This window comes from Stegodyphus dumicola, chromosome 5 (assembly GCF_044657685.1).
Source record: "Stegodyphus dumicola isolate Sdum_Otavi_A_Nest chromosome 5, ASM4465768v1".
Classification (NCBI taxonomy): domain Eukaryota; kingdom Metazoa; phylum Arthropoda; class Arachnida; order Araneae; family Eresidae; genus Stegodyphus; species Stegodyphus dumicola.
Window position 1 is genome coordinate 113,986,250 of NC_140772.1, and position 72,089 is coordinate 114,058,338.

The window sequence follows — 72,089 nt, forward strand, 5'->3', positions numbered from 1 at the left end:
TAGGATTTTGAGACTGTAAGACAGAGCTTGTTCTGCCTCTTGAGACCAGACTACTAGGTTTCGATATTATATAAGAGTTCTTGTTTTCGGCCATGGATTATACTCGATGATAGTTGAACTCCGCGCCGATGAAATCCTGAGCCAACTTCGCGTTCAACTGATTGCGTAGTCTTCGGCTACAAGTTTACTTAAGTTTAAGCTTTACGTTTGACTTACTGCTCTTACGTTTCTCACCGTAAGTGCTAGCGAAGAACAAGGAGTGCCTTCTGTTCATCTTATATAGTTTTAAATAAAGGATTGTTTACACCCTTCCGAAGTTCCAGCGGTTATTTTAGACTTAGCGATAATTCCCTGTCAGTCTATCTGAAGTTCAATCATATTTTTCAACAGTAAAGGACTTTATAAGTCACGTTATGAAAGGTTTATGACTGGTAGAGGGGACAACAACTACTATTAGCCTCTTTTTTTTCCTAGCTTGCGTCCTATGTTTTAGATCTTCTTGAGCCGTTAATCATGATTGTGAGTGCATGCCATGGTAGTTGTATGCTCTTTTTACTTCCTTGTACGAAGTAAAAAGGAAGTATTGTAATCTCGAAAAGTTTCAGGCAGCATATTTCAACGAAAATATCCATTTTGACCGCTATCGAATGCAATTTAACGATGTTTTTGCGTGATATCTGTACGTAAGGACAGAATAAAAGACTCGTTTCCTCCAAAAAAATTATAAAACTGCTTTAAAATTAATTCTGAAGAGAATTTTTCGTGGCGTCTGTACGAACGTATGTACGTACGTGCGTATCTCGCATAACTCAAAAACGAGTAGCCTCAGAACGTTGAAATTTTGTATATAGGACTGCTATAACATGTAGATGTGCACTTCGTATTTTGGTTGCAAATGTATATAAATACTATATTTATATATATATCCACTCTGTTACTCCACACAGTGATCTCAGTTGCTTTACTCTTATATGTTTGTAAATTGTAATTTTTTTTTTTTTTTTTTTTTTTTTTTTTTTTGCTTTAAAAATGATTGAATTATGTTGTTCTTATCTTCCGGTTAAGGGTTTTATGCCTTAAGCAATATTTGTACAATTATCAACAATTTAAAAGCTGTTTAAGTGCGGTTAAGTTTTAAATAACATGGCGAACATGGTTTACATTTGAAACAGCAGAATTGTAGATTTGTTGCCAATCTAGAGAGACTAAGCTTCGCAACAACAAAAATAACGCCTTCATTTATTATTGCGAATTAAATCATGCTTAATCCTTTCTGGAATTTTTTTGAGGAAATAAGTGTTTAAGAAATAAGTGTTTAAGATAATTAGTAATTTAATTTTTAATAATTAGTAATTTTAATACACATATTTTGAGCTTTTATCTATTTTTGTCTTGTCGCGAAGTGAAAACTGAATTAATTGAATGAGAAATACTCAATCGTCTGTGAAAAACTTTTTCTTTTTTACATCGTTCTAGCTTTATTAGAGTATTTGAAAAGAACACGTGGCAACGATTAAATAATTCTTTAAATGATATACATTTTGTGCATTCTGAGTTATAATATGAATGAAATATAATACTGTTAAGTGATCCTAGTGCCAGAGTGTCGCTATGTTAAACAAATAGAGTGAATTTTAAAAAATGCCTTTATTCTATTGTGGTTTATGCGCTGTCGGCGAAGTAGATTTAATTAAATCCAATAGGTTTAAAAGAAATGCAAGAAATAAATGCGTATAATTTAATATTCCGTACAAGGAAGTCATGTGGTGTACACATCAGATTTTTTTTTATTATACCGATCTATGTCCAAAGAAAATTTCATTTAATGATGTGTACTATATTTCTCCTACTACAAGTCATAGCTCGTTTATCAAATTAAAATTCATTAAAAATATTTGCTCCTCTTGCAAAACACTCCTAAACTAAGTTAATCAAAATCCAACATTTTACTATATGATAGTGTTTTAAATTAAAAAAGCATTTTCATATTTGATCGATTATCTCAGAATTGATCGATAAACTTTAATAAAATTTGATTTGGAGGTACATAGTACAAAAAGATGTACCATGCCTCAGATATTCATGATACAACATGAATGAAATTGCGCAAATTTCAAAGACACAGGAAGGTCTAAAACTCAGGTTGCAAGATCGAACGAACAAGCAGGATAATAGATGTTGTACCTCTCACATACAGCGAGGATAAGTCTGGCAACAGCTGCAGGAAGAAAAACTTAGCAGTGCTGGAATGGCAACAGCGGATGATATTCTATAGATATTTTGATTTTGAGTCGATGTTTTTTTGCGTCTTTTGCGATACTACTTGCGTACAAAATTTGAGTTTTTGGGTGAATGAAATGGAATCCACTGCCCCGCTGCGGATATTAGTAAAATATATTTAGAAAATTAGCTGCGTTGGAAAGGATGAAACCTTGTGTTTGAATTTGCGGTATTTTTCCTCCTAAAGTTGCGTCGAGTTCAAAATATTATGCCAGGCTTATTCACGCTGGTGCAGATAAGTTCAAATTTTGTTATTGTGTTTATAGTGTATAACTTGCAAATATATGAATAGAATTCTATTAAATAAACATTTAAAATTCTGGAATGGTGTTTAAAATTTTAGATGTAGAGTATTCACATTGCTATGTCGGAGCTAGTGGCAGTCAGGTGTAAAGTAAAATTGTTTTTGCTCCACGACATAACAGATGTTTTGACTCCGTCTAATAGTCATACAGCTTTTACAACATTATTCACAATAGAGATATTAGATATGAGCCAGTTAATGAGTTCTTGTGATAGTCATTATTTGTTTTGGTATTATATCAACCTGTGACCATACCAAATTTAATTAAATTAATATCGGTTCCGAAGATAATCGACAAAATGTGAAAATGGTTTTAATTTCGAACGTCAGTATATTTATTGGTATCATGGGTACTTAATACAGAATTCGATAACTATGTGTCTTATTAGGAAAGTTTTTATTATTGAAAGCTGCCGAAAATTCACTTTTTATTCAGATTTATCGCAATGCTTTCGGAATATTTAAGCGCTTCTCTGAAATCATTAATATTACGTAGATATCATTCCCTATACAAATCTCTTTAGTTGCATCTGACAAAGCACTAAAATATGTAACTGTGCTGTATCGCAGTATAATAACATGTATAAAATTTAATATTTAAGAAATAAAATCTCATATGACATTTCAAATCTGAAATATTCATTTAGGGAATTTCATGATATTTAATTTATATTGCGTTTAAGTTTCAAAGCAATTCTTAAAAGGAACGCCTATTATGAAAAGAGTGTGAGCGGATAAAGTTCTTCAGCTCTTTTTTAAATCAAGATTTAACGTATTTGTGAATGGAATTTTCTCAGTTGCGTAACGAGATTAAAATTTGTTTGCCTTTCTAAAGTAATGGTAATATCAGACTTACAAAAATATGTTCTCTTCTTCAGCAAAATAATGGAATTTATGATAACTCGATATGTAATGCATTCTGAGGCTTATGTTGATTAAAATATTATTAAATTTTATATAACTTTTGAAATCTCTAGATCGCATTCATCTGAAGATCTATGATATTTTTTGAGCAGTTTGAGTTTTTGATTTAAGTCCTAAAACTCACTGGTAGTATAACATGCGAAACATTTTAGCATAACTAGTAACTAGACCATAAATGTTTGCTTTTACGATCAGAAGTTCAATATTCTGCTCCTATTATCCCTTAATAACATTTGGAAATCATATGATATTTTACAGTTCAATTATTCTCTAAAATTAATTCCTCTGGATGTCTTGTAATTATGCAAATCAAAATAATTTTACTATTTCTTGAATATGTATTCTAACATTTGATATACCTATGACACCTATCTGACATTTGATATATCTATGCTACCCCCGTCTGACATTTGATATATCTATTATATCCGACTGACACTTGATATACCTATATCATTAAGTCTGTTACATCTTTCACTTAAGATGGCTTGATGTCCTTCAAACAAAGTACGTAATTAATATAACAAAATATTATATTAGCTAAAATAACACGCCGAAAAACAAAGATATCAAAGTAGCAAGAAACGTTGTTAATTGCATAAATTTACAGGACTATTCTTCAAGGATAAATAGAAGCTACTTCTTCATGTGCAGGAGTGAAAATGACGAAGGAGAAAAATTTGCCCACGCGATAACTATAGACAACAAATTTGAGAAATTTCCAGCTAAGGAAAGGAATAAAAGCTACTGTGCTTGTATTGACAAAAAGTGAAAGCATCTATGAAATAATTTCTTTAAACGCTAAAGATAAAGATGTATTATAATTGCGATTTGATTCCAGTTCTTACCTTTGCTCCTTTTTAAGTTGGAACTTTACTAAATTTTTGCCTGTGTAAATCTGCGTAATTTACCTTGAATCTTGTTGCTTTAATATCTTAAACAAAATATTATAATCTTTTCGACATTCCTTTATGCCTGGTCGCCTGCCTATAATATGCCATTTATTCTTATTTCTGACACCCATTATGGCTAAATTTGTCTTTGAATTTATACGATATCAAAATTGATTATATTCTCGATAATTTCAGAATGTAATTCATATTTTTCTATCGTTTGTTTAACTTTAATCGGTAAGGCATTTTCAACTAGTCTCATTTCGTTCCTAGTCGACATTCAAAATGATAGAATTTTCAATATTATCAGAAAAATTTGCTTACTTTTTTGCCAGTTGCAATGTCCGCAATAAGTCGCATGCCAGAATGTAATTTTTAAATAAAGGTACTCTATTAGACAGATAATGACATCTTACTTCCTGCCTAATATCCTATATGAGTCATTGCAAAACTGTAGCTCAACAGCCACATATGGCTTTTGGGCCGTTAAATGCGGCTCGCGGCATGGCAAGCATTTCGGCATGATTTTGAAATATTATTATAATGTGAAACATCGCGCTACGATTAGGCTTTTTAACAGTTAATGATTTAACATTTAGAATTTCAGTATGCCTATAACAATTTCAAAATATTATCAAAATATGCACCTTGCATTCTTAATCTCTGGCCATGTTAATTTTATAACCGAAAACCTGGGATATTAAATTTTTAGCCGAACTCACCGATATGCTAACTGCCGCAGTGGGTCGTCTGTCTGGCTGTCGATAGAAAGAAAGAAAGGTGTTTTGATTTCTATTTCTTCGGAGCTTCATCGACACACATTCTTTTTGTAACTTTCCAGCGAATGCAATGCATATAGGCTACGATAGCATCACTGATTAAATTTTTGCCTTTGTTTTCACTTGATTAAAAAGTTTTATATTATTGTAGAGTCTACTATTCCTTTTTAGATTAAAATTTGCTTTTAAAATTAATTATTTATTCATTATAAACAATCCACATTTCTTAACGTGAAACAATGTACTAAAACGAACTTCAGATAGCATAGAAAACTAGCAAAATACTATACAGTAACAAAATAATTCATAAAAATGGGCTGGTCCCCATTAAGAAAATCAGGTAATTACTTGCTGACAGCTGTAGGATATTTAAATACAATAGCAATTAAAAACTTACGTTCCTTTTATAAGGCAACTGGCTTTTAGTATTGTATAAATAGATCAAAGATTTTACTATCATACATTTATAAAAATTTTCAAATTACACAATTTAAGTAAAAACATAAATATATGAAAATTCAAATTCAAACTGAGACAAATGCTTCGTATATTCCAGTTAGGCCCTAAATATTTAGTAAGTAAAATTTTACATTACCTAATAATAATTACATAATTTGTTTTTGAATAAAAGAAGCCAGATTAGAGAAAATAAAATTTGAAAGTAAATTTTCATAATTAAGGATTAGAATTTTCATAATGATATTTGTTCAGAAATGACTTTTCTAAAGTTTCCATACATTACCTCAAATACAAAATTCCAGAATTTTATAACATAACTATTTTTATTATTCTAACTTACATTTTAACATCATTGTAATATTATTACTAAAATTATGGTTTTATAATTATTAAGATATTTCTATACAAGACTGGAAGACCTCTTAGCTTTCTCCAAATGCAAATATATCCATCTATTGGGCTTTAACTTTTACATTAATTCTATGCCTATTTAGTTATAATTTAACTTAATTAATTATTTTTTTATGTCAATCTCAGCAGTAACTGCGCAGAATTATTGTTTTTTAAGTCCTATTTACAATAACATTTGTTTCAGTTTTATTAAGTACATATATTATGACGTAGAATGCTGAAATGTTGTTTCATAATGAATAAGAAAACTAGTAGTTGAGGCAGATTAAATCGTCATTTCTGTTTCAATAAACGTCTTGCGGCCATAAACAACATGGCACACTAGTTGTACCAGTTTTCAGAGTATTTATATTTTTGATAGCTTTGCAGAAAGAAGAGAATAGCAGGCAACAGTCCAGATAGGCCGGAGTGTAGAACGTAAGCAGTTTTATGTTCAGGATGAAATCTTGATTCAGAATAAGTTTGTTTCGGTTCTCAATGCATTTTATTGGATAATTAATACTGCTGTAAAATTATTATTGACTGTTTGAGCTTTAGTTCCATTTACATTACCAGCGTTATGCTAGAGTCGTAAGACGTGGATCAGTTTCGGTATGCCGCAGTGCAGAAAATTTTACTATTACGCAGTTTACTATTTCTCTAAATCCTTCTAAAATCTAAATGAATTGTGTTCAAGTTATTGCCTATAAATTTAATTAATATTAATAATCCTGAAGTGAATTCATGTTAAAAAATTATCCGACAAAGCAAATAAAATATTGATATGGTCCGTTTTCTTTGAAAATGGTGTAAATCCATTTTGTATTGTATGGAGATATTTAGGGGTTTCTGTTTGAATGGTTTGAAAAATATTGGCATATGTTAATATTCTCATTTTATGTTTTTTAAATATTAAATTGATTTACATTTATAACATGACCGTTTTTAAAGTTAAAATAAATTTATAATTTTGATTAACCTCAAATGGGTTTTACACCACCTTCAAAGTCAACAAAATACGAAAATTATATATTTATGAAATATTAAATATGAGATTTCACTTGACGCAAAGCAATTTTTTTATAAAATTTTTAGCATCTGATTCCAAGATTCTTTTTTTTTTTTTTTTTTTTTTTTTTGTTGTTTGTTTTGTTTTGTTTCCATTCATTGGGATTATTATAATATAATAATAATGAATATTAAAACTAATAAATATGTAGAAGAAAATGTATCAAAATAAAAGTTTATTTTATAAATACCTACCTGAAACACTATCCAAGTGTAAAATTGCATTATTCATTTCGAATATTATATAATGTAAAATACACAGTTGTTATAAAATTAAGATTTAGTAATTTTAGAGATAATCATACTTTTATTTCAAGTTCAGTGAACAAACAGAGCACATTACTAAGTTTTATACTCTATAATAAATGAGCGAAGTACCAAAATTCCAGTAAACGAACAAAAAGTTTTATGTCATTAAAAGTATTGCTACACATATAAAAATGAAGTAGAGAAATTCTGTAGTATAATTTTTGAAATAAATATTATGCCTTTGAGGAAAATGGACTTACATCACTTTCAAAGTAATTATATTTGTAACTTCATTAACTACGTAAATTTATATTGACAAAATGATGAAAATTTGAAGGATTTTTTTTCTGGTAACTGTTTATAGGTAAAATGTTCATAGCAGATTGCATTCATTGTTATCATTAGCTTACTTTTTATCAAAAATGGACCTTAAGCACTTTCAAAGGAAACGGCTCATGTAAGTTTTAACTGAAACAGCAGGTATGAAAATTATTTTTATATTTTTCAACTTAACGAAAAGAGCTTGTGTCATGGTTTCTCCCCCCCCCCCGCCGACCAAAAAAGGATAAACAATCGTGGAAGTTACGTTCCTTTTACGAACTACTGATGTATTTTGTACATCCTCTTCAATCAAGCTATTACCTAAACACAATTTGTTTTCTAGATTTAACGGCTCATTATATATTTAATATTGGAAGATATCTCCACGCCCGAAGACATAACAATTTGCTATGTCTCTAGAAAACCGTTAATAGTAATCTAAAGTAGTAATCACCATTTTAATAAAGATATAAGTAATAATCATTCATTTTTCTCATCAAATGAGCGGCAGGATAATGATAATAATGATGATAATAATGCGTAAAAAAAAGGAACAGGGAAAAAGTAAAAGGAAAATGAACACACGTGGATTTCTTTACTGTACTTGTTGCGTGCTAGTTCAACCAGTTGTCGTAATGCATTTTGGGTTGTCATAGCAACGCGATGGATAGACGGATGGCTGGATGCATCAGTGGGGGTTTTCCGCTAAGCTGGGGTGGAGAACTGGCGATGCTCTACCGGCCTCACCCTCGCGAAATGTTGCAATATAGGATGCTTTATCGCACATTTTGGCGATTAAAATTTCATTGTCATTATCACGCATATTGCAGGACAATATGTTTAAATGTTATACAAGAACAGTTTATACGGCATTCGTAGCTTTGCGCAAAGATCTCTAGTAACCACAAAAAATTAGCAAAAGTCTTGCTTGGTAATATTTCTTTGACAATTAATTTGATCATCTTTGCTTCAGGAGTTTCGTAATGGTTTCATTTATTTGTATACCTAATGCTAAATTGCAACTTTCAGTACAATTTTTTTTTTTTTTTTTTTTCTGTGTATAGATTTTTACATTTAGCATAAAAAGAATTACTTCAAAGGAGTTACATCTAAATGTCTGGAAAACAATTATTCCTTCACTATATTACTGGTAATTTTTTTTACGTAACTCAAGAAAATATTTTATTTTTGAATATATTACGCATCACGTTTCATGCAAACTCTTAAATTATCAAATAAGAAATTATTATTTCACATAGTGATAACCTCTTTTCTACAGTATTTAATCATTATTTTTTATGTACGATTCCATGTAGTACATGGCATCAAGGGAAAGATGACGTCTACTTGCTTACATATTCAATGGCAAATTTTAAAAGGTAATCGGTAAATAAATATATTTGGTTATAAGATAAACCATACACCATATGCATCATATGCATCCAACTGCAAATCTCAACTTCTTTTTTACGGAATTTCATTATGTAATATAAAAAGTAATAAAAAATATTCGGTCTTAAAATCTCATATTACAGTTTAACACATCGAAGAATTTAGCCTTAGCCGGCTAATTTTGAGCCAGAACCTTTCTAATAAATCGAGATTCAGTTTTGTTCACCAATTCCATAGGCGTTCATTCAACAGTGGGCACTGGTGTATTATTCAATAGGAAAACTGTTAAGATAGTAAATTAAAAGAAAGCATAGTTTAAGTGATTAATAAATTTAAAACACGTAGGTTTAAGGAATTTAAAATTTTTAACTCTTCTCTTTTTTAAATAACATAAAGCGATAAAATAAATTGATCGTTAGATGTGATCTTATTTGTGAGATAGAAAACTGATAAGAAACAGACATGAGTCACATTTTACTTTATAAAGATCTCTTTCTGTTTGCCGTTTACTCAAACATGAAACTTTGTGATAAGTACTACAAACAAGAAATACTGCCAGATGTTGTTATTTTACCTTCACTTCTAAGCAATCACTGTACCATCACAACAGATGGTCTTCAAATCAGCAGACGATATTTGGGAAAAAACTGCTTATTATCTAGAAGTAAATATGCTTATTGAAATATAGAGCGTCTCCGTAATATAAATTAAAGTTCGTATCAAAAATAGAATGGAAGCCATAAATAACTTGCAAAGTTAAATTTTACTGACGTCATTCTGAGCGCGAGATATAATTTTAGATGCTTAATATTTAATTTCAAACGAAAAAGTTTTAATTTCAAACACTATTTTAATTTCAAACAATCAACAGTTCTTAGCCTTTCTATATTTCTTTATGCATAAAAAAACAATAATAATTAAACTATGTTAATAATCCTATAGAAGAAAATAAAGGAACTTAATGATAATACAATCAAAAAAAAAAAAAAAATCTGAAAGGTTTCAGATTTTAAATTACTTCCAAAGGGGCATTTTTTTTAACGTTTTGTGTGTTACCTTTATTTTTTAAATATCATGTTCTTTGCACTTAAATCATAAAATTCAATTCAGTAGCAATGTCGCAAAATAATTTTAAAATTAGCATACCTTTAGAATTTCCGACACACAGTTCCGCGCCCGCTGGAGGTAAAAAGGCATTCCCCCTCCCCCCACCGTAGAGTGTTGCCATTGCTCGCTTTTAAATCATTGAATTTGTTACTCAAAAATTCGTTAAAGTTTTACAAAATATGAAATTGATAATAAAACAATTTCCAAATTCACATTTAGTCTTCCACACGCCCATATTCGTAGGAGGATTACGTCATTCAAAATTCGATGGCTCTATGTACCGTTGTTTTATCACAGTGCGAGAAATAGACATACATTTATGCAGATTTTTCATTATTTAATTTCTTCATATATAATGCAAGATTCTAACATTTGGTGGCAACAGTTTGTTCAACGCAAAATTCCAAAACGAAAACAATAGTCCTTCAGGGACAAAGCCCCTTTGGACTAACAATTATAATAAACACGAAATAACACTAAAAAGAAAACAAGAAAGCTTTCAGATTTTACATTACGCCCAAAGGAAATATTTTTAACGTTTTATGTGTAACCTTTATTAGTACAAAGGGGCAATTTGCTCAGGACTATTAAAATTTCGTTTTGGCATTTTGCGTCCATTCGTTACAAATTTAGGTTCATGTTTCAAATTGTTGCCACCAAATATTAGAGCCCTGTATTATATTTAAAGAAATTATACAATGAAGAATCTGCATAAATGTATGTAAGTTCCTCGCATAAATGTATGTAAGTTCCTCGCACAACGGTACCTAGAGCCATCAAATTTTGAATAAAGTATGTTTCCACCCGAATTTAGGCTTCTGGAAGCAGAATTTGGTATATATATATATATATTTTCATATATTTTATATTTTGTGAAACTTTAGTGATTTTTTTATTAAGAAACTCAACGATTTCACAGCGAGCAATGGCAACACTGTACGCAGAAAAAAATATATATATATATTATTAACTCCAGTACGCGAGACTTTGTATCGCAAATTCTAAAGATATGCTCATTTTAAAATTACTTTGCGATATTGCTGTTGAACTGAATTTTATGTTTTAAGTGCGAAGAACGTGATATTTGATAAAGAAAGATAACACACAAAACATTAAAAAAAAATCTGAAAGCCTTCAGATTTTTTTTTTTTTTTTTTTACTATGTTTTTTGGTTTGTTTATTAAATATCATGTTCTTCGCACTTAAACGATAAAATTGAGCTCAACAGCAATATCACAAAATAATTTTAAAATGAGCATATCTTTAGAATTTCCGATACACAATCTTGCGCGCTGCAGTTAAAATTCCCCCCCCCCTCCCGTATAGTGTTGACATTGCTCGCCATGAAATCGTTGAGTTTGTTAATCAAAAATTCGTTAAAGTGTTACAAAATATTAAATAGATAATAAAAGAAATTCCAAATTCCAAATTTGGGCTTCCAGATGCCCATATTCGGGTGAAAACGTATGTTATTCAAAATTTGATTAGGTACCATTGTTTTATGGGCTTAAAAAAAAAAAAAGGGAAAAGAAAAGGAAAAAGACATAATTAGGTATTAAAAAATCTAACTTAAAACACCGAGGTAATCCATTCAAAAGGTTATCTGCCTCGCATATTTTCTTCAGGACTTTTAATTTATCGACCGATTAAGCTCATTGCACATTTCAACATTATGACATTATGCGATTAACACAGTTTCCGTAAGATTGATTTTAAGTTAGGATCTTTCAAGATTTTAAGTTATTTTATTTATCATATTACTACGAGAAATATGTAGTCGCCTGTTGACTTTGCTTGCGAAAACGTTATGCGTTTAACACGGTTTCCGTAAGATTGATTTTAAGTTAGGATCTTTCAAGATTTCAAGTTATTTTATTTATCATATTACTACAAAAAATATATAGTCTCCTGTTGACTTTGCATGCGAAAACCTCAGATATAATTTGCTTTTTAAATTTGCAAGTTTGAGGAAAAAGTGATTACTTTGGTTAACGGGGGGGGGAGAATTCTGAATGGTTTGAGATTTTGACAGTCGCCTAAAAGAGTTTGTTAAGGTTTTTAAACGCTTTCGCTCGCCTCTCAGTCTACCAGTCTCCTGTTACATTGACTCCCAATAAAACCTCCCTTTTTTGCTTTTTGTCTTCTTTTCATGGGAAGATTGGTGTAACACCAAAGAACCTGGTTCAAAGATCCTGTTTTCACAATTTTCACAGAAACATCCATACTTTCGTGCAGATTGTTCATTATTTAATTTCTTTAGAGCGAAAATATTTGATGACAACAGTTTAAAACGACATCAACTCTATTTTTATTCTGTGATCATTGGCTGTTTTTCCGATTTGTGAAAATTTACTTTAAGCGCAATATTTCCTGGAATAGTTTAAAATTATTCTTATCTCAAAAAATAAATAAATAAATAAAATAAAATAAAATAAAGACTCTCGGGTAACACTTATACTGCCTAGCACAAAGATGGGCTATCTAGTCTTTACAATTACCTTCCACATGAATGTGCAATAACTTTAATTTTTAAAGCACACCTTTGAAGAAAATTCAAACTAAATATTTAAACATAAAATGAAGCATTTGATGATTTTATGAGACATGAAAAGACCTTTTTGCCTTGTTTAAAAACAGAACGATTTTTATTGCTTGCAATTTTATGGTACAAAATCATATCACTAAGCTTCTTGGTGAAAACATGAGCATGAAAATATATTAGAAAATTCTTCAAGAACACAAAGTTCAACGTTGAATCATAATCTAGAGCAATTTCAAAAACCATGCTTTAGCAAATTTAATATTTCAATTTTTTCATTCAGCGTGTTTTCATTTATGAATGAAAATGAGATTTAGCCCGTCTGTTGCCATTCAACGATATATTTGTGTTTGCATATCGTGTTATCTAAATAATAACACAGTACGTATTACAAAGCTTTGATATAATCTAGATTCAGACGTGATAAGCAGGTTACACTTTAGGCTTTGGAACTTAAATAGTTTCAATGACGGGAAATATAAAACTTGTTTAGTATATCGTAAAATTACATAATTTTTAGGGATTTTTTAGCTTCTCTCCAATTTAGTTTGTGTTCCTTAGGCTAATTAATATTATGACACCTACAAAATGTGTTTCTTTCTTATTAGAAATAAATTCAAAAAATTTACCACTGAAAGGACTCTAAGTATTTAAGGAAGCTGAAAGTTTATTTAAAGCAACTAAAGCTGAAGGATGTACATTTTATTGAGAAGCAAGCCTAGTAATAAGAACTATGATTGCAGTTTTGACAAAGGAATACTTTTATACTACTTAGTACAAGCTGAAATTTCGGCTAGATCTCAACAAGTGCACTAGATGTTGAGTGGTTTTAACCGCTAAATACTCTCAGCTCGATTACGTTCACAATTTATGTTGAGTGGTTAAAATCGCTAAACACTCTCAGCTCGATTACGTTCAGATCTCTGCGAATCTCATGGGCATTTTTTGTGGTTTTCGCTATAGTTATGTACGTCAATGTGAGCCAGTTTGACTTAGAAATACCTCCATGAAGGCATATTTACTGTTGGGTAGGTAATCCTGGTTGGCTTTGATATAATCAAAACAATTATTTCTATCATTTTATTATTCTTTGTGTTATTTTTTTCATTTCCTGAACCTGAGCTTTATTATGTTTGTAAATTGAATTAATTCTTTTTCTTCAGCTCACGTCCGTCTTTGGCAAGTCAACCATTTGATGCCGTGCCATCCAGTATAACCGTGCTTATTCTTCAACTGTGTTTTCTCGGATTTTTACCTCCAGAGGTTGCAGGTGCGGAGATAATCAACGTTATCGTCTCCTGAGTTACATAAGGAGAATATGGGGGAGCTGACAATGTCGATTTTATGGAGATGGCTCTGGAGGTAGTTATGGCCTGTGCTTAGTCTGAATATGGTCACAGCATCGTCTTGGAACAAATTGTTGGGGATGGATCTTGTTATTACCGTTTCCCATCTTTTACCAATAGCATTTGTCGTCCGCGCGTTGTCCACAGTCTTCTTGACTGTCGATGTAATTTTGCTGCATATGGCTCTATATGTTAGGGTGGGGGTTGCGTTGGCTGAGGTACAGAACATCCTTCTTTTTGCGAATCTGCCCGCCTGTTCACTTCATGTGATGTCACAATGCCCTGGGAACCATTGTACAAGAATATCTGTTGTCTCCTGTAGCGTGAGAAGTCTTTCCTGGCACTGGGCTACAAGTTGTTTTTCAATTGAATTAATGAACAGTGGCCGTATTGACTGCTAGTAATCCTGAGTGATTTGCTGAAAATTGATGTCATGTTAACATTAGTTTAATACGATTACAACGTTATCATATAGAATTAAATGGCAATCATCATTCTTGTTGCTTTGATAAAACTTTCATGAGAATTGCACAGCTAAGCCTTCTGAACATGTAAATTATCAATTCTTTATGCAATACCCTGTTCATTTCCTAAGGATAAGACTAACAGTGTTATAGTATGTGAAACACTGAAAATAGACAGGAGGTGAAGTGCGAAACAATTTCTTAAGATGCTTTGGCTTCTGATTGAGAAGCAGGGTGCCACATACACACCGCATCAATGAATCATGAAGGATAAGTAAATATATGAGCAAAATTATTTTATTGATTTGAAAAGATAAATAAAACAGTGACCTCTGTTACAAAATTGTAAAATTTCAGATAAATGTTGCTATTAGGCGAATGAAACTATAATTGGATCTGGAACATTTGTTTCCAAGATTTAAGGAAGTTTAAAGGTGAAAAAACTAAGAATTCTCGTAAAAATAGAGCAAACAAAAAAGTTTGGTTTTTGTTGCTTTTCTTGGGAAGTATAAAAATCAACAACTTTTAAATAGTAGTTTGAAGACCAAAAGGGGAAGAGAAAGAATAATTTTCAAAGAAAGAACAAACAGTTCATCCAGATAAATAATGTTACATTCAAAAGACATCTTGAATGATCAGGCATCTAGCATTAATTACAATTTATACTGATTCTTATGTATTACTTTAAACCAGGGTTTCTTAAACTGTAGGTCGCGGGACTTGCAACAGGGGGCCGCCAAATATTTTAGCAGTTTTGATATTTCTGTAACTTATTGCAATAATTTTACAATTAGCAAATATTTTTACACAATGTATCTCAAAATAGATAAAGATAAGGCAATACAGACAAAGAAAATATACGAAAACGTTCCGACGTATTCTTATAAACGGTCATTATAACGGTCATTTTCCTTCCTTTGCACGTGACGCTGTCATTTCCTCTGTTACTTATTTCAAATTTTCACATTGTTCTATGTCTTAAAATTAGAAATTAAAGTTAATGACCTAAAACTGCAATAGCGTATTACAGTACAAGTGAAAAAATTGACAGTTCACTCACGCGTGTATCGAATTTGCTAATAATATTTGCTAATAATACTAATGGGGTCCCACAAATTTTTTGTAAATATTATGGGATCTTGAGGGTCGCGAAAAGTTCTCAGTGATAAAAGGAAGTCGCGACTGAAAAAAGTTTATGAGACTTTGTTGTGAGCTAATTTAGGTCAGAACTATAAGAGAAGTCTAAAGGTGATTTTGTTAAATTCACAATTTATGTTGATTATTATGTTCTTTTATGTGTTAATTACAGAAATGAAATCAGATTTTTCTGCCCTGCACAGTTTTTTGTAATATGAAATTACTTTGATTCATATTTATCTTTATAATTTCATTCTTTTTTGCGTTTATAGAAATATTCTGGGTGATGTATAAATTTTGCTGACCTGTGCAGGTATTTTAACAAATAACCAATTTAACTTAAAATAACATTTAAAAAATACGGGTAATATGAACAGTCTGATATACTTTTTGTTATTAACATGCAGAAAGAAATACATAAAAATCAACATAAATTAGGCTTTAAACAAAATATTTTTTCCAAGTGTTTCACAAAAATTCAAATAAAGGCTTAGAACAACCTTAATTTGCATAGTATACACATAAACTGAAAACAAAACACATTAGATTGAGAAGAAAAGTATATTCTATATGGAGGTTATTCATTTTGAAGGCTTGAATTTAAGGATTTATCAAACTTTGTTAAAAATACGGCTTAAAATATACACCAATTTTAATAGTAACTACCATTTTCATCTCTGTTATACAACATGATTCTGAACAATTTTTCTGCTTTCAAAGTTTTTTTTTTTTTTTTTTTTTTTTTTTGTTTCCAATAAAATCTGTTTACTCTTCTTCTGCAGAAAACGATATTTTTAAGGCTACTCGACTATGCAGTTTTCTAACTTGCGCGAAAAGATTCGGTAAGATCTAACTGCGTGCCCTGAGATTTAATTACTTTACTTCCTTTTATTCCAGATGAAGGAATAAATGGCATCCAATATTCCCTAATACATGCTAAGTAATATAGCTCAGTATAATTCCAACTTTCCGGATCCGATTATTTAGATCATTCAATAAGGCCGATCATTTCTGTGTCTAGCTGATCCTTCATCTAGAAGGAGGCTTAGATTTTCTCTAATTTAGCGATGAAGGTTTATTTATGTTCGCAGTAAATTACATGTCAAGTAATGGATTAGTCGATGATGATCCGTGAAAGGCATCAAAGGATATTGGTCAAAGATTTCATGGCTTTCATGTCAGTCTATTGCCTCTAATTATCTGCTCTCCCGATTACGTGCATTTGTGTTTGTCCTGATTAATTCACAAAATTGGGATTCTGCAATATTTAAATAACCTCAAATATGTAAATTTTTAAAACATGTAAGATCTGATATCAACAAGAAAATATTTATAAAAATTAAATTACAAAATCGTATGTGGACACCACATGATTTCCTTGTACGGCCTATTAAATTATACACATTTTTGTTGCACTTCATTTAAACTTACTTCCTCGAATTATTCTAATTTAATTAACCGATTCTTCAAGGCAGAGTGAAAATGACATAAAAATTTGCATATTTTGAAATTAAATACACTCATTTTTAGTCGCACGGGAGTCAAACTTCTTATAATTTTATTTTTTCATGATGAGTATAAAATTTCCGAAATATAAGTACTGGAAACGGGAGACTGCATTAAAATTTACATTTCATTATTCGTCGAAAATATTTTTTTAAAATTGTTTCATTGACAAAACATGTTTTCGTCATGAGTATTTTCGTCATTTCAAACACTTCTGTGACTGGAAGGATTTGATTATGACCAACGATTGCGAAAATAAAGTTCGGGTAAGAAAGGACCGTTTAGTTACTGAGAATTACTTACAACGCTTTTGTGTATAAAAGAAATTAGAGATGAATTGATCTTAAAGTTTCCACAATCTGAAACCTAAAAACTCTGAAAGCTATCGAAACGTTCGAATATCTGGAACTTTTCACACAATTGTTTTTTTTTTTTTTTTTTTTTTTTTTTTTTTTAAGCGAAATATTTTATCTTAATATCTAAAGTTTTTAATTAAAATAAAATTTAAAATCTACGTTTAATGAAAAATAAATATAGGAATATAATTTTTAAAAACGTATCTGTATTCATTATGAGGACTCGCATGAAGTTCATGATTAAAGTAATTAATTAAAAATCTTGAATCTTAAAATTCATTTTCTCAATATAATTTGACTCAAATAATTATACTAACAGGCAAGATTTTCTCCCATTTTTAGAGAATTTATTTCGTTAAATCGAATTACAGAAGAAAAGAAGTTCTTCAAGAATTAGTACTTGCAAATGTCAAATATAGAATGTTAAATTGTCTCAAGAAGATTAATATTGTCGTACTCTGGAACACCTTAGGGTAATGCGCACTTAGGGCTATCATATTGGTGACCTAGGTCCACTGAAATTAAATAACCCAGTCATTTGTTTTTGTTCAGTATTTTTAATGAACATTTCTATTGGACATAAACAAATCTTGTTTTTCTAAAATGTTACATTAACTAACTAATAAAACGTTTGTTATGTTTCAATTAATTAAAACAAAACAGTTTCACTTCATTTACAATTTCAAAGACCATTCAGTGGTATTCTTTTGTGATTTACTATTGTTTTTCTTTATAATTCTATTATATTTAGCATGCCGCAAGAATTTTCACACAAGTAATTTATAAGTTTTCAAAATCTAAAAGTACATTATTAAAATGTTCGTTAATTTTATTCCAGTTTGGTGTCACCATTCAGTTTTATTTTTTAGAATTATAATCTGATAATCGTAAAAAATCATTGAAAAACAACTTTTTTTATGTTTTTAATTAATGCAAATAATATTATGATAGGGTTCTATGCCTATGCTGAAACTTGTTATACGCCTATTCTGAAATATATTATGTCTAATAGAACACAATGGTTTCGCAATAATCTGCATATAAATGCTTCTCAAATAATCTCTTAACATTAGAAAAATGTTTTCTAAGTAATATTTTGCTTTTAGTTGCATACAAATGCAAACATTCCTCTCTTCATGTTGTGAATATGATCCCCGATATTAATATCATGTATGTCAGTCAATTTTTTTCGCATCGGAGCCAAACGCTTTGTATTTCATTTTTACAAAGGGAATAAAGTATTACTAATTGTAAGTATAGGGACTGGAAGAGCATGTAAAAAAACTAGATTTCATATTTTACATAAAATCGTTAATTTTTGGTAATTAAAAAATACGAAAGCATGAATCCTTGCGTCATTTAAAACATTTCTGCATGTAGAAATTTATATCTACTACTAACGGTTGCGAAACCGAAAACCAGGTAAGGACTTTTATGGACATGGCGTATATAAATTATTAGATTTTTATTTTTACGGAATCTTAATGTGAGAAATTCTTCTCAAAACTTTTTACCCTTTTTTTAAATATGTAATCGGTAATATATGTAATCGTATGTATATAGGTAAATATGTAAACGGAAGTGTATGTATGTAAATATGTAATCGGAAGTATATGTAAATATATAATCGGAAGTGTATGTAAATATATAATTGGAAGCATAAGTTCAATATTCAGGGTTATTGAAGTCTGTAGATATCTTTTCTTAACAGCGGCTCAAACAGGAAAGTGGTTAGTGACTCTGACTGCTGCACCGAAAAGCTATTATTAGAATTCCGGACAATGTATGAATGAAATTTATAGGCAACGGTAGCTCACCTGACAGACGCCTTCGCAATACAGTGACCACCACTTCTGGCCGTAGGAGGTCTATAATGGTTAGTGCCCACCATTGGAGGAAAGAAAAAATCTTTCTTTTAACATTCTGTGCACTGTCTGGTAATCTCATCTGGTAGCATATTTTATCCAGTCGTTACCGTTTTTTATTTAAACAAATTTATAATGTATATAAAATAAATTATATATTGTTACTTTTTAAACAAGTAACTGGACATTTCTTTTTTAATAGCTTTCTGCACAAGATGATTTTGAATTACACATCATATAATAAATATATAACTAGCAGGTTATAGAAGAACTGGAAGATATCTTCTTTAACATGACAATATTTGTTTTTCAAGAAAAAACTCAATACGCTAGAACTAGTTTAAATTTAGAGAGAATTTATGTTAATTACATTTAAAAGTGTAACAGAAACGGGCATGAATTCGATAAAAATCTTTCATATGTGTATGTATTATTTGAAAATTTCTCCTTGAATTTTTTACCATGGTCTAATTTAACGCGGCTTGGCGGGTTTATAATATTGGCGCTGTTCCCTTGAATTGAAGCACAGTAACCCTGAGGTTCAAAAAACGTGGCGTGACCTTACATCGCAGGTTTCTATCACGATCTTCTTGTCTTCATCTCCTCATGCAAGTCATTCACTTCACCTTTTTTGTTTTCTACCCTTTTCAAATCTCCTTTTGTTCTCAAATCTCCTTTTCTTTTATTTAAGCTTTCATCAACTCCTCTCAAGATTTTTGAGGCGCATGTCTTCGCGCTTAGGCGCAGACTTGAAATGCTCCCATTCTTTTTAAGATGGCAAGAAGTCTTGCGTGAGACTTTTATTTAGAGTTCTGAAACATTTTTAGTTTTCGGTCGCAAAGAAATGCCATTTATAAATTTTTATATGTGTAGGAAACGTTTAAACTCCGTCTATTTTTTATTTAATTTTATTAGTATAAAGGACCGGATGTAGCTAGATTGTAGAAGTTTCTCGACACGTTTTCTATAAGAAAGGAAATTAATTTTCCTCCTGTTGGCAATAATAGTTCGGCTTATGAAAAAGAAAACAGGTTAAACATTTACTCTCTTTTGGGCTATTATGTAGTTGAAACATTACTTTTTTCCTAGAAATTTGTGGAGGGCAGTTGTTTAAACTGTAGCACGAAATTACATAAGCAGAGTTTTTATATTCAAAATTCGATGCAAAACTGAATAAAATTTCTGTAAACTTCTCTCCTAATATCTGGGCCACGTTACACATGAGAAAAACCAATCATATCCATGTTACATATGAGAAAAACTAATCATATAGGCTGTTCGCTTGTCTGGGTTCAAACCCACGTCGAACTATCAGTTTAGCGGTCTTACCGCTTGGCTACGTGTAAGGCTGATGCTGTGGAGAATCTTAACCTCTTTTTTTGTAATCAAGTAGTTTTTTTTCCGGTCCGAAACATGTACCAGTTCAAATGAGTGAAAGCACCAGTATTCCCCTGCTATATGTTTGATATGTAGCTATACCATTAATAATGACACAGAACCTCGTTTTTCTAGTACTGTTCAAGCAGTGCATCCTCCAAATTTTGTTTTGATTTTGTTTGGTTCTGTGAGTATTGAGAGTGGTTGCATAGTGAATACTTTGTTGTCTATAACGAATCCTATGGCATGTAAGTGAAAATAAAGGTTTTAATGGGCGCTTTCCTTGAACTTAATACAAATAGATGAACAAAGTCTTTCAATCTATGACATGTGAGATTGATAACTTGACTGGCATAAACTTGACAATGAGAATTACTATTGTTATACCAGATGAGTCTGCTTGTCATTTCATTTATTTCTTCAGGCACTTGACTACGACTCGATGCGTTGCTTCATAGTAAATGTTCTTCAAAACACTCTGCTAGATTCCTACCATCGTTCCTGTTTTATACAGCTACATTCCATGTTAGAATTCTATGCATTACTTTATCGCAGTGCGCTGGAGAAGACTACGGCTATTGGCCCTACGCTGGAGTACTGCTACTGGTCGATCAGGACGACATACACCCTGGAAAGTCATATAACGATGACATGACTTCTGCCGCCTCTATATAAACTACTTCTTATTCTCTTCAGTACTACCTAGACGCAAGGTGGAAATGAAAATTTCCCAAATTTTGTGAGGAGTTCGCTTTTTTTTTTTTTTTTTTTTGTGTGAAGATTCAAAATAAAGAAACAAAGGCCATATAAATAAATTTCTAGTATTATAAAAACATGTGCTTTTTTAAATGTATATTGACGATTTAGGTAGGCATCGCATGCTGTTAAAACTACACTGTTTTAATGCTACTGGTTTTCGATTACTTTAAATTTTCTGATCAATGAAGCATATAACTACTTGAATTTTCTCGTTACTGTGTGATTGATTAATTCATATAAAATTCCGTACTGAATAAAATTGTGTTAATCGAATATAGAAAAATCATAAAAGAACATAGACGATTTGTTCTATTGAGGATACGATTTGCACCAACCATTATTTCTCATACATTTGGCAACACTATACTTTTTTAGTATCAGAGGGACTATTAGTCTCAACTCATTTTTTCGTTAGTGTCCAAATCACTTTTCAAACTATTGACACTAAATGTAAAAACCGTATATCATTAAAAAAAAATTAAATAATGAAGACACTGTTTGCATGTATGTAGTATGTCCTCGCATTATGGGAAACGACGGCACGTAGAACAACAAACCTGAACATAGGCACCTGGAAGCTCGAATTTTAAATTTTAAATCTGTTTTTGTGAATTTATGTTTTTGTAAAACTTTAACAGATTTCTGTTTAACGACCTTAACAATTTGAAAGCGAACAGTTGCAGCACTATTCGAAATAAAACATTTTTATTTTCAGCGTGCCAGATTGTTGCCATTCAGCAAAATGTAAAATATGTATCTTTCAGCTTTTAATCCACAAATTTGGCTATCTAAAAGCTATATTTTTTCATTACCTCAAATAGAAAACTTTTATTTTCACGCACCAGCGTGTTGACTTTACTAAAGCGTATATAACTTTCAAATTTAATTTTTCTCTAACTTAATTCTTCATTTTTAGTAATAGCAGAATACCGTCTAATCAGCACCACTAGTAGAATCCGAAGTGCGCAGTAATCCAGTACGGGAGCTCACTAAGAGAAGGTTTTGGTTTAGGTTAGAAAGATTCTCAAAATGTTTGAGTTCAAGTTCTGAATTAGCTACGTCATAAGCGTTACACAAGCCATACACTGTGTGATATAAATTAATCTAGAAATGGCGCAGTCCAGAAAAGTCATTACTACTATCAAAATACAGAGAGGAAATACCCAAATTAAAACTGTGGGATTAAGAGACTATTACTAAATTAAATTATAAAACTGATTTACATCTTTTTTCTCTTATATATATATACTCGTATATATTTAAAATTGAACAGTTTTTGTTGAAATGAAAGTTTACACGGTTGTACAATACATTTAACTACCAAAACAACTAGAATCTTAAAGACAGAGTAATAGCGTATAAGTCTAAGCAATCGCGAAGCAACCATGGCTTGTCGAAAATAAGGCTGATAAATTAAATCCAAGAGACTGCAAGCATAACAGATTAATTACTCAGCAAAAGCCGCCAAAAATTATCGCCCTGTGTTGTACTTAAAGAAATTAAATACTGAAAAATCTACATTGAATGTATGTGTGTTTCTCGCACTATGAAAAACAACGGAACTTAGATTCACTCAATTTTGAATAACACAGTCGTCAACAAGAACATCAGAGCCTGAAAGCCCGAATTTTGAATTTCGAATTTGTTAGTCCAAAGGGGCAATTTGCCCAGAAAGACTATTAATTTCATTTTGATTCGTTTGCATTTTACGTTTATTCACTATAAACGGCGAATCACTTTTTAAATTGTTGCCACCAAGTATTAGAGTAATGCGAGAAACATAAATGTATGTATGTTTCTCGCATTGTGATAAAACAACGGTATCTAGAACCATCAAATTTTTAATAACGTATGTCTCCACCCGAATATGGGCATCAGGAAGCCCAAATTTGGAATAAAGAATTTGTTTTACTATCTATTTCATATTTTGTAAAGCATTTGTAAATTTTTGATTAAGGAACTCAATGATTTCAAAGCGAGCAATGGCAACACTCTACGGGGGGGGGGGGAAAGAAAAAAAGAAAACACACATTTTTATCTCCAGCTCGCGAGACTGTATCGAAAATTCTGAAGATCTGCTCTATTAAATATTTTCTGTTTCATATTTTGTAAAGCATTTATGAGTTTTGATTAACAAACTCGACGATTTCAAAGCGAGAAATGGCAACAGTGTACGGGAAAAAAAAAAAAAAATTATCTCCAGCGCGCGAAGACTGTGTAACAAAAATCTAAATCAGTAATAAAAAACAAAACCAAACATAAAATGTTTTGCAAAGCCATGTTAGTAAGAAAACTTAACATTGATAAGATAAACTGAAAAAGGATTGAATTAAAAAAAAAAAAATGCATATCAACATCGGTAATTCTAAAATGCATCGGTAATTCTAAACGTATGCTACTGTATTGCTTTTTTTAAAAAAAATTGCTGTTGAATTGTATATGGCATAAGTGCGTAGAAAACGATGCTTAATAAGAAAGCTAAAAAGGAAAAGGAAAAAAAAAAAAAAAATGGGTTAGTAGGAGTGAATGTGACAGAAGACTTATAGGATTGGATTGGATTATTTAATTATGGCAAAGCACACGAGGGCTATCTGTCTAAAGGGGGGATGCCTTCGTGGAGGACTTTCTAAGGAGAACTGGCTCGTATACACGTTACCACATGGAGAAAACCACGAAAATGCCCATGCAGCCAGCCCGTTCGCGGAATTCGAACCTCGGACTGAGCTACCCGTGTTCAGCGACTTTACCGCTCGGCCGCTGGTGAGCACCAGACTTATAGACTGCGACGTTAGCGAGAGCGTAAAAAACCATAACAAAGCATTTTGGGCGACCGTTAAAATCTGAAAAACTTTCATATTTTTTTTAAATTTTATTTTTATGTTTTAAATAATTTGTATTCTGTTAGAGTTGAGAAAAAGCGAAATGAAAATAGAGATTAATTTTCACGTTAAGGTAACTGCGTTAATTAGTACAATATACAAAAACCTAAAAATTTCGTCACATGCATTGAAAAAAATAGTTATTAATTTATATTATTACAGTTAACCTCATTTTTCGAATGTTCGATTAGGATTTAATCACAGTTAATTCAGATATTTATAGTTCTACAATATTTGAAAAATAACTGAAATTTAATTCTAACTGTAAACGAATAACCACAAATTTATGAAATATTAAGGATAGATGATAACTATTAATTAAATCAAAGAAAATCTGAATGTGACTAAAAATTATTTAAAATGAGCTTTCTTAAAACTCTCTTTATAATCTTGAGGGATTTGCTCTCTAAATAATGAAAACATTTTCATTCATTGACATTGCTTCCTTACGCTTGCATAATTATCGGATACTCGGTCATGAAAAGTAAAGGTTAAATTTTCATAAAATTATTGCTAAAGAGCTCAGTTGATGGAAAATGAGCCTTTAATGAAATTCTGCGTAAATAAACGTCTCGAAATATTACGTCGATTCTCCTGCTTTGCTAATATGATTTCGGGAATATATTACGCACATATTTTGAGCTTTAATCAGGTTAAAATTTCTTGCTGCCATAAACCGGAAATTATCTGGCGTTAAGTTAAATTAATTCAGGCATCTGAGTGCATGTTTATCGCTTAAGATTTGCTTAAACTGCCAACAATTTTAACTCAGTTTTTTTATCTTTAAAGAAATTAAACCGATTCTTCAAACAATGTACGCCCTAAAATATCTTATATCAAAAATTAAAAATTCGCTAATAAACTAACGTGTGCTGATAGGAAAATGTATAAGGAATTTTCTGCTCCGATTTGGTATTTGCAGCCCATTAGACTGTAAAGAAAAAGCGCATGGTTCGAAATCCGGTGAGGGTTTCTAACTATTCTTTGTTTCCCGCACCAAAATTTTAAAAAGTTGTAAACCTAAGGATCTTTTGTGGGGTCCCTTTTTCTTGATGTCCTAAGCAAGTGCTTATTTTGCTTAATTGTATCTGTCGTTCGCCAAAAATATAACTGAGCTGCAAAGTTACCATGGTGGCAATGGTGTTCTCCATTGAAATTAACCAAAAAAAAAAAAAAAAAAAAAAAAAACCGAAACAAAACAAAAAAAAAAAAAAATGCTGTAAGATTATGGAAATTCAGAGAATCGTAAATACGGCAGAGGGATGTAATGACCAATTTTAAAAGAATAGTTCTAATCAGAAACAGCTGAGAGAGATATGAATAATATAAAAGAAGGTTGAAATATACGTTTTTCCCTGCTACATGAGATTTCAGTAATTAGATTAAGACTTGTTTATTAATGGCATGATGCCTTTAGTTCATGAAAGTTCCTTTTATCATAACCTATCACAAACGGAGAGGAAGATAAAACTCTCATATTCAAAGATGTTGGTTTATTTTTGCGGCAGATCGCTAAGCGTCTAGGTGGAAATTTCTCTGGCCCATGTTGTGAAATCCAGTGGTTGTGAGACCTACGACGAACCTTTCACGGCAACAAGTAGTGGCAAAGAATGACAAGCAGTGTTCCTAACTTTTCTGCGAATGAACCTGTACGTCACAATTTAGATTCAAGAGAAATATTGGTGGCTATTCAATTCATCAGGGAGGTGTTGCACAATACTAAGAAGCGAGTCAGATGAATACATATATCTATTCCACTGATATCAAAGGCTATCATGAGGCATATCGAGGCGGCAATGGAAGTAGAATAAATCTAGAATGGTGGACTCTCCAGTTGAGCAATGAAGTTTGCATTCCTTGACCAACCTCATTAACATGTCTTCCAGATATTACATCATACCAGCCCTTTTATGGAATACTAATGTAGATGGCTTAGGCAGTGATCTCGAACCAAAATGCATATTTTTTTAATTGGCATCATAAATCATAAGCGATTTCGTTGATATGCTTCGCTAGTGGTGGCTGACAAACTAATATTTTTTAATAAGTGTTGTTTGTCCGGACAAAGAAGTTTTACAGATTTAATCAAACAATCTTTAACAAATTCACCATCATTAAATGTATTTTTTAAGTGATGTGCGCGAGAGCAAAATCTGCATCAACTGTTGCTTCACTGGATTTATTTGCTTCCGTAAAACCATTTTGCCAGAGTTTAAAACGTGAAACTTTTCTTCCCTCAGTTTACCTTCCTAAATTCCAAATTTTACTTTGTGATTCGTTTCGCAATAGCAACAAAAACTGCGTTCTTTTGGAACTGATATCTCCTTATTATAAATAAAACATGCAATTTTGTGCACAACTCTACCAAAGTACGTGATTTCCCATTTATCTTGAAAGACAAGTCTTTTTCCCTGTTACTTTTCTATCACCAGTTGTTAAAAGACTTGGCTTGCAATTTAATCTCTTAATTAAAATGATTAATATATTAAATATAGTCTTTTTTATATAAAAGACTATATTTAATAATAATTTTATATAAGAAATTAAATATAGTTTTTTTTTATAACTTTCCTTCAATAAGATGAATTTTCATATGACAGCAACATACAAGCATTTTGCAGAATCTCAACTGATTGGTATTGATGCAACGTAGTTCTAATGATAAGAAAAATAACTGGTTTCACAAGCCATGCGTTAGTTTGTCTCCATCTGCTTAACAATAACGTTAGTTTGTCTCCATCTGTTAACAATATAAATTGCTTATTTGTACGTCCAGCTTATCAACTAGTGACTGACTCAGAGAAAGTAAAAATACCAACTGATTGGGGTGAAAGAAAAACAGGACACACCGCGTTTTAAAAATTTTGCAAAAAATCGCCTGGCAGGCAAGGATAAAAAGTCAACAATTTTTTTCATTTTTTATTTTTCATTCCGCACATATAAACGTTCCCACATGTTTCTAATACTGTTTATATTTACATTTTAAATTGTCATTTCTTGAGAGGTAATAATTAATAAGCGAGTTTTTCAGTTTAGCATCTTTGCTGGTTTGTCGAAGGTCTTTCGTCTGTTATATATGCGTTACATAGGTACTCCGGCTGCCAGCGCTAGCTTTAAACTCAGTTGAGATGTATTGACTACTGAAATGTTTGTTAGTGATTTTCTATTTTCTTAATTAACAGTATACTGCATCCATTGCCCAATGTGCTATATTTACGCGTATGAGTGTATGTATTTACGTGTATGCGTGTATGTATTTACTTGTATTTATGCTATATTTACGTGTGTTCATGCGATGCGTGCGTTGTTATACAACAATTTTAAATTAACTAGAAGTGGACTGTACTAAATATTTTATTCGACAACTTTAATCAAATGCGTGCCATCTTTCAAGCGATGACTTACTACTAACAACAACAGCAATAAAAAATAAAACTGAGTAAGCGTTTACAGGGTTGCTGTAATGAACATCTGCGCCATGCAAGGCGCCAAGAAGAGAAAAAATGACGTAATCTTACAGTTAAATAGTCTTAATGACTTAACATACCCCCCGGCATTGAAGGGTTACTTCAATAATTTCGTACGATAATACTCATAATAACCTACAAAATTGTACAATTACTACCTTATACAATAATGCAATACGAATAACATCTCTTAATTCAATATAATAATATTCAATTTTCAATACAAAATTTTATACACAATACAATGTACAATACAAGTTTTATAATAATAAGCTAACACTTAACTAACTTAGGAAGCTTCTTCTTGGGGTAAAATTGCAATTTTTGTAATTCCACGCTTAATAATGCCCTTTGCTGTCTGTATTTCTACTACTCTAACCTTACCGTCAACTCCAGGAAAAATTCTTGTAATGCGCCCTAACACCCAGCTACAAACAGGAAGCTCATCCTCCTTAACTAGTACTAGCATACCTATTTTAATATTCGTTTGTTCTACCTTCCATTTTGAACGCTGCTGTAGTGTGTTTAAATAGTCCCTATGCCAACGATTCCATATCAACTGGACAAATCTGGTAGTTCGTTTCCATCTTGAGAGTCTGTTTTCAGGTATATCAATTAATTCGGGTTCTACTATAGCATTCAAGGGTCTTCCAATGAGAAAATGACCTGGTGTTAATGCCTCTAAATCATTTACATCGGAAGATAAGGGAGTAATAGGGCGAGAATTTAAAACAGACTCTATCTGAGTTACTACAGGTAATAACTCCTCGAAAGTCAACCTTGCATTACCTACAATCCGCTTTAAGTGATATTTCACGGATTTTATTCCAGATTCCCATAGTCCACCAAAATTAGGTGTCCGTGGGGGAATAAACTTCCATACTATTCCTTCTTCACCTAAATAATCTGCTAATTTTTTGTCAGGATTTCTAATTAAATTGTTAATTCTTTGCAATTCGGCATTTGCGCCAACGAAGTTTTTTGCGTTGTCTGAGAAAATGATTGAGCATTTTCCGCGCCTAGCAATAAATCTCTTTAAGGTGGCAATAAATGCGTCAGTGGTGAGTTCACTCACTAGTTCGAGATGCACTGCCTTTGTTATAAGGCAAATGAAAAGAGCTAAATATACCTTATGAAGAGTTCCTTCCTCTGTCCCTTGTACCTAATAAGAAATGGACCGCAAAAATCGGTGCCGACATGATTAAAGGCTGAGCTTGGATTTACGCGCTCTGCAGGTAATGACCCCATAATTTGTTCGATAGTGACTGGTTTATTTTTACTACAAATTATACATTCATGGGTAATCTTTCTAGTTAAATTCCTACCTTGTAATGGCCAAAATTTCTGTCTCATAAAACACAATAATGCTTGCGAACCTACGTGTAAATATTTCCGATGATAATGCTCAGCAATCAGCTTAGTTTGCATTTAACAGGCAAAATTATTCGATGTTTTTGTGAAAACATTACATTGGCCCCTTGTAATCGGCCTCCTACTCTCATTACATTATTTGCATCTAAAAAAGGGTTCAAAGAAAGTAAATTACTTTTATTATTAATGGGTTTACCTTGTGCGAGGGAGTTGTATTCTGAATAAAATCTACATTTTTGAACCTCTCTTACTAAAAAGGATTCTGCCTCATTTAACTCCTTTGAACTTACTCCTCCTGTTCTTCTCTGTGCTCCTTTCTGTTTTGCACACCTAGAGTTCCAAATGAACCTGAAAATATAACTAACAATACGTAATAATTTTAAATAATTGTTAGTGATATCTAGGATATTATCAATAAATTTTGAAGGCAAAGTGCATAGACAAGCAATGTCAGTTCTTTTTCTCAGTTCATTAGAAAATGTCTCTGTCTTTTCTAATTGTTCAAAGTCAATGTTCTTGTTAGGTATGAAACCCTCACTCAAGAATGGAGGACCTTTCCACCACAGATCAGCATCATGCAGCTTGTCAAAATTCAGTCCTCGGGAAATAAGGTCTGCCGGGTTCTCCTCTGAACGCACATAATTCCATTGGCATGTATATGTTAGGTCTTGGATCTGCAACACTCGATTAGCAACAAAAGTTTTTAGTACATGCGGAGGATTCTGAAGCCACGCTAACACTATGGTTAAGTCACACCACAGACATATTTTGCTGATGTCCAATTTCAATAAAGGCACCACCTTTGCAACAAGTTGTGCTAGCAGTACAGCTGCGCAGAGTTCCAGTCGAGGTACTGTCAGCGGTTTTAGTGGAGCTACTCTGGACTTGCTGCAAAGCAAATGTGAAGATAAATTATTGTCACTTCTACAGCGTAAATAGATGGCTACTCCGTATGCGTGTTCTGATGCATCTGAAAATCCATGAATTTGTATATTAGAAAAACTATCCTGTAAAACATATCTACTGACTTTCAAATTGTTGATAGATTGCATTGAATCAATAAAAAGTTGCCAATCCTTAATTATCCTTTCGGGTAGCGGATCGTTCCAATCAAGCTTCAATAACCAAAGTCTTTGGATGAAGATTTTTGCTTTTGTTATCCCTGGACCAAGCAGTCCTAATGGATCATAAATGCGAGCAATATCAGACAACACTGTTCTCTTTGTGTAAGTAGTTGGTTTCTTGATGGTTGATTTGTACGAAAAACAATCTATCTTTGGATTCCATAATAATCCTAAAGTTTTGATGCTCTGATCGTCATCGAAATTACTGAAAGAATATTCCTCTTGTCCATCCGGAAACTGCAAAAGATCAGGATGATTAGCACACCATCTGTGCAGACGCATTCCTCCACGTGATAATAGGTTAATCAATTGCAACTGTAATTCTTTAGCCTCTATTAAGAGTATGGACTCCTGTGAGTACGTCATCGACATAAAAATCCCTTTGTACTATTGGCGCTGCTAACGAAAAATTGTTTTTCTCGTCTTCTGCTAATTGATTAAGTGTGCGTGTTGCTAGATATGGTGCGTTGGAAGTACCGTAAGTTATAGTCTTCAGTCTATAGACCTTAACTGGTTCTTCTTCACTACTCTTCCATAAGATGCGTAATAAATCTCTTTGATGTTCTTTAATCAAAATCTGACGATACATTTTTACAATGTCTGCTGTGAAGGCAATTTTATGCGTTCGAAATCTGCAAATAATATCAAATAGTTCGTCTTGAACTAACCCTCCATTCAGCAGAATATCGTTTAACGAAATTCCAGTAGTCGTAGGAGCAGTGGCATCGAACACTACCCTAAGTTTAGTGCTAGGTTTCTCGGGCCTGAAAACCCCATGGTGAGGAAGATAATATGAGAAACTAGAGCTATCCCCTTCATCAATTTCTTCGGAATGGCCTAATTCATTATATTCCTTAATGAAATCTTCGTATAAGTGTTTCATTGCGGGATTGCGAGTGAAGCGTTTAAGTAGATAATTCAGTCTTTTGTTAGCGTTTTCTCTCGATTCCGCTAAAAGGCTAAGTCCTTCTTCCTTAATTGGCATTTCCACTACATATCTGCCATCATCTTGCCTCGTGTGTGTACGAAGAAAGTGCTGTTCACAAAATTCCTCTTCCTGACTTTTCACTTTTTTTGCTTCATTAATACCTTCAATCTCCCAAAACCTTCTCATGTTGTCAGATAAATTATCCCCATTTTCCACAAACCCACAAAAATTATCAACACTGCCTTGCTGCGGCATGCGTACTGACCCGCTAACAATGTATCCAAAAACTGACTGATGGAGAATCAGGTCTTGCATATTTATTCTATTTGTTCCCAGTAAATCAAAAAATATTTCGTTAGATAATAAAACATGTATTTGACCAGGTTTATAAAACTCTGGATCAGCTAAACCAATGAGTTGCAACTGCTTAACATCAGAAATGTTTATATATCTAGCAGGCGTTACCCGAGTTATTTTTGGAACAACAAAAAATTGTAAGGTACGAATAAAATCTCTAGTAGCGTTAGCGATGGTTGCTATAGCTTTTTCCTTAACACCCATAACTGTACCATTGATACCTGAAATAGAAGCGTTTATTTTTCTTTTCTTCAAATTCAATAACTCAGCACCTTCTTTAGTAATGAAATTATTTTGAGAACCGGAATCCAGCAAGGCTCTCAGCGAGATAAATTTTCCATCATTACCCTTAACGAAAATAATTGCAGTTGAAAGTAGAACTTGTTTATTAAAAGAACTGGAAATATTCAGCGTAGTACCGTTAATGGACTTTGCTTGGTTGGTTTCATTAGTGTCACTAACCTTTTGGCTGCTTGCCATTGGAGTAAATGTATCAGCATTTGGAGAAAGATTACTGCTTAATTTATTAGTATTGTTTGTGATTTGATTCGATGTGCCGTTTGCTCTATCGAAATTTTCTTCATTTCGATCAAAATGTAAGAGCGAATTGTGAAATTTCTGACATTTTCTGCATGTATTAGAACTTTTACAGTCCTTGATTGTGTGGACCGAAGATAAACAATTGAAACATAGTTTTTTTGTCTTTACAAATTCCAATCGTTTCTTGACTGTTAGATTTAAGAATTGCGCACATTTCAACAATAAATGATCAGCTTTACAATAAGGACAACTTTTTGAATTTTCCGAAAGTGATGTAAGAGCTTTGGTATTAAATGAGCGTTTCGATTCCCCATGCGGAGGTTTGTAATGTGATAGGGTGCGAGCGTGTTCCTTCAAAAAACATGTCAGTTGTTTAACCGTTCCTATCTCGTCTTTTTTAAGTGATCTTTCCCACCAACACCGAGTATTTCTATCCAACTTTTCAACTAATAAATAAACAATTAACGTGTCTGAAAATTCTTCCACCTTTTGCTCCAATGCTTCCAAGGATCGTAAACATTCGTGCACCTTATCGATAAATTTTAAAAGCGACGAAGTAGAATCACTCGTTTGAGGTATAGAAATTAATTTCTTTATGATAGAATTGATCAAATCTTTTTTGCTGCAATAGCGCTCAACCAACAGATTCCATGCTATGTCATAATTCGAATCTGAAATTGGAATGGACTGAATAATATTTAAAGCGTCTGCCTTACACGAACTCTTTAAATATTGCAATTTTTGCGCATTAGTTAATTTGCTATTTTTATGCACAGCTGCGGAAAATAAATCCTCAAATTCAATCCATTCTTCGATTTTCCCACTATATATTGGAAGAGACAATTTAGGCAATTTTATATCCGAAACAATTGTGTCTTTACTCGAACCGTTTCCATTTGAACAGCTATTCCTTTGAGAACTGATCTCAGAAATTTTTCTTTTAATTTTCAAATGAATTTCATCGAGATTATCTACTACATTTTCCTTTTCCGTAATGAATTCGTCAGTGTCCTTTTCTTCACAATGTGCAAATAAAGAATCGAAAATGTTACTTAATTCCTTTTTAAATTCTAATATTTTTGATTCGTATAACTCCAATAAGGAAATATCTGCTTCATCCACTGTAGAATTTACCTTATTTTCAAACTTTCTGATACTGCATTTTAAACTCTTTTTGTTAGCTTTAATTGCTTTCAATTCACTCATCAGGAACAAATAAATAATTTATCACTTACCGTGATTGCAGATTTCTCGACAGCAACACCGGAAATGAACGATGACACAGTATCCAATCTTAATTGCGTAATCCACACGAAAACGAAAGCATTCCAAACACTCTATATGAAGTTATGCGTAATACAACCAAACGAAAGTATTCTAAATGTTCTAAAAAGTTAATTTTAGCAACGGTATCTTTTACCTGTGGCTCGGCGGGCCATAAAGTGTTCATGCGATGCGTGCGTTGTTATACAACAATTTCAAATTAACTAGAAGTGGACTGTACTAAATATTTTATTCGACAACTTTAATCAAATGCGTGCCATCTTTCAAGCGATGACTTACTACTAACAACAACAGCAATAAAAAATAAAACTGAGTAAGCGTTTACAGGGTTGCTGTAATGAACATCTGCGCCATGCAAGGCGCCAAGAAGAGAAAAAATGACGTAATCTTACAGTTAAATAGTCTTAATGACTTAACGACGTGTATGCGTGTATGTATTTACGTGTATGCGTGTATGTATTTACTTGTATTTATGCTATATTTACGTGTATATAATCTGCATAGGAACGAAGTATCACTTTACACGTAGGCTATAGCTTGAAGAATTACTTTTCAATTATATATACCTAATTATTCCATATATAAACATTGCACTGAAACAAAATGTAATAGAAATGTATTTGTAGACTGCACAAAATTGCTTCGGAGATCACATACGGCCGTCGATCATTTGAGACCACTGGCAGGCGTGGTAAAAGGCCAAATAGTATGGCAGGCGGATCTCTTTCTGATGTGTTATTCTGGCCTGCCGAATTTTGTCCTTGTCTGCTGCTATTCAGACATCAGAAACATCAATCGCCCTTTATTACAAAAGGAGGAGCACGTCTTAATGTTTTACGTGTTCAGAAACCTGCAGCGTGGCAGTATGTTCCTTAGACAATAAATAATGTCCTCACTGATAGTATGCCAGAGTGCCTAAATTCGTGTACTTTATAAAAAAATCATATTCCAAACTGAAGAATGGAGATTTTTGAATATTTTCTTGACAATGCTGCATCATTTGCATGTGTTGAGCAAGTTTCTAGTGATTTCAGTTTTCTGCGATCTTTCGTTAGTGGTTCTGCAATTTATTTTTGAAAATTGACGGTTGCGATGTACTTGTGAGGATCGTTTTTTTATTTGAGTGTTTAATTTAAGAAACGAATACAGATATATGTTTTAAGGAAACCCATATTTGGTTTATATATTACTTGTGCTTAATTTGAGTATGCAAGTCTCTGCTTATTCCAAATCAAATTTTTATCATTTATTTATTTTATAAGCTATCGGAAAGACGATGGAAAAGATTGCATATTTTTCTTATTTGAACTTTTGTGTTGCCTTAAATGGTTCAAATTATATACAGCTCTTCTTTGTTTAGGTGATAAGAGAAAGAGAATGAAATTTAGAAGGAAAAAATTTAACAGGTCTAAATATTAGTTATGTAAATGAAATAAATTTTTTTCACTTTTAAGCTATAAAATCTGTAAAACGTTTTAAGGTAAAAAAATATCAAACTCTTTTTCTCTTAGGAATAAAAGCAAGCAGCTCTTTGAAAAGTGATTCATATTACATAGTTACACTATGGTCTTTAAATCAACTCTTTATATTCAAATCGATGAAAAATACAAAAAAGAAGAATGAAATAAACTTTACTTCTCCTGTGCTAAGTGGAATAAGTTTTCCTGAAATATCAATAATTAATTTTATGTTTTTCAATGAATAAAACTAAAATAGTTTAAAATTCATTCTGCGTTCATAAATAAAGAATAACTAAAACTTGTACGTTTATTATTTATAAAGCGGATTAGTGGATATGAGTCTCTAAACATATCAATTGAAACAAAATCTAAATCCGTAGAACAGAAGAAGCATAGAATCTCGTGCAGAAGGATTTTCCAACAATTGTGTCATTAGTAATGTTTTAAAATAAAATAACGGAAGATTTATTCCTTTTTACTTCCTTGCACGAAGCAATCGAGAAAAATGTCGGGTATCGTACTTCAACGAAAATATCCATTTCGATCGCTCTCGAATCTATTTCAAGAATGTTTTTGCCTGACATATGTACGTACCGACAAAATAAAAGACTCTTTTTTCCAAAACGGATTTTTTTCCAAAAGAGATTTTTTCGTGACGTCTGTACGTATGCATGTATCTCTCATAACTCAAAAACGAATAGCCTCAGAACGTATTTTGTGTATGGGAGTGCTTTAACATGTTTGGTTGCAATCGGCCGCACCAAATACATATACCGTCTCTGTTACCCGGCTTGATGAACTCAGGTTTTATCTTTATATGTTGGTAAATTGTGCATTTTTTGCTTTAAAAATGAATGAATTATGTTGTTCTTATGCTAAGGTTTTTATGTCTTTAGTTAATCTGCATGTAATAATTCCAGAATTATAAGCAATTTAACAATTGTTTAAGTAGTACTAAGCCTAACAAAATACCATTTGCTTACATTTGTAACTTTGAGTTACATTTGTAACTATTAAAACTTTCAGTAGAATAGTGAATTAAGTCAGTTTCTGCACCAACTTCGGTGCCTTTTTGCCGAGTGAAACCAAAGTTAACTTTCAGTTTTGCGCACCGAAAAATCTGTCTTTCTGCCCATTGACCGAATTGCTTGTTTTTGAGAAGAAACTCTAATTTTCTGCAGTTTACAGTTTCTACAGAAGATGTGTTGATTTTTTATGTATTTGTGCTTAGCAGCGAAGTGACACCCGAATTGTTTGATTGAGAAGTATATCTCTAATGAAATTCGAGGAAATAAAGTTTAAACGAAATGAGAAAAAAATGTGTATAATTTAATAAGCCGTACAATTAATGTGTTGCCCACATCATATTTTTTTTAACTAAAGTAAATGATCGTCACGAAATTTAATAAAACTTATAAAAATTTATTTATAAAATTTTTAAAAAATTAAATGTTAAGTACGCAAAGCCAAAATATAATCATAGAAAATACGACTGGTGATAAAAAAAATATTGTAATGAAAACTAATGTTATTAGTTGACATAAGAAACGCAGCTGCGTTCTTACATACAGCTGCGTTCTTATGTATTGTGTGCTTAAGTTAAACATTTCCTACATACATTTCCGATAGCTCCATTTCTTTTTTTCTTCAAGGTTTCTTAGTAGAATATCATATTTGGGCACGCACATTATAACACGATCTTAGGGTAATAATAATTTCTATTTCGTTCATAATGTAGGAAAGAAATAGAACAAATATGAATGCGATGGCTAATCACGTTGTATATATCTTTTTTTTTTAACAATATGGATATAACATCTTAAGTCGAACGTGAAGAGTTAAATGCTGATGATTTCAGCATACTGCGATCCATGCTTTAATAAAGATATATCAATTGGCTTAATATTCCCATGACGACAGGATAGTAAGCAGTGTTTATTTCAATAAGCATATAAAAATGGCGAACATTTTTAAGATGGACTATGATTAAGGTACATGTAAGAAAAGCAATTTGCTTTGTAATGCTAATGAACAAAGTCTACAACATACATTGCATACATCTGATGCATTTTATCACGGGTAAGATAAGCACTCAATTGGCCTTTTTTTGCTGTTTAGTTTACGTAATATTATGAAACATATAGGATTTAAGCTTACTTTAGCTTGAGAAAAAAGTTGTACAAATTTCACTTATCATTCATTCTGAAACTACTTATAACTTTAGATTTAGTAATCGAATTCTTATTAGTATGTTTTAATAAAAAGTTAAAAACAAAAAATTTATTTTTGAAGAAACGATCTGTAGCGTTTGAGATTATAAAAGGTTTTGACACTTTACATTTGTAGAGATTTGAGTTACAATCGCTTTAAATCGCAAGTTCAACAAACAGCCCTCATTTAGGCTTTTCTTAACACTGTTTCATGTGGATTGCCGCCTATTCCAGAACAATATGCGCATTTTATATAAATTGAATTAATTTTATTCTTTCTTATTATTTCAGTGCATTATTTATTTCAAGCTAAGATAATAACATTTTCAACGTTCTGGTTTTCTCTTTCAACTTAGCTTTGTGACTAACTACGTCTTCACTTTCCACGAACAGTTTTGAGTACATCCCAGAATTCGAAAACTTCTTGACTATATTTGTTAGCGCATTCCTGTCCAGTGCCACTTTTCAAGATGTATGGTGCTCCAAACACTGTGAACTCGTCTTATACTAGATAGTAAGTAGCTTCAGGGCTGCTTTTTTAAGGTTCTTTAATTGAATTTTTTTTTCAGTTTGTCATGATAGATCAATATAAATTTATAATTTCCGTCAATTTGTGACTGCATGTCATTGAGTTCGATATATCTCCAAATGAATTCATTGCGTTAAGTGATTTAATAATAAGACATTTTTGGAAGGCTTTGCTACTTAGACAAGTTTCCCAAAGTTTAAATAGATTGCAATAATGTCATGCAATGTTTCTATACTTTGCCTTGAGTTTTTCCATCTAGCCCTGTGTGTCTGACTGCTGTATGGATCTTATGAATTATTTGAAAATTCTCTTTCGTATAAAAGTGTAATATGTATTTTTTAACTTATCTTTCTAACATCATGAGCTTTCTAACATTTTCAATTCTTACGATATCCTATCTTGATGCCAGAAATCGTTCCTTTGTTTCTCCGATCGCTATTTCCTCTGAAAAGCGAATAATACTCTTATTAAAAGCTGATGATTTTTAATTCCTTTATTCGATTTCAGAATGTTATCATGATCGTTAAATCGCGACTTTTGAATCTTTCGCGTTGAATTTGAACTATCTATTGTGCTTCCGAATAACATAAAATTAGCGTAAATGTAAGAAAAAAGGAGCTACAACGAAAACAACGCAAAATCGACATCACACAGCAGCTAAAATAATCTAAATTATCGAACGCTGTGCATTTTATACCTATGACAGTAGTACTTACTGTCATGCGGACGCGCAATGGTAAGTCTCTACATAAACGCATTGAAAATTATTACATTTAGAGTTTTTAATAACACAAGAAGTCTGAAAGACTTTATATTACGCCCAAAAAGGCCCTCACTTCTCACTTACACACACAGAGCATTTGGGGTAAAAATATTTAAGAACAGCATATCTTTAGAATTTTCGCTAGACAGTCTCGCACGTTGGAGATAAAAATGTTTTATTCCGTGCAGTTATTATTAACACTTAAATGTTTTTTCGTACAGTTAGTTTTTAAGTTTAACAGGTTCCGTACAGTTAAATGCTCATTCCATTGCTCTCTTTGAAACTGTTACGTTTTTCCATCAAAAATTCGTTAAAGTTTTACAATTCGAAAACAGATTCCAAATTCTTTACTCGCATCTTGCAAGGAAAGTAAATTTCATACAGAGCTTGAAGATGCGAGTAAAGACTAAGGTACACCATGGATTTATATGTACTATACCCCTCCTATATGAACCGGATTTGCAATGTAGATGAGCCAGCCTTACACTATTAAATTCATTTTATGAAATCTCCAAGCGTGTAGGTGGAAAAACAAACTGAGATGGTTATTTTGTTGTTCCAGTTTTTATACAGTTCGCAATTTTGGCATAATCAGAATTTTATTTGAGAATTCCCAGTGGAGCAGAGTTCCCACTTCTAACAACGCGACAGGGGTTTTTCATTACCAGAGTTTATGCTCCCTTTCTCCCATGGATACAATCATCGCAAACATTCCAAGTCTTAACTAAGTTATGTACCCAGACCAAACAGCGTACTTCCTACATGCGCTAAACACCACCTCAATAACGTGGTGATTCTGAATCTACATCATATGCCAATTTGATCTTTGAATATGCGTTTATACTTCAGAATGCACTATTGAGAGATCAAGGTATTTTTGCTACTTGAATTAAGATCACAGAATAGTTGATCTCCAATGCTTATCTTTCCACATGATGTAAGATTTTATGCGTGGACACAACACTATAGATTATTCTATTTCTTTTTTGAGAATCCATCTCTTATCCAGCATGCCATCATAAGAAAAAGAAAGGAGGAACACATAGTTTCTATATATGGTGAGATTATCAAGGGTTCTTTAGATAAGTGCCCTACTGTTTATGCGGTGTTTATTGGATTTTAGAAATGCTTATGACACTGTTTGAAGAAATAAATTATGATTATCAGAAAGGATTATCCAAAAAATGATTATCAAAATGATTATAAAAAACGAGCTAACTGAATATATCTGATAATACGTTACGATAAATAAGGGAGTTCACAGGACACTGCTATAACATACGTTATAGGAAGCAACTTCTAGCTATAAGAAACCGGTTTACATTAGAGGGCAGTAACGAGTTGCACTCTGTTTAATACTTTCGTTAATGATTTTATTGACAATCTATTGACGAGGATGTAAATGTCCTTATGCATGCCGACGATTTAGCTATGTGGACCTCAAGTAGTAAGAAACGCGCTCAGAAAAAGTCTTCTAATATCATAAATGAAACCTTAAAGAGACTGCATGAACGGTGTCTAAGAAAAAATGTTTGTAGACATATTTAGGACAATTTATCAGATTTTTTTGCTATGCCATAGTCCTTTACATCTTGAATTTTATTATAAAAGTTTACCCACTGAATACAGTGAAAATAAAATACTTTTTTTTCCATTGCCTCTGGCAAGTAACCTTTTCCCATTGTCTCTCGTGGAAATTACACATAGAGAACTTAGAAGAAAAGTCCCGAAGACGTTTAACTATTATAGATGGGGATGTGAGAGGTCTACTTTGCTTATCACGTATGGAACTGTGTTAAACTTGTTTTAAAATATTGTTGTACCCCCTTATTACTGCCTCTAGAGGACTTATTGAGAGGTTCAGAAGCAAACTCTGCTTTTTTATCACTGGAAGAGCTAAGTCGTCTCCTATTGTGGCAATGTTCTTTTGTACCGACGAACTCAGAATGGAAAAGGATGTTATGAATGTTGCCTTAAAATTGTATGAAAAGTTAATTAGGTTACCTCATGGTGAGAAAGGGGCTTCTTTTGTCTCAGTTAGATGAAGGCTAATTTAACAGGATGGTTTCTTTCAATGAGTACTTAAGAGAAAAAGACTCGATTGATCTTAATACTATACCGAAATCCTTGCTACCACCGGCTAATCTTTTCTAATTTCAAGATATTCCTTATCACCTGAGCCTTACTCAGCCTGTTCTGAAATCGAAGAGTAGGCCTGATGTTCCTTTTCAGTGGTTATGGACAATTAATACACAATATCCAACTGAACCTGGCTGTGGATTTTTGCTGATTGCTCAGAAAATTTAAAAAAAAAAAAAGAACTGGCTTAGGTATTTATTTTGAATGTTTTTCGCATTATACTCCACTAGGAATATTTGACTTTTCTTTTAACGGAGAGGTAAGGACAAATAGAGATTCCTTACAGCTTTCAAGATCACACCTTTTCCTATTATGGACTGCCAACTCATTTTGTAGGAATTGTTAAGGGCCAAAAAAATTGTTCTCTAGTGGATTCTACCCCACTGTGGAGGTTTATCGTAAGAAGGTGGCGGATGAGTTGGCAATGAAAGCCACTAATGTCATCCAAGACTTGTATAGTATAGTTTAATATAGATAGTTGCACAGTTTAAAAATAGGAAAATTAAACATCTCCAGAGGCTTGAACTGGAAAAATTGGTCATACGAAATCCTTGACATCTTCCTATTCTCCGGTTGCCCGAGATCATGCTGTTGCAGCTTTAAGACTAGCCACGGGACATGAGTGCCTCGCCGCTCATCTTGACAGAATTAATATCCTGAGTAGTCCCTTGTGCCCCCTCTGCGGTTGCGCCGAACTGAAGGTTGCTGACCACCTTCTTAAGTGACCGAAGCTATACGGTTCCTCTGTTTTCTCCCGCTACTGGAAAGCTAGAGGACTTTTTATCTGCTTGTATTTAATTTTGTGTTTTGTATTAGTCTCTGTTCCTGCTTTATTGGAAATAAAAAAATATGCCTAAATGTTTGTAGAGACATTAGGTATTTTTTGGAAGCAGTAGACGTCAAAAATGAGCAACGCCTTCGCCGGGAATCGAACAACGGCGGACGCTAAGAAGGCGGACGACGGTCGCTAGCGCTAAGTCGGACGCTAAGCGCTAAGACGACGGCAGGCTAAGAAGGCGGGAGAAACACTTTATGTACTTCCCCCTTTTAAAGGGCGACTGGGGTTTTAGGGTCCCCAATCGCCAAATCCTGGGGTGTAAAGAATCATCATATACCACCCTTTTAGTTCGGGCGCCACTGTAGAGATATTAGGTTATTTTTGGAAGCATGAAAGACGAAAAATGTGTGCTTTTAAATGTAAAATAATGTAAAAAAATACTCTAATTTTGTTAGTTGTTCTCAATAATTTCCTTCCTGATCAATTATGTACAGACACTACAATCTTAAATAAAGCAAGTCTTTAAGCAAATATTTTAGCAATATGATCATATGATAACCCTTTGTATGTATCAATCTGAAGTAAGTCCTTAAGCATTAATTCTCAAATTGTGTCCTTAAGCATTAATTCTTAAATTAAATTTATTAAAAAATAAATGATATTCCTGCATTTTATATCAAAGGGAAAATCAAGTTAACTTTTAAGAATGAACAAATGAAAATTTACAGAGAACTAAAACTACTGCAGATTTGAGGTTTACCTTTCTAAAGCAAAACAAAATGAAAACGATTCGGTTATTTTGATATAAGTAGACATGGCAGTTGATATCATTTATGAATCATGGTAGAAATAAATAATTTTCAGATCACAGTTGAACCATCTGCTCGTCTCTGAAGGAAGGTTATTACTTGGTGCCCTCTAGCGGCTCACTAATATCACGACTGCAGTACATAATATATGAGTACTTGCTATCGAGGTACTCATTTATGGTTTCCGTTGCCTTGAAGCATTTTCGGAAGTTACCTTCTTTTCCTCAGAAATGTAACAAAGGCTTGGAAGTATATAATTATGAAATCCGGATTTCGCTAGAGTTCAACATTCCTATTCTGAATAGTTAGGGTGGAAGTATGAGATTCCCATTAAGAACCTTTCCTAAATAAGATACTCATAAACGAGAAACACAATGGTTTTGAGAAGTTAGATAATTTTATTTTCTTTGAATAAAATTAATACTTTTTCTCTTTTCCGGCTTTCGACCTAGTTCTAGCTATTATGAATTAGGGCAATTATTTGTTCCAAATTAACTACTTTTATTTGGTTTCATATTTGCAGATACGATGTTCATAACGAGAGTTTTCAGTTAATTAATGAACGAAAGTTTAAACAATCCTTATCAATCTATAGCTCACATTACATTTAGACATGTTCGTACAAGTTCGAAGACATATTTCTTCCTTATTAAAGCCAAAAATTTGCATTTATTTTCGATTATTCTCAACTTTCGTTGCAACATATTTTTAAGTTTTTTGCTTAGTAGTTGCTCTTTGTATATATTTGTATTCATATTCGATTCACAGTTACATTTATATTTTAGGATACTAAGTATCTCTCCAAATAAATTCAATCAGTTTTAATAAACAGTCTTCGAAAATTCATTGTTTTTGTGAATGTGAAAATAATTTAGCCATCAAAGAGGTTTTTTTTTTTTTTAAGATTGATTAAAATTAATATTTTAAGTGTGTAAAAATAAGGATTAAAGTGTCCGGCATTATTTTCGAAGATTAATTCTTAAAGAGGATTATATTTGGAGATTAAACATGTTTAAAAAAAAAAGAGTACATTTGCAATTCATTTATGTAGGTTCTTAAACAAGTTAACAATCTCCTGCTTAAAAAAAGAGCTCTGGGATATATGGCAATGACTGTTTTAAAGGAAGGTTTTGTAAAAAAATAAAAGTAATGTTTATAGGTAAAATAAAACTTTTTCTCTTCTTATACATAAGAAACAAATTGTTCAAGGCAGTATAATTTATTATTAATATTAGAAGGTATTTCTCCCGCCTTCTTAGCATGCCTTCTTAATGTAGCGGTCAGCACGCTCGACGCGTATTCGAAAGGTCCGTGGTTCGATTTCCGGCGAAGGCATTGTTCATTTTCATCTCTTCTGCTTCAAAATAACCTAATGTCTTTGCAATGGCGCCCGAACTAAAATGTGGTGAATGATGATTCTTCACCACCACAATTTAGCGATTGGGTCCCTAAAACCTCAGTCGCCCTTTAAAAGCGGGAGTATATGAGGTATTTCTCCCGCCTTCTTAGCATGCCTTCGTAGTGTAGTGGTCAGCATGCTCGACGCGTATTCGAGAGGTCCGTGGTTCGAATCCCGGCGAGGATATTGCTCATTTTTCCTCTCTTCTGCTTTGAAATAACCTAATGTCTCTAGAGTATGAAAATTCTTTTCGTAAAATGCTTTGTCAACTTACAAATGGAATAATGATACAAATATCATCGCATATAAAGGATTAAAATGACAAATGACTTTTTGGACGAATTAAAAGCTATTATCCATCTAGATTAAAAGCGATATCGATTCAAATATCATGCTAAAATGTTTTCATTAATACAATTATCCAAAGAAGTAATTAATTATTAATAGAATGCAACTCGCTGTGTATTTAAAGATATTATTAATATAAAACAAAAAAATAAAATGTTTTGTAAGATTCGTGTTTTTTTTTTTTTTTTTTTTTTTTTAAATTATAGACTGCTTCTATACATGTAAGTGTAATCTGTAATAATAATAATAATAATAATAATAATAACAATAACATGAACCTCTGCTTAAAATAGGAAATTCGTGTATGAATTTATTTGACTAATTATGCACAGTAAGATGTCAGGAGCATTAGGAAAAGTAATAAAAAATGTTCTATAAACAATAGTACACATTATGCACTACATTTCTAAATAAAGTAATGTAAAGAATATACAATTTGTATTAAAGTACGAAATCAGGTATTGTAAAGTATATTATTCATTAGACCTTTTCTCGTATCTACGAAAGTCTTGCATCTTAATATCTGGCTGTAGCATACACTATAGTTACAAAGGATTATAGAGATAAAAACCATTCGTTCCTCTAGCGTCAATACAATAATAACTCACTAGTAGTTTTAGAGCACTTATCACTACGCTTACGCTTCAGAGGCCCTTTAGTGGGATAAGAACTTTAAGAGAGAACAGCTTTGATTACACGCTTTACTAATAAGAAAGTGCGAAGGTTTGGACGCAAGAAGAGGAAGTAAATCTATAAAGAAGAGCTGTAGGTGTAGAAGCAAAGATAAGTGAAATAGTCTTAGACTATTGATCACTGAAAACTTTTTGAAAGCATTTGCGCTGTACTTAGTTCAAGTTTCGACAAGTGTAATACGTGTTGCAGTACATCTATTAAGATTGGTGAAATCATGACATGGAATTAGCTGAGTCTTTAGATAACTTAACATAAAAATTCTTTAGCACATGAAGAAAGATGGAAAGCTCCTTTTGTTGATCATAAACATGAGTGCAAACGACAGCTCTTGAAATCCGGGACAACTCCTTCTGTACTTTAGGAATCAGAAGTCAACGTTGACCTTGTCGATCCTGCTGTGTCTTGGCAAAATGATTCAGAGAACAAACTTTGGATCTAAATTACGTTGATACGTCCTACATCCTAGACATGGTGAAGGGACGTCCCCTGTTAAACGCTTTGGGCTCGATCTGACTTCAACGGAAGCCGAGCTTGCTTTTGACCTTTAAATAAGGCTTAATGACGTAATATTTCAGCTCCATATAACTTTGTATGAAATGATAATTTCTGACTACGAGTGTTTTGTAACTTAAAAATATGTCTCAAGTTCCTGAAGAATCATTTCCATGCATCATAATGAATTAAAATTAACACAAAATAAGAGTACAGGAGAGTAGGAAGACAATATTAGACGTGCTAAAATTGCCACTTAATTTGCGTTTCGAAATTTACTGCCAGGCACGAGTGCATACTGTACACTCATTCGTGACATACTTAATTTTTTTTTTTAATTTTTTCAATACTTAACAATCTACGAGGTTCATATGCGACCTTTTTAAATCACTAAACATCCCTAACGGTTTTTCCAGTGTATACGTATTGAAAAATTATAGAGTATTTCTCGCAAGCATGCTTTCGTAGTGTAGTGGTCAGCACACTCGGTGCGTATTCGGGAGAACCGAGGTTTGAGTCTCGACGAGGGCACTGCTCATTTTTCACGTCTCTTAGCATCAAAAATCCTAATGTCACTAAAAATTTTCTAGTATAAGCGCAGCTTAGATTAGATTAGATTAATTTTGCAGTTTCCAACCCAAGTTGTTAATAATCAACTGATGTGCATTATAACTTTTATTTTAGTTTCCAGAATCAGTTTTCGATGTTCATTCGTTAACTGGCGGTATCTACACTAAGAAAGAAATCCACAGTATTTAACTAAATTAAATTCTTAAAATGCATTTTAAAAGTGTACATTTAATAAACCTATTCTATATCAAACGCGCAATTACAATTAGGGATCAAACGCTTCACTAGTTCCAATACTTCTCAATCCTTACTTTGACATCAAGCTTTAGCTTGAGGGTAATTTGCAAATGTTCAAGAGACTGGACGTGACGTGTTAAGCATCAGCGAATAAGATGAGATCGAACTGAAAGTGTTACTCATACATGCCTTCGTGCATCTTACAATTCAGAATAAACTTAGGAATTGTGAAAGTACCCCAACCTTTCAAAAGCCGATGCATTTTCACTTAGCTGATTACACAAAAGAGTTCTATAGAATCATTAAAATAATTATCACTTCATTAAGGGAAGTTACTAGAAAATTAGTCTTTAAATATATATCAATTGTGCACATTTTCTTTGATCTATTGTGCGCATAATAATACAGGATTGTATAAATTTAATGCCCAGAAACACTTTACAGAAAGTGCTAAATGAAGATTAAATTAATTTTGCAAATTTCAGGGAATTTGATTTGTAAATTTCAATAAAACTTTATTTGGAGCAAGTAATACACAATATTTCTTGGAAAATTTAAATAAATTAAAAATTCAAACTTTTGAAAATTTTGCATTTGCATGTTCCACCTTTTTCACTGAAACGTCTAATAATATTATTTCATCATTTGCAAAATTAATTCCTGCATGCAGACTTTATTTTATGCTAAAAGACACCTTTGGTGTAGTAAACATATATTTATGAAATTAATATATGTTTATGCCTGTAAAAATAACTTTCATTGGCATAAAATTCTTAAAAAAACTGACTTATTAGTTTTTTTTATGGCAGTAAAAGTAAAAATAATAGACTTTTGATTATTTCAGTATATAAGATTAGAAAGCTTCAGTAGAAAAGCGAAATAATTGCGTTTTGTTAATTATAACACCAGAAAGCCTAGAGAGTTTGCACTTCTGCTTAATATGAAGTTAAAAACTAGTTTTTATCTAATCTGTGTCTCAACTATAGATTATTCATTTCTTCCAATAACGCAAAATGTCATTACAAATAAGTTAAGCTGGTAATTATACAAAATAACTCATTAAAAGAACAATTGAAGTAAAAAAAAGTGAATTTGCTGGGACAAAACTTTGAATAGTTTGTAAATGTATTATAAATTAATTCATAAGTGCCTTAATCATTGAGTTTAAATATAGTACTATTAAGAATTTAGAAATAAGGAACGATAACAATTGTCTATTAATTAAGAAAAATAAAATACGTAAACCAGAAGAAGCTGTGTAAGTGAAATTATTGACTTAAAGCTAAAATATCTTATCAAATTTTACAGTGGAATAACTGCAGAAGTTTCATTTTGTTTTCTGAACTTAACAGCCAGGCTTAACTTTCAAATACAGAATTAGCATAAAATAGGCATCTGTTTTTTTAACTGGCTATTTTACAAAAGAAAACTACTTTTGTACAATTTCTCTAGAAGGAAATAGGAAAATTCGTAAAATTTAGCGAAGCAATTAATACACAGTGAGGGCTCATACTGAGGCAACCAATTTGCAGAACACTTTTTTCTCAGATAAGCTTTGATAACTGCTGTTTTAATTTTAAAAAAATTGGAAAGAGGACTTTTCTGTTAAGCGAAATTCAGTTAGACGAGACTTTAACATAAATCTAATATTACACACATTATTTTGATTGAAAACGTTTCAATAAAATATTCACAGACATCACCCCAAACCTTCAGGGAATTAAGGCATGCTATAACATGAATAAGGCAGAAAATGAACTATTTCTGTGTCCAAAGTAACGGATACACTTTGCTTAAATGAAAAACGCACAGCTTAATTTTAGGGTATATTATTTTTTATTTGTTTATTTGTTGGTTTTGAAATTTACCTAAGAAATTTAGTTGTTTTCAAACGTAAACTAGTCTTCCAGATAAAAACTACTTATTATAAAATAGTTAATGAAGCCAATTTACCCCAACTAAATTTCACACATTTGCAAGATTACTTATTTACAGACAACTGTTTTTTTACAAGTTTATACAGAAGGCAGTATTTTATAATTCTGTACAAATTTCTTATTTTAACAAGAGTTCACCATTGAAAATTTAAAACTTAATCCAATTGCATCCAACTTCTGCAAGTACGAGGGACAGTTTATGATGCGTGCTGTCTCTTCCAGCTTCACAGTTCGTTTTATTTGGCAATGTTATTAAATCTATCTTAAAATAATATAATTAATTAATTCCTGCACTTGAGCTGCAAATGACTGAATGTTTAGGAAATTATAAGAAATCATTAAAATCTTTTTCTTATTAAATTCACTATTTCATTGCAGAGAAGCTTTTTAGGGTATTAATATTACCTATGTTAATTGAGAGAAAATTATATATGTATATATATGTGTGTGTGTGTTGATTTTCTCTCTATAAAGTACTTTAAATTGCTGTTATAAGTTTTTCGATGGAGACAGAAAATGAAAATGGTGACGCCATGAATTCTTAACTCATTGCCAAGTATGTAATATCTTTAAATTTTTCAAATTAATATAGTGTTTAGAAACAGTGTAAGTCAGTATGCTGAACAAAATTAAATTTCTATTTTTCACTGGTAGCAATATTGTTAAAAAATTATCTATTACTCAAAAATGATTTCATTGTTATTTATAAATATCACTTTCGTGCTTATTTTGATTATTAGTTTTTATTTAGTTTACTCGTGGTGTTTCACTATACGAGAATTTTCTCTTCTGTTTTTAGCCTACTTCATGATAAGCTATTGAGTTAAAACTTCATATGCATACTGTTTACCGATGAAAATGCAATGTGGTGAAGCGAGGTTTTCGTTTGGTTTGGTTTGGTTTATTTAATTATGGCAAAGCACACTAGGGCTATCTGCCTAAGGGGAGGGATGCCTTCGTGAAGGACTTTCTAAGGGAAACTGACTCGTATACACGTTACACATGGGGAAAACCACGAAAACGCCCATGCAGCCAGCCCGTTCGCGGGATTTGAACCTCGGACCGAACTACCAGTGTTCAGCGACTTTACCGATCGGCCGCTGGTGGGCCGAAGCGAGGTTTTCAAAATTTGATTTAGATTTCTTTTTTTTTTATTTAATGTTTAAAGGATTTTTCGTCAATAATTTCATGTAACGATCAAATTAAGAACATCAGAAGCTTACTATTTACGCAAAAAATAGAGCAGAGGAAAACCTTTTAAATGAAATTTATATGAAAACTGTAGCATTTCTGAAGTTTGGGAATTTTTGAAAACTGCTCAAATGTATGACGCTTGTGACTTTAAAATTTTAAAATCTAAAATGTGTCGGAAATGAAATTTTTAAACTTTCATTGATTATAAAATAAACATCTAGAGTCCTCTTAAAACTAGAATTATACAGGAAAACTTTCTCGGACTGTTTTCTGCATTTATTTAAAAAATACGTTGCTGTCTCAAGCAGAATGAGGTTAAAAAATGCTTTCATGAAATTAGCTTTTATTTAAAAACTCGTAAAATAATTAATGAACTATAAGAAGAAAAATATTTATTATACAGTTTCATTGAAAAAGGTATTAAATAATTCTCTTTACAAAATTCATCTACAATTTTGTATCACGTGTAACAACAACGTGAGAGCCCAAATAGCGAAATATATTCAAATTGCATTTTAAGGGAGAACCACGCTTTTTTATTATTCGCGGTATAGAATAGTAGATAGATTTTGTGATGAGAATTACTTATTGTCTTATTCCCATGAAATCGTATGATAAATTACTTTTCTATTTTAGTTCATTAATTATTTTAGGAGTTTTACTAAATAAAAGCTTGATGTATAAAAGTACGCTGACAGGAAAAAATCCCAACACCAAGAAGTTGTGCTAGATAAACGGAATTTGGTATGCGTGTTTATACATATGAAAGACGATGTCTATCCAAATCTCACGCTAGGCGCAAAACTATGGCGCTAGTAGGGCCGCTATGAACATGCAAATCAGTTTTGCTTTAAATACGCGCCGTAAAGTTCGGGAGCATTATTTATGGTTGAGATTTGACGTAATGAGTTGATGTTAGTCAAGAATGCCCTTGAATGCCAAATGACACAACGAACTGTTACAAATCGGTTACTTAAAGGACAGTTCCGAGCCAGACGCCCTGTAGCGTGAATTCCACTGATTCCAAATCACTACCGTCTACGACGTCAGTGGTCAAGCTAAAGCTTACTGGAGGACTCCGGAGTGGAGATCAGTTGTGTTTACTGATGAAAGCTAGACACACTGGCCCTACGCCTGGAGTAGTTATGTTCTGAGGAGGAATTTCGTATGACACCAGGATCACTCTCGCGGTTATCCCAAGCACTCTGACCGCAAATTTGTACGCCAGTCTGGGTTTTTAACCTGTTCTGCTGCCATTCATGAACAGCATTCAAGGGGTATTTTCCAACAGGATTACGCTCGCCCTCATAGCGCTCCTGTATTCCAGCATGCTATATAGAGTATCGATATGTTGCCTTGGCCTGATTGCCAGATTTTCTCCAGTCGAGCCTGTATGGGGCATCATACAGGACAAATCCAGCATCCTCCACAACGAGCATTAACCATCCCTCTATTTCCTTAACAAGTGCAGTAGACATGGAACTCAATCGGGCAAACTGACATCCGACACCTGTACGCCACAATGCATGGGCGTTTGCATGCTTACATTCAAAATTCTGACGGTTACACCGGTTATTAATGTACCAGCATTTCTCATTTAAAATTGATGTTCTCACTCTTGCATTAACCTGTGATCTTGAAAATTTAATCAATTAAATATGTTACCTAGACTGCTGAAATTTCTATACATTAATTTTTTCCTGGTGCCTTAGATTTTTTCCCGTCAGTGTATTTTTTAACATTATTTCATTTTCTAAATGGACTTCATATAAAAATAATGCTTAAATTTTTTATGTTTTTTACAGTACAAAAATGTGTCATGCATAACTTAATATGGAGAAGATGGGACTTTGCTTTTGCTTATCAGGCAATTTATTTGCATATCTCCTCTAAATCAACGTACTTAAAAGAGGTAATCAGTGCCATACTACATATGTTATAAAATGCGCTAGAGGTTATTAAATATATGTTACAACAATTTACTGCTATTTTTAATAATGCTTGGGTAAAACGACAGCATAGAAACTATACAATCAATTTTATCTCTCACTCTCGGCACGGACTGTAGAAATTGACATCAATTGCCATATGTTGCCAGAGAATAAAGAGTTAGCTACCACTCTGATAAGTCATCCATTTGAGGTACAAAAATGTGCAACCTGGATTTGGGGAACAGGCCAGCTAGAAACGAAGTTAATCCGCAAATGGTTTTGAACAGCATTAAAGAAACGTACGTAATATAAAATCTTTTATGTACAAAACTCTATGTAATATATTCTGATTTATAGGTAATGTTAACTTTCGTTATCGTATATAAATATTAACATCCTGAAATTTGAGAATCGAAGCATAAGTTCAAGATAATGTTCTCAGAATCAGATAAGTTAAAACAAGATAGAAATACGGCCGACACATCCTTCTCGTTGATTTGTATCTGTGCCTCCATCACGTCGTCACAGAGCATCGTATCTCTAGACGAAGGGTATGTTGCGGTCTGAACTGTAATTGTCAGAAAGCCCAGGTGAGTCAGTGTCCTACTCTAGAGATTATTCCTTACATGTGTATTCTTAGACGCACATTCATTTTCTATTAAATGAAAGCATATCAGATTTCCGAAGGATTCGACGAAGCCGGAAGCCTGCCCCGAGATGGTTGTTGATATAATTAGGAATAAGAAGTTGGCAATAGCGAGGACTATTTGGGCTAGGATCATATTTTAATTCATTTAATGGATATCAAAGATTTGTTTGCATGAAAATATAAGTTTAATTTCCGGAGATCAGTAAATATATCATCAGATCGTGATATTGTGACTGTTTTTTAATTATTGTTTTATATATTTAGCCCGAGAACGAGATATAATTCTACATGTCCAATATTTTGTTATTGGTATATCACAAGATAGATAATTTTATCCAATCAAATAAATCATTTTACTCGGATAGAAAATATAAAATTAAATTTATGGATATTAAAATGTGCTACTTGACAATGAGGTTAATTCTTTTAAAACTATAATAATTTTTATATTACAATACGTCAATTGCTTGAAACATAAGGAGATTAATGCTTCCACTTGATCAATATAAGGCTAAGAGACAAAATTTGAATCTTGGAATAAATTATATCATTTGTTACATTGTAATAAATCTACAACCTACCTTCCCACCCCATGGAGCTTTTAACAGATGATTCTAAGTACTATTTTACTGTATTAAAGCTGCAGATAGCTCTAAATAATTTTTGAAAGTATTGATTTTTAAGGAGGCTGTTATGTTATGTTATGTTATGATAGGGCGCAGCCCGGTCCACCTTGCAAAACAAAGTTTTCCCTATGACCCCATACGGGCTACACCAGTACAAAAATCACCACACAACTATACAAACACACGAATAACACAATGCAAATGGTTCCTTTATTGTTGTTAATAATCTTCATAATCTTATGCGCTATTTCTCTTGCCTTAAGTAAACCATTTTTCATAAAAATCTATTTTCGCTCCATCAATGCATCTGGTTAACTTACATTCTGTAATAAAGTGGACATTGTCTGCTACTTTTGTACATTCTTTACAAAATCATTATCTTGAACATGGAATCTTTTCAGATAAAAGGGAAATCTCCCTTGACCTGTAATTAACTGATTCAAGTCAATGTCATTGTTAATATTCATATTTTCCATAGGAAAAAAATCTTCATGAACATATTATTTTTAGCAGAGTTTTTCCCATTGAGTTCGCCATTTATCTACAATGTCACACTTCATAATGTTAATGCATTTTCTCCTGGAGGCTTGTACATCGACAGTTTCAATATCATTACTCATTGTTGCCTCCTTTGCCCTCTCATTGCCCTCTCCGCCCTCTCATTGCCCAAACATCCGCCCTCTCATTGCCCAAACAACCAATATGGGCTTTAACCCAATTAAAATTCAATTGATGCCTTACCTCCAATTTTATCACCAATTTTTTAATAATTTGAATATTTAAATTTTGCTGCTCAGTGTCAGAGAGTGCTTGAAGAACTGACATACAATCAGAATGTATTGTAATTATATGTGATTCATTTAGATTTCTTACAAACCACTCCAAGGCTTTTTGTATAGCAATCAGTTCGACTTGATACACCGAATTATATTTTTCTAATTTAAAGTTCGCATGTTCAATCTCCAGTCCATGATAGAACACTACAAATGCTAAGCCAATTTTTCTCTCCAACCTCGAGCCATCCGTATAGACATCAGTATCATTAAATACAGGAATGCATCTATTAAAAGTAATTGTTCCTCTTTCTCCCTTGGATGTAAAAGATGACAATTAAAAATATAAAAAGCAGTGTTAAAAGCAATATCATCTGTATATGTATAAAAGTCAATCTTATTTGATCTCAATAAAAACTTTTTATAATAAAAGTCATAGGACAACGAGATGGGCGGAATGCCCGCAAGTATATTAGCAATTTCCGTAGGAGCAGTTCTAAAAGGTCTTGTGATTACCAGCTGTATTTAAACTACTGTCGCGCTGTCCTATTAGAGAAGCTCGAAGATCCTTTTATACTGTCATACGTTTATCTTGTATTGACCTACTTACTTAATGTAAAATATGATACCATTACTCTATTTTTGCATTATCTACTAAACTCAAGTGCAGTAGTAGAGTTTTACTTAATATTGTATGCTTAACGTAAAGGCAAAGTTTCTTAAGAAAGAGCGCATGATTTTATATTTCTAATGATTTTATATTTCTAATGATTTTATATTTCTAATGATTTTATATTTCTAATGATTTTATATTTCTAATGATTTTATATTTCTAATGATTTTATATTTCTAATGATTTTATATTTCTAATGATTTTATATTTCTAATGATTTTATATTTCTAATGATTTTATATTTCTAATGATTTTATATTTCTAATGATTTTATATTTCTAATGATTTTATATTTCTAATGATTTTATATTTCTAATGATTTTATATTTCTAATGATTTTATATTTCTAATGATTTTATATTTCTAATGATTTTATATTTCTAATGATTTTATATTTCTAATGATTTTATATTTCTAATGATTTTATATTTCTAATGATTTTATATTTCTAATGATTTTATATTTCTAATGATTTTATATTTCTAATGATTTTATATTTCTAATGATTTTATATTTCTAATGATTTTATATTTCTAATGATTTTATATTTCTAATGATTTTATATTTCTAATGATTTTATATTTCTAATGATTTTATATTTCTAATGATTTTATATTTCTAATGATTTTATATTTCTAATGATTTTATATTTCTAATGATTTTATATTTCTAATGATTTTATATTTCTAATGAGAAAGCGCTAGCACTTGTATTCAATGAATTACCGTACACATTTCATTAAAATGGCTATAACTCTGGGATAAAAGTACTGCGGGCCGATGAGAATATATTGAAACAAATCATACAAATGATCGATTGCATTCAGCTTTTAAATAGTGTATGGTATTTAGATTAGATCTTAAAACAGAAGAAGTTTGAAACGAGATGCATTTTACATTCGTCAAATAAATATGGTATTATGAAAATTACATTATTTTGTTTGATTCACCACAAATTAATTTTCATGCGCCGTAATTATTTGTGAATCCTTAAAACATTTGAGCATAAAAGCACTTGAGCTCCTTTATATTACCGATTTACTTATTACCGATTTACAAAGAGTACCGAATTATAAGCAAAAACCCTGCGGGCCAAACGGGAAAGTGGCTAGTGACACTGACTTTTTTGCCATAGCTAAGGGTTTACGGGTCGAATCCCAGAGAAAGCACGGAAATGAATTGTATGTCCCTTCACAGAAGGCAGCGGGGGGTCCATTAGGCGTCTTCATAATAAAGTGACCACCGCTTCCAGCCTTAGTAGTAGTCAAAGCCTACAACGGCTAATGCCCGCTACTGCAAAATGAATAAGAACATAAAAGGCGTTGAAAAAGAAATTTCTAATTACATTATTTGCTTTAGGAAGTAAAACTGATCGTTTAAATGTATTTAAAAATAATTTTAAACTTTTTCTGAAGTAACCTGTAACTCCGAGATTCAAGCATGGTAAAAATATGCGTGCATGTGGCTGGAAGCTTATGCGTCCGACTATGAGACAAATGATTGATTTTTGTACAAAAAATCTGAAATTTTAAGTGTCATATTACTTAAAATTTAATCAAAGTGCTTGTTAATCTAAATAACAGAAATACTACAGGTGATACATGTTTCTTTTACTGCGTGATTTCTAATTTTTTTGTGTAAGGTGTGTAATAGCTAGTTTCCCATAGAAAGTCTTTCACAGATATTCCTTTTCGAATATAGCTTCTACGTGCTTTTCTACAACTGATTAAACAAGCAAATTTCATTTTAGTAAACTTCCATAAACGTATTCACTTATGTAGATGATTGCGTGCATCAAATACTAAAAATGCTACTCTAAATGCGTTACGTTGTTATGTAGGTGATGAAACATATACGCATTTGTAGTACATATTCAAGGTAAAATAGTGAAATTTGAGAAATCGATGAGAAAAATGAACCCAACAGACTTATTTGGTGAATAACTAAATACGTTTTCTCAATTCGCATTGCAAAATGAATAAAATGACCTGCTTTCAAATATTTTATGATTAAAACTTTGAAATTTTATAATAATTAAGCTGTTACTTTTTTCTAAAAATTAAATAAATATATTTTTGCTACAAAATTGCAGTAGAAGTAATTCGGTAATATTCCCTTTTAAAGTAAGAATTATGGATATTTTTTAGCTTTAAAGAGTAAATGTTCTCTTTTTAAATATTAACATATTACAAAATATATTAAGATCAGCCAAACAGCATGTCAAAAGCAATTTATATCCGAAATTCGCATACGGGAAAAACAATAATACTGTTATCCGAAATATCTCGATGCGTTGACAGGAAGCATTAGGAACTGATGTCATACATAAAGTAACAAATATTTTGGAGAAGCAAATTTCTTTCTTAGTTTAAGATTTCTATTATCCGTTTTTAGAATTTTTTTACAACTTCCCATTAGTATATTATACTTAAATTTGCGAGCAGAAAATGTCAATTGTTCAGTAGGAATGATTATTTTTGTGAAGACTGGTTAGTGAAACATAGATTAAATTCGTTATCTTATTATTTTAGGTTTTTCATTTAAAGAAGAATGATAAACTAAGAAAATTATGAAAATCATTAGTGTTTATTATACTTACATATTAAAATACAGTGAGGTATTTATTTCTCTTTCAGACTGGGAAGAAAGTTGATGTAAAGGATTTTATGAGATAGTTGAGATAGTTTAGATGAGTACATGTGGTAGTTTAGATGCCTTTGCAATCAAATTTCACGCTCATTCCAATTTACATTCGACCTTTGAATGTGCATCAGAAAAACTATTTTTGACAGACACTGATGTTAACTTACAGATTTGAATTTTATTCACGATAATATTCTTGCAAGTATTCTGTTACATATAAGTAAATACATGTATAATATATTGGGTTACTAATTCTGAATTAGAAGGACATAACTTCTACAAGAACCAGAAAGCTGGCTACCAATAAACAAGTATCGTTAATCAAGGCCGATATGGCTAGGAGTCGCCTCTGTGACTACTAGAAGTTTCACGACATTCGAAAGTAATATTTTGTTTTTTCAGTTTTATCTTGCTAAATGATTTTTAATCAGCAGTAAATATAAATAAATATATATTAAAATTGACAAAATTAGCACGAATAGGCAAAAATTTATCTCTGCCTGCAGTTTTGTTGGAGTGTTGTCATGTTGTCCAAGCGTGGCAAGATAACACGAACTAAAGTTTTGGCTCTCGGAAATTAATTTTTCTTCCAATAGTGGGAAGTTACTGAAGACTTTTTTCCCTTCCTTTTTGTTTAATATAGCGCATGTGCTAAGAATGCATGCTAAGTTTTAAAATGTGCGAAATTCCATACATATGATGAATGTACACGACAATACAATGAAGGTCCGCCGTTCGGTAAATGCCGCTGAGAATTTGTCAGGTTTTAAAATACCGCATGTGATTATGTATGCGAAGTTTTAAAATTCTGCCGGTTTATACTATAACACAAAAACAGGTTTACAAGGTATTTTATACGTATCTTATGAATGAATGTCCTGTATTTGGCCTTTTACAGTTGAGATCTTGATTTGTTTGAACATACGCCTCTTAAAATTATGTGTATTTGTGATGATTTGGTTTTGAATGGGAGAAAGCACCTATTAACTTTTTAGTCATGTGTGGAATAATGATAAACATAGCAGATTACATATTAGATGACTGGAAATTAAGCACAACTAGCTTCATAGTCACAATATCGTTTTTTTCTTTGACATATCTTAAGACATCTCTTCTTGATATACACAGCATTATGAATGCTATAAGAGTCCCACAATTTTATATACATTTATCGCATATTTATAGATGCAAAGTGATGCTCGGCTCCTTTTTTTCAGTTTGAATGGTAATTGGACAAGAGATGTACAGCATTGCGGATCATTGCAGATGAAATAGTGACATTCTTTGAAGGGGATGTAACCAAATTAAAGTTAGTAATTAAAAGGACTACTGCTAAAGTTCGTAATTTTGAGCTTCGTATTGTTTTATCTTATAAATATATATATATAAAGAGAGGGAAAATTTTTTTCAACAAAAAGATAAATAAAATACATATACACATATTTATTTTAAATAAGAGTCTGGAAAACAGAAGATTTAATTTGCTAATTTTAACATAGTTCTTCAAAAATATTAATCATTGAAAACCTTTTTACCATTGGATATATTTTTATTAATATGAATAATTTTTCTTCTTCTGTTGTTTAGAAAATATCAAAACCTGATAAAGAATTGAGTTCGGTGCTCACTTCTCAAACATTTCACGAATGAAAACTGATTGGAAAACTACAAAGCTGAATCACCAAAACATCAGTATGCAATTAAAATATTCTTAATCACAAAAGCGTTTGGCATATACAACTGTTTCATTTTCCAAAAAATAAATAAATCTGCCATAACTTTATTCTTAGATTGATGCGCTCTAGCAAAATCATGTTTTCAAACTTGACTGCCTCGGTAATAAATAAAACGTCGTTAAAAGTTGCGTTACTGATTAAAACTCATCATTGGAAGAATCTGGAAATACCGCTTCATCCATCTACCTCTTGATCACTGCCCATTAAATTATCAATACATAAAAAAGTAGAGAAAAAGAATCTTGCTGTCGGAAAAGTGTAAAAATTAGAGCCGATTAACAAAGCGCCAGCTTCTTAATTAGTTTAACCAAAAATTTTATCTCTCCTCCTGATTGCATTTCCTTTAAGTGCGAAATAATAATTAAGTAATTATATACGCGAACGAGGATTCTAGCACACATTTTTTTAAATCTTCAAGGGAATGTGGGAGCTTCCAGACTTGGAAGCTATCCAATTAAGTAAGTTCTCTTCCGATTTCGTAATAAATAAATTAGAACTGGGAATAAAAAAGTGGTTGTTGAGCATGGCTTCCCCTTCAATTACAGTGCTCAACAAAGTTAGAATTTTCTCTATTCAGCCCGAATTCGAAGTTTAAACTTTTGAACAACTAAGTATCTGTCTATATTTCAGTTACCTAGTTGGCATCAGTGAGAAGAGAAAAAATAATTATTTGTTGAAGTCTACGTTGTTCGCTTTTAGAACTATCATTGAGAGGATTAATTAAGGATTGTGGGCTACTTAATCAATAATACTTCCCTATTTTTTTGCGGTCTTCCTATTTGATTTTGTGCAAGAACTGTCTTGATTTAGCCTCATATTTCAAATAAATAAATGTGTAAATAAACAAACTGATAATCTCTTGAAACATTTAAAACAAAATTTATGTTGGAAAAGTTTCAAAAACTTGCCAAAGCGGATTTTTTTCCCTGGAAATTCATTTCTAAAAGTTTGAAATTAATCGACGCTTGTAGTGTGCTTTATTTCCTTTCTGGATAAGAAAGATAGAAATGGAAAATTCTCATTTCTCCGTTTGTCGAAATGCCAGTTGAGCATCATAACAAACTTGTTACAAATGCAGTTGCTACTGGTGTTAGGTAAGATATACCATCACTTGTACTTTTCATTTTAAATTTGAAGTTGCGTTTGAAATTGCTTTCAACATATTAGTATATCATTAAACTCCTAAAATTTGCGCATATAAGCAATGAATTTGTTTTAAAGTTTCAAGATAATACCAGGCTGAAAGCATTTAAATCTCTTTTCTCTAATATGCAAAATTAAAAACATAGTTTATATAACGTTCTTAAAGCAGATCACGTATATTAAGCCTCCGCTTAACGTTATTCGGATTAGTACTGTTTTAATTCTGAGCTTCCAAGCACTAATAATTTGGAGTGAAATTTATAATGATTGGTTATAATCCCTGTATCTGCTAACCCCGAAAGGCGCAATGTTTATGCCGAATATTTGCTATGGGTAATGCAGAATGATTTCAGACATCGGTAAATGACAACATCGGTTTGAACATCGGTTTGACAATCGGTTTGAACAATTGCATGATTCTTTTCGACTGAAGGACTGAGCATTCTCAGATTATCAGAGTGCAATACAGACAAATTTTAATCGACAGTTCACAATAGTATACTCGAGGTTAAACTAATTTTAATATAGAAGTAACCGCCCAAATTTTGTATATTTATCAAGGACTGCATTCAGTAAAGCTAAAGGCGCCTTAACAGAAAAGTTACAGTTACGAAGTTACGGTGGTGGTGTAGTGGTGTATTTAATTATGGCAAAGCACACTAGGGCTATCTGCCTAAGGGGAGGGATGCCTTCGTGGAGGACTTTCTAAGGGAAACTGGCTCGTATACACGTTACACATGGGGAAAACCACGAAAACACCCATGCAGCCAGCCCGTTCGCGGGATTGACCGAACTACCAGTGTTTAGCGACTTTACCGCTCGGCTGCTGGTGGACGCACGAAGTTACGGTTTAAAGAACTATCAACAACAGATGTATCACAATAAACTAATCCTTGAAATTTATATTGATTTAACGTATATTTTGGAGTGAAATATTTTATTTTGTATTTAAGTGGCATGCCGGCTAATTCTTTATAGAAAATTACAAAAGCGGATGGAATTGTTGTTTGAGAAGAATGTGAATCCCATTCTAGAAACAGATAACAGACATTGTACTTTCTTTTCTAACATTATACTTAAGTTATTGCTTCATTACCATTTTTTACTTTTACGAATAAATTTTACCCTGATGAAGCACTCATTTTAAACTTTCCAGTTTAAGCGATCGTTCATTTGCTGTGAGTTTTGAATATTGTGACGCCTGCTTAGTTTGGTAATGATGATATATGTTGTATTATTTTCGTATACCTATTATGTCATTGCATAAAAAACACAATTTATCATCTAATTCTATGACAACCTGGATGCATATCGTTCAAAATTCAAATGTTATGCATTTAAAGTCCGTTATACTTTAAATGCATAACATCTGAAGTCCACTTTTTCTTCTAATCTATTCTTGAGAATATCATGACAACGGTGGATGATAAAAATAAAGTGACAAGAACAAAATATGGCAGAATGCCGATAGACAGCAAGCGTGGACAGAGTGACAGACAATATCGTGTACTCCACTTTAAGCAAAATTGAAAGAACCTGTAACGCTTGTTCTTCTGTAACAAAATGCGAATATGCGATGCCAGCAGCACAATCATTTACAATTTCTCAACTCGACTATCGGCAGTTGCGTTAAATCGAATAGCTTGATTTACTTAATATTTTTTCATGTAAAATATCCGGAACAAAATAGGCATCAGGCCGTCGTTTGTCAATCCCTAGTCTTAAAGAAAGTTATAAAATTTTTGGTTTGCTTCATAAAAAACTGTAATGATAATAATAAAACGCATCGCTTTAAGGGCATAGCATTTTATATAAAATAACGGCCGATAATATTATTTTAAATAGCGTTAATCTATTCGCTAAATATTGGAAACATGTTTAATTTTGTGACAGTTCGAACTGAGAAACGGAATGAAAAATTTGTTTTATACACATTTTAAATTGTTTCCGATAGAAATATATATAAAACTGCAAGATGCCAACAATTACTGCAATAAAGAATAGTACTTTTAAATCACCTAAACTTAAATTACAAGTAATTTAATCTCGACTACATTCCCATAATAGTTCAATTTGCTTTAAAAAATTCGTTCACAAAACATAATGAGATTTCCACAAAAAGCTTTTAACAATATTGAGCGACACATTTATCTATCGACTTTTTTAATAAAGAGATTGGACTTGCATTATTTGAAAAGGATGTACTTATAAACGTCTGGAAAGCAGCTGCTTAATTCGCAACTCGGTTCTTTAAAGAAGTAGAAGCTTGTTTACAGAAATAACGTAATTATTTTCACAAAGGATTACAGAAGTAAAAGTCTCTTGACAGTTTATTATTTAAATAAGGAACCACCTACGAAAAGTAGCCTAAACGTAGAGTTACTTTTAAATTGTCACTTCAAAGTTGTAGCAACCCTCCCCTCATTCACGTCCGAAACATGTTATGTCGTCATCACTGCATCAGGTATGCGCTTAACAATATGAGTAATCATATTTTTTTTTAATTTAAAATCCAAACTGACGAATGTTTTAATAAATACTGAAGGTAATGATTTTTCTGCTCAGTCATGCCTTGTGAATAAAGTTTGAACCAAACCTTAGAAAATCGGACTTAAGGCATCAACTGAAAGGAAAAATTAGTAGTTCACGTATTACTAAAAGTCATAAATTATGAAAAATAGAGTAGATGGTTTAGAAGCTCTAAAGCTAAACGCGCATTAAATTACTGACAATTTCATGTTGACGATTTCAGATTTAACACTATTTGCATTCTGTTTCAAAACTAGTATCAGAAATTTTCCCGTTTTTATATTCCAAAAAATTCTAGTCTAAATCCTCAACAATTCAAATTATTTGCGTCATTGTGATAAATTAATTTTTTAAAATGTCTTAATTACTATAATTGATTCGTTTTTTGTTGTTCTAAATCTTTTTAATGAATATCAAATTGTTATTTTCTTTGGAAGTATTTCTGATGCTTTCATTTCGCTTAAGTTCACAAAGCCTACGTTTCAGCTTTTGAATCTATATTGGAGGATGTGATTTCAACCGCATCGTATCAAATCGTTGTATTGAGATCCATCAAATTCCTTACCTTATAATGAGTCACTCTATATTGAGAATCCCTCGCTTATGTTAGATTACAATTAGCACCACAACTCAGTATCTACTTTTTTTAAAAAGCTTGATTGACCCTCGATCTGGTTTATGCGGTACTCTTTTTTTTAAGCACTAGTAAGGCGAGATAAATTCGCCCTCCTGTTCTTTACCTAAATATAGACTTTTCCTTTGCACTAAGCATTTCTAAATGTATTCTGGATATCCTGTTGAAGATGTGTATTTATCAACAAAAGCTAAAATAACACTCATCACTTTCTTTTCTTGAGATTTGTTTCATTTTTTTTCCTATCCGTTTTAAAGTGCACCACGGAGCATCTTGAACTTCATCCCAAGTGGGAGAGCTAATGTAAACAGTAAATAATAAAAACTGCGATGATAAATACAAAAATACAACGGCCTTGGCCGTTTCTGCTCCTGCCGTACGTATCTATCAGTACCTACCATATGCCGACCATCTGTTACTGAACCCCTTAGTAGCGAATGTTTTTGATTTTGGGCTTCTTTTCTAGCTTGCACTGTTAGTCTGTTTATGAAACTGCTTTTTTGCAGTTCAGCAAAATGTTTTATGTTAGCTTTGCTTTTAATTTAATCCTGAACAGTGTTTATGTTTTATATGACTGTTTTTGTATATGATCTGGGGCGGATTAACGCCCTTTAGCTATAAAAAGATTAACTTTGCTTATTGTATGAATAAACTGCTACGTTTACATATGAAGTGTAAGAATGAGAAAAAAATGCGTGAAAACAGTGGTGATAGCAATTGATATCACAGTGTTTAGGAATTTTTTTAAACCAAACGCAGTATGTAATTTAATTGTACATAATCTCGAATATATACATGTTGCTAAATCGTGTGTTAAAACGAATTGCTAAATCACAGAAATAAATTAAGTGCACAGTTATTAATCTTCTGAATTTTATTGGCTCCCATTGAAATACAAGTGTATTATAAATAAAAAACATTGCTTTTTTTATCTAATTTGGAATATTTTTGTTTTGTTCTGAGTACCGATTCTTTTTATATAACCAAATGAATTAACATCAAAATTAAAATGTTTAAAAATGCAGATAAATTGTTAGCAGTATTTTCTCTCAATGGTAATATCGCTTATTTCCCTTTTCTAAGGTGCTGACTGATCGTGATTTAAACCTGTAGTGTTTCGTTTTGAGCAGATTCATTGCGCGATTATGTTAAATATTACTACAGAATTAATATTAATGTAAACATTATACGCTTCCTATGAAAAACGTGTTAGTATCTTGGGAGAGTAATAATAAAGAAAAGAAGAGAGAGAATCAGAAAGCAATTATACTTCCCGGACACTTACAGGCATAATGACAGCTTTTCTCAGCTGGTCTGCCAAAATATTTCTGAATTTAAATTCAATGTCAAAGTTTAGTGTGGTACTAGAAGCTTCAAATTTAAATGTAAATTTTAATATTTTATTCCCATTTGAACGTTATGCATGTACAAATTAGTATTTTCGACATTTCAGATATTAAAAGTCAAGCAAAAGTATAGACTTTTGCATCTTTATACTGACTAGCATGTTGATCTTCAATTCTAATGTCAAATTTTAGCATATTTTGTTGAATAGAGAACGGGAAAAACTTCAGGTGAAACGATGTGAAAAATAAAAATAGTAAAAATTAAAAAACTTTTGCCCTTGTAAAGACATTAGCTTATTTAGGAGCCAGAGACATGAGAAATGAGCACTGCCCTCGCCGGGACTCGATCTTTCGAATACGCGTCGATAAATGCTTGACACAGCAACGGTTAAAAAAAAAAAAAAAAAAAGTTCTAAAAATAAACAGTATTTCTGAAAACATAAATAAATATTCTTATTGAATAACACCGATAACCATGTTCCCTATGCATTCGAGTCTTTCACAAAAGACGTAAATTGCTTTACATCGTGTGTTTGAGTGATTTAACTGGAGTGTAGGAGTAATCGTAAAAGAATAATTAAGCTTATTTATTGTTTGAAAGAATTAGATAATTATGCTTCAAATAACTGTTTCCACTCACTTATATTGTCATGTCCTGCAGTGGCTTCAGAAAACTCTAGTAGCTCTATATAAGTAATGTAGATTTATTTATCATTATTATTGTCTAAGAATTTCTATACTTTTTCACATTTTATTAGAAAAACTGTATACACGTGGGTCACAATTACACATAGCTATATACAGATGGGTCGCGATAAATCGCAGCTATATGGAGGTGAGTTTAAAAGTTTGGGAATATTTTCATTATTGTATTAAGATTGCTCTTTTGACGTACATATATAACAACCGCAAATTTTCCTTTTACATAGCCCACGTCGAACTCTCAGCATTCAGCGGTCTTAAACACTTGACCACTGGTGGGCAGCAGCAGTTAGGAAAGTAATACGTAAAAAAGGCCCGAAAAGGAAAGAGAAGAGTTTTATTGAATTAGTGAAGGCAAAAATCAGTCATTTTTTTTTTTTTTTTTTTTTTTTTCAAACGTAAGTGCAAATCAGATCACCCCCCCCCATTTTTTTTTCTAGTACAAAACATAAAATTGAAATCTAATTTCAGAAACCCATTATCATGCTTACTGTTCACTATGCTAAAAATGGTTGGAAAGCTTCGCATGAGAAAAATCAAAAGTTCCCTCATTTTTTTTAATGACCGTTGCGGTGCATTATGTGGGTACATTGTAGCGTACACTTATTTTGACTAGCGGTTCTGTATTAATTTCTACCTTTCGACAACACTAGTAATAATTTATTCTAGGAGGTGTGCTATATGGATTAGCTTATACGTCATTGATGAGGATAAAGGAAAATATATAGCTTATATTAAAAAAAAGACAGAGTTTACATTTGTAAGTACGGTATTTCTTATTTTTATTATGGACTAGATTCTACTGATAATTTTTATAATAATTCTGTCATACAAAGAAGATAGTAGTCATGAGCTTTACCGTATTATATAACCTAACTTAACTTACAGCTTGCTGCCTGTGATTAGGTATATATGATAAATGTTTTGATTACTGAATTTGGGGAAAGGTACAGTTTTGTCCAATCCACATACCTGCGTTTAATTCCACAATAAAAGCTTAAATATATTGATGTGTACTCTGAAAATTCTGTGGGTACGGTTTTTTGCGGAACATTACAGATTATACTTCCACACACATAAGTATGCATACATTGAATATATAATTAAAATATAATAAAATTGAAGAAATAAATAAGCCTAAATAGATTGTAATATCAATGAACATTTTTAATGACAGAAATTAACTTAAACATAGTTGCGTACAGCAGAGAAAAAAGGCGAAGAAGTAAGAATGGTATACATATACATACATACGTAATAAACAGTTACGTCATCATTCACCGCGCGGATAAACGCGAACGGCGCATGCGTCAGGAGAAGCTCTCTTAAGCTAAACGTCGTATTATAATTTATGATACAACAAAAATAATTTTCAATAGAATGACCTTCCCTCACACAGAACAAAACATAAACAAAAATTCAAATATTAAGCTAAAAACGGATCAGAAAGACATAAAATTAAAATAAAGAAAATTACTTATATGCTTTATTTACGTTAAGTACCAAAGCAAACTTCGAGCAACAATACATATGAAACACCGTAATCAAATATTTTTGGAGAAAAAAACCGAATTGTGCCAAAAACATAAATGACAGACATAAACGAAAATATAAAACAAAGGATATTGATAAGATTATTATGGGCTCTTTAAGTGGATCGCAGAATAATCTGATCCGAAAATGGACAGGAGCATTAAATGCCATTAGCAGAATTTAATGATTTAAACTGTAATTAAATTGCAGATAAATAACTGTTCATGACAAATTAAAATGTAAATCCTTTGTTTATCTAAATTTGACAACAAAGTTCCAAGCCTTCTCCTATCGTGCTATTAATATTAACAAAAGTATGTTATATTTGCCTTGTAAGTTAAATAAGTATTAAAGTAAATGGAGAGAGAAAATCTGAAGATTCTGAAGATCGAAATTCGAAGCCATCCCATTTCCTATTTTCACAGATAAACGGAGAATAACCACCACAATTGACAATATTTGTAAAAATGATTTCAAAAATACAAGTGTACATTGAGAACGCGAGGGACTCTGAAAAACTGCAATCCCAGAGAAGGTTGTTGTCAAACCTTTCGTACTTATTTAGACAATTTTACTAACCTTATTTATACGCTAGTTACTACTTACGAATGATGTAAAACGATACAAAATACATAATGTATCGAACATAGAACTAATGCAACTTTTTTATACAAAATAAAGAACTACCTTACGAAAATGAGAAAGGAAGGAAAAAAAATTAAAGACGCGTCTGATTAAATGGTAGTTCTGGATGCGAGGTGACGTATGTTCCCGTCATATTAACATGTATTTTACTGGTCAGTAGAATTTAGTTTTAGCTTTCAAATTATTGCGAATTTTTATGGTTGCATTGTAACCGTTTTTCTTTTTATGATGATAATTTAAAATAAAAGGTTAGTGAATGCCAGGATCATCCATAAGGAATAACAAAATAATAACAGTAGAACAGCAAGATTTTCTGTAGATTTCATTAAAGTTAAGAGAGTTATAGGTTTGAAAAATCATAGCAATAGACGTTATAAGGCATTTTCTCCCTCCTTTTAGCATGCCTTCGTGGTGTAACGGTCAGCACACTCAGAGCGTATTCGAGAGGTCCAGTTTTGAGTCCCCGCAAGGGCAACTCTACAACGCAATTAATTATTTTTTTGTTTCTTAAGTATTTTATCAAACATTTAATAAAAGTGCGTTCGGTACAAATTTTCTACATGAGACATTTACTATTTCGATTTTGTACTCGACAGCGAATTTTAATTAATTTTTATACTATACTAATGATTTTATGCTGCAATCTTTGCGCATGTTTATTGAACTTAAGGTAATCTGAATTATTTCCATTTCAATGTGAACAATAAGCCCATTTAGTTTATGAATAAAACCTAAGACATAACGTAAGAATTCTTTTTATGGAAAATAAAACACAATTCTTTATTTATTTATTAAATATTTTTATTTATTTATTTATTGTCTTCGTCCCCCACAGAAAAAAAAAAAAAAAAAACTGTAGCAAATGTTTTGAATTTGAACACTGAAAAATCTGATATTGGGGAAATTTATCTTTAAGGATTTCTTGAATGACAAATAGATTCTTAAATAAATAAAAAATAAATAAAAATAAAGTATTTGAGAATCCAATTGTTGAAGCTTGGAATCCATAAATAAATATGTTATATGTTTAACTGTTGATTTACATAAGGAATGTTTTTAGAATTTTCTGTATACCTGATATTTTACTATTATTATCAGTTTTTCTTACTATCAGATATTTATTGTTTTCATCGTTTATGTTTTTAATGTATTTTTATCATATCGTATTTTCGAAGAAATGGAATCAAATGATGGGTAACTATCTTTTTCTGAGTAAGATTAAATTTTGTTTTGTAAATGGCGTGCTTTTCTTTTATTTGTGCGTTTGTTCCTCTATTTCTATATTTATATTCATCTGTCCCATTCACTAAACTATAATTATGACTGATGGACGTTATTAGTTATTGAGATTAGTTTGCTTTTAATCTACCATATATTTTATAAGAAACTTAAAAGACAATGGACTTGTTTGTACTCCTCTGTTCAGAACGCTCTCGGGAAAATCAGACCATACGATAGAGTGATTTGTGTTGTATTGAAAAAAAAAAAAAAAAAAAAAAAAACATGTTTAAGCCACTCGAAGATTGTAGTAATGTAATAATGTAGTATGTAGTATGTAATAATCTAGTAATGTAGTATGTAATAATTTAGTATGTAGTAATTGCAGTATGTTTGCAATATCAAAGCGACGTCACCGTGTTATTGGGGTTAGAAACAGTTAATTTTAAGTTGCGTTAAATTATTGCACAAGTTATTTCGTGTATTTATTAGTTATAGTAAACATACCACTTTCCTTTCCAAGATATTGATTTCAGTCTTTCTGCATTTTATGGTTATATTAATTTCAAGGAAATAGTAGTTTCGTAACACTATGAAATCTTGAAAAACCAATTAACAAAAACTTCACAATTTGGATTAGTATAATAAACAGTGTTGCAGAAAGCCATTGCTTATTATAGACTAGCAATTTTAGTTATAGTCTTTCGCTTAATATCTGTGACCTATGAGAATAATTGTTATCGATGTGTTGGTGGAAAATGCAATTCCTATCATTGTTGTATGCTATTTGATTGATAATAATATCTGAGCATATGCATTATCTCTATAAATGGATGATTAGTTCAAAACCCCACAGAAAGCTGTGACATTTCATACATACCATTTTTAATGATTATTATGATTTACAACTATTTTCGATAGGAATTAGAAAGAACTGAAAAACAATCTCTTATCATTCCATTCACCTAGGGACAACAAAGGAGCAAAGTACAATGTACAACATTTTGGTTAAATGAACTTTTTAATGTAGTGTATTCATGGCAAAAGTAATATATGTATTATTTATTTATTGTGTGATATGTATTTAAAATCTGTAACAATTTATAGGTTAATACGTCTTTTGCTTTCATTTTTCTTTTCTTTTCTTTTTTTTAAACTTTCCGTCTCCTTGAAAAACGATAGATCGATATTCCATTATTCTATTTTTTTAACCTATGTAAGCTAGGTATATTTTAAAGGTTAAAATTAAAATGCATACACATAATTGAATATATCTTAACCGAACTAATAATTTCTTGATCTCGGCTTAGATTTGAGCTGACGTTCAACTAAGCTAAATACCTTTAAGCATAGGACAGAATTTTTTAAATATTTTCTTTTTTGATCTGTTCTTTCTGTTTTAGTTTCTTTCTGATCTAGTTTACATTCTTATAATATTGCCATACTTATACATGAATTTATTTCTTTATTTTTATCTTATTAAATTAATAAATAAATCTTATTCAATCTTTTCCTTTGATGCATCATCTGTTTTAAAGTTAGGAATGATGATTTTTTTCAGCGCTATATTGCAATTATTTTAAGATGATTAGCCTATGATTTGCTAACCCAAAACCATCTCTAAGTACCAAAGATAAATATGATGACAAAAATCTTAATCGTTATTTTCCAGTCTTTAAAACTCTTAAATCTCTGCTATCTAAACATCCACGAATATTGTGGTCACTGACTGTCTCACTGAGATGAGTCACATAGGCGCACGGCATGAAACATCATGGATCGAGATGTTGTACCTGATATTAGGAATAAGTCTCTTGCAGTAGTTGTAACAGTACGACTTCTCACATCATCCATGTTCTGATTCAGATCACATTGGGAGATGATACCTGCCTCATCGTTCTTTGCCGCAAGCCTCTGTTCAGGACTTTCGTACTGAACAATTTTAATTACCTTTATTCCTTAAAGACACTGCAGTCACAACTTTAGTATTTGCAAGTAAGATATAGTACTATCTTATTGCAAATCCAATCCCAGTAAGATGGATCAAATCCAGTCCCAGTAAGATGGAAGCAACTTCCACTAGCCATTGTGCCTAACGAGTCACTTTTAATGAATGTATCTGAAAAATTATGAACACATATTATAAATTAATGACCTGATTAGAGTATACATATATATGCAAGATTCATTAATTTAAAAGCATTTATTTAAGGTATTTGAATGTAAGACGAGCATTTATTCTAATGAAATCACTGACATTTTATGTTGGCAGTGTTATTACCTCTAAGAGCCAGGAAAAGATCTAAAGTGGATATTTAGAGGGCATCATGGCGAAATATTATCACGGCTTTGCATTTCGAGATTAAAAACCGCCCGCAGTCTCAGAATTAAATGGGTCAATTAGAAAGCAGGTTGGCAACGCGAAGCGATTTCCACAAAACAACACGCACCGTCGGTACTTAAATTCAAATGAAGCGAATCCCAATCCCGTTGCCTAAATAAATATCGGGGAATTGTGGTTTGGGTCTAAGCCCGGTACAGCCGTTAATTAAGCCCAAAGGATAATGCAAATTTCCATGGGAGGGTCCTGCTTTCTCTGCGATAGATCAATAGGATTAGTTTATGCAAATCGAGCTTGTTTTAATCTCTGCAGATTGCCTCCGTAAGTTTTCCGGCCAGCCGCCCCAGACCATGAATGCTTATTTTCGACCCTGGGTATTTGTGCTCCGAGATTGAATGGAATTTTAAAACACTAAAAGTTTCAGTCAATACCATAGGCAAATTTAATGAAGGAAGTGTGCATCTTCCTCTTTTTATTTTCCAGGAGGAATATATGTAAAGATGGTTAGCAAACGCCGAAAATTTTGCATCCAAAATTGTGCTTAAATACACTTTTCATTTAAATGCACAATTTTTAATTCCGAAATGCTTAAGAAGATGTAAATATGCCATCTCTTTAACATCGTTTTTTTAGTAACAAGATCATTTATATTTAAAGTTTATGTAAATTATAAGCATAAAGGATTAGACGTATTTACTTAACGCATAAATAAGATTTAAGTAATGCTAGTATTTTCATTTTGCTATGTATTTAAAATTTTTCACTTATTTTTCTCCTTTTTCAACTGAAAATTTGGGTACGATAAGGAAATAACAAGTGTATAAAATATAAAATTGTTTGCTAAATTGCCACAGAATCTTTTATATTTACAGTAATATTATTATAGTTACTGTAATGAATTTTTTTTTATTTTCTGCAATTTTTTGCATTTATATTTATAGAATTATATATATATATATATATAATTTTGGTCATTTTTCAGAACAGCTGGTTTTTGGAACAGAAGAATTAAATTTTTTTCTTTGTTGCTTTTATTTTTTATTAATTTATTAATTTTATATTTTTTGTCTTATAGTCGAGAAAAATTTGAGGTTGATAGTTTTATTCTTCTAGAAGTGACACAGTTTTGTATTCTTAAAATTATTGTAGTTCCCATATGCATATTTTTGCAGATCTTGAATTAAGCATGTTTATCAAAGAACTCATGTCTTTCGATTCAGTTTAATTAATTTTAAGTAGTTTCCATTTTATCGTCTCCAGCTCTAGTGGAATATGCAGTAAAAATTAAAATAAAACTACATTTTTTTTACTGTAAAATCAACAAGAGAAAAGAAAATGGTTTCAAAATTAACTTTTTACAAACTAGTTCCTTTCCATTGATTTTTAACAACCGTTTCATAAAATTATTTTCCGTTTCAAATTTTATTAGCATATGTAAAAGCAACCTAGCTCTTACATTAAAAAAACACTTGCTTTAAAAAATATATATGAGTTTTGAGATAGCAAAGCATTTTAGACCCTGTTTACTTTCATTCCTAAGAATAAAATTAAAAACTACGTATGTGAATGTTTTTCCTCTTTCTTTAGATGCTGATCAAATACTTAAGTAATTTCTATCGGGAAGAAAGTCTCCAGTGTCAGTATTCACATTTGAGTTTAGTTTCTTACATTATAAAGATAAGTAAAAACATATATCCGCCACCTCCCGTTTCCTAGTTCATGCTAGCATAACGAACAAACTGTAAAGAATTTTATTGTAACCTGAAAGACCAAATACGGATTCTTTGGAATCACATTTTTCCCCTTTCTTCTTGTTTTTCTAGCTAGAAGAGGCATTTTTGGTCGAGTGACTAGAAATTAAAGCGAGTAAGGATGCCGAAAGAGATCGTAGGATTATATTCAGACTGAAGAAAATAACATTAAGTTATTCGAGCGAAATGAAGAA